Here is a 72,089-nt window from a genome sequence, read left to right on the forward strand (position 1 = left end):
CATTTCCTCTCAAGGAATGAATTCACAAAAAAGTGCCGTTATGGATGTTACATTTTTGCGTTATGGATGTTACACGTCTGAAATAGACAAAAAACACTATAAAAAATGTGTGTTGTTAAGTCCTATTATGACCCCTTTGTTTGATCTAAATCAGAAGTATTTTATGACTCCTTGTTTGATTAAAATCCAACATATTTCCAGACACAACTTTTTCACACATTGTTGGTCTAGGCAATACTGCTAATCGGCTGCTGTCGGCCATCTTCCCCTTGCGTCTGCTCAGCCTACATGTGTATTTGTTATTGTTTTGCCGAGTATCATGACAAGAAACCCACCCCAAAAAACACAGAAACCCCAAATGAAACCAAACAGAAGTAAATGAGTATTATTCCAGGGACGACATTTCAAGACAGGCCCCAGGAATGAAGGATGCAGTGACCATAAGAGAAGCTTCAGTGAGAAACAGGAGCTGGAAGCCAAGTGGGCAGATGTCCCCATGCTTCATGGCACACAGTGAGTGCATCACATCGAGGTTGTATCATGGGGGAAGATCAAACACAAGATGTACTCCACCGCTGATACATCATACCATCGCACTTTTCTCTCCACCTCTGAATTGGCCAGACCACCTGTCTCCTCTGACAAGACCACCTCTCTCCTGTCAACAGCCAGACCCCCAGCTGTCTCGTGCACACAAACCAGTAGTCACATTGAAGAGGCCAGACGTCCACCACCTGTATCCTCTGACAAGGTCGACTGTCACCCACCTACCATCAAGACGGGATTGTCTCCTCGTTGAGTTTGAGACAACAAACAAAACGAACAGGCAATTTGTAGGATTGGTCACCCAGCAAGACAACACAGGGGCTGAAATTCAATTTCTCCGAAAAAATTACAAATCGGGCCTGGTCTTTGCACTTCCAACCAAAGAGGACAAGTCCTGGGTCAGTTTTGATCAGATTCGTGAACACCTCAATCCTCACATGGATAACAGAGGGAGATACCATTTCTCTGAACCAGTCCAGGCAGAGTGAATTGGACTTGATTTTTTATAACTTTCTTTTTCATGGTGAGGTTGACATTTTCATGGAATTGCTCCAAAACAAATTTTCTGATTTAACCGATATTAATATTGCTGTTCTGGCCAATACCGATATCTCTGTATAGAAAACACGTTTTTATGTTAATCAAATAAAGAGCTATTTTCCAAAAACGTTTTGTAATTTATTTTCAGAAATTACTGATATTTTGAAACTATTTAACATCCATAACAGCACTTTTTTTTTATTCCTTCCTTGAGAGGAAATGCCAGGTTTTCCTGAATGTGCTTTTTGGGTACCTCAAACCCTTCCCTACAAAGTGATAGTAAACATGTTATTCTTTGAAAAAGATATTCACAGAGTTTTCATCATGTGTTCAGTGAGTCCGAAAAGCTTGTCCATTTCCGTAACATCCATAACGCTGTGTATTTTGTCACCTATCTCAAAATCCAAAAAGGTAAAATTATTTTTTACTGCAGGCTCATCTTTATCTCAATAAGTGTAACTAAAATGTGTAAATTATACTTCCAATTCAAATCGATGCCTTGTCAATGTTAAGTTAAGTTTCCAATTTTCTCTCTGAATGTAACATCCATAACGCTGGAATTATAGACACAGGGCTTTCCCCAGGACTTTCAAAGAAGATGGTACAGAGTCGCAACTAGGGAGTGGTCCGGAGGGGGGCTATGCCCCCTGTCCGGGAAGCGGGAGGTACAAAAATGTGCAATTAAGGAAGACATTTGCTGTAATTTCCTGCAACTTAAAAACATTAAGTACAGTATATAAGGTTGCACAATAGTTTAACGTTGAACATGAATACACATGTATGCACGCATGTACACACACACACAGTGGAACAAAGGAACAGAGAACAGAGCAATCATGTATTAGACAATGATGCGTCTGTTTCTAAGATGGCCCCAAGCTTTCACTGCAAAGAAGAATTACTTGAAAAATAATAAACAATAATCTAGGCCATCGGTTGGGTTTTCATTTTGGAACTATATGTCTACCATTTGTGAACATCATGGGAAGACATTCTATGGACATACAGTACAACGTGAAGATGTTTGCTGGGTTATAAAGAGGTGGTGTTTTAACACAAGGAGGTATAGGCAAGAGTGGGTATGATTATTAGCCTACTAATAATACATAATCATGATTGTAGCTATCTGGCTGCAAGCTAGCCTATCTTAGCACAAATGAATGGAATGGGATACGGACCACTAGCCTAAGCTTAAAACTCCAGGAGAGGTGTTTTTGGCCAACAGCTGGGCTAGCTGGTCCATATCCGCTTGGTATCTATCTTCTTGTCAGATTCTGGAGAAGACTGTATTTCCTATAATGTTGGTGTGTTCCTTTAACACAACACAAGGCTTCAATGTCCCTGATGACAATACTTACATTGACACAACATTGAGCTACCTAATCCTAAAGTTAAACATTGTCAACCGGTGATGTGCTCAGCAATGGCTGATCAGACAAACGGACATCTAAACCCTAGGAAAACATGTTTACAACAGACAGTTATAGCACTTAGGGCTGGGCAAAATGGGAAAAGATAAATCTTGATATTATTTCAGAAGGACTATAAATATCTGCTTAGGTAGCATACGCAAAAACAAGTGAGATAATTCAGTTAATTATTGGGTATTGGGAAGTGTAATTATCACCTAGGCCTATATCAAAATGAACACACATTTTTTATTTAAAAATATTCCAGAGATTTTGTGGTGGGAAATCTGACATATTATTATTATTATTATTATTATTATTATTATTATTATTATTATTATTATTATTATTATTATTATTATTATTATTATTATCAACAAAATTGTGTATTGCGAGTAAAAACAAGAATCCAATAACATCAATAGACAATAAACACTAAATATCGAGCATACTGCCCAACCGCCACCTACCGTAACCTTACCAGATCCACAAAGAATGGATTGCACGGTGCTAGTTGCACCCTTACTTACAATTCATTATGAATAGAAAATGGGGGACCCTGATGTAAACAAGACGAAAGTCTTTCTCTGGTCTGCATCCCCTTAACAATTGTGTGTGTATTGAGTGCAATCCATTCTTTGTGGATATAGCCTCTTATAGGAGTCAGATGAAGATGAAATTACCTACCTGGGTTCCATCCTAGAGGCTAATCTTTCCTGTGACAAAATGGCATCCAATGTAATAAAAAAAGTCAACCAACGAACTAGATTCTTGTACCGGATCTCCTCTCTGGTAAACAAGAATACCCTGAAGACTCTGGCAGGAGCACTCATTCAAGGGTACTACGACTATGCTTGCACCTCATGGTACCAAAGCACCTCAAAGGCACTAAAAACAAAATTACAAACATCTCAAAACAAACTGGTCAGACTACTGCTTGACCTTGTGAATGTGGAACGCCCTACCCAAAGCTGTAAAGGAATGTGAATCACTACCCACTTTCAAAAACACTCTCAAGGAACACCTAAGGGAGACTGCAATTCGAAACTGGCCCCTGTAAATGTCCTAACCCAACCCCCTCCAATGTACAGTAAATGACCAAGTATGGTTGTCATTGTCAATAATCCAATGTACAGTTTTGCTTGTACAGTTGTACAGTGTTCCCCACCCACCCCTCCTACCCAACCCCAACCACCTCCAATGTACAGCCCCCCCCCCCCCCCACCCACCCAACCCCACCCCACCCACCCAACCCCACCCCACCTACCCAACCTCCCCCAATGTACAGTTCTTACAAATGTATACTCTCTTTTCTGGACTCTTTTTGTATCACAAACGGTACTGTATTTGCAAATCTGGTATGTCATAAATGTATAGATGTAGCAGTACTGTCTATCTGTATGTCATATATGTCCTGATGAATTGAAAATGGGGGACCCTGATGTAAACAAGACGGAAGTCTTTCTCTGGTCTGCATTCCCTTAACAATTGTGTGTATTGAGCTGTACTGTATTGTACCCATTCTGCAATCTGTTAATAAAGTTTTCAATCAATCAATCAATCAATCAGGACATGAAACTTTTGCATGTCAATTGATTGATTGATTGAACACTTTATTAACAGATTGCAGAATGGGTACAATACAGTACAATTGTTAAGAAGGGGATGCAGACCAGAGAAAGACTTTAGTCTTGTTTACATCAGGGTCCCCCATTTGTCAGACTGACACCGTATCATATTTATAACGTCACAGCAACACAGTACAACGTTTCGGTCCCATTTGTGGGTGATCACTTCGCTAGCCTAACTTAGTTATGGATCAATGGAAATGTGATTCTTAATAATGTGGGGACAGCTTATAGGGTTACCATGATGTTGCTCGAGTCAACTTGCCCATAACAGTCTGACCGGTAACGTCAGCTACAGTAGCCTTGGTCATGTGAGAGAGGGCGTCCAATACCTCTCTATTAACTAACAGTTACTAAGGACACGTTTGTTGATCTACAGCAGACTACTGCGTGACAGTGTGTTTCTTTGGGGAATACATATCTGAGATCAGGCATGATGAATACAGACCAGGCTGCACGATGCATGGCTCCAGCTGCTGGTTTCAACCATTACCGACTTATATTTAGCTCCAGTCCGTGTGTGGCTAGTAGTGGCTACGCAACGGCCAAACTTGTTGTCAGCCATCCGGAAAAAGGCAAATTACAACCAGTCAATGGAGTAAACCCGATCAGGATTGGACTATTTACCTTAGTGGGTTCGTTGTCGAGCTGTCTTCTTGTTATATATCTGGAATAAGCAGGAGGCTCCACACAGCAGCTAGATTCCAGGAGAAAGGCTCCACACAGCAGCTGCAGCAGAATGATGCTCGTCGCTGTGCCTGTTGTTGGTTATTATCAGGGAATGTTGTGGTTCGCGGCGCGTTAGCTGCTCACTGGCTCCACTAGCCGTTTAGCCTCCTAGCTGTCTATTTAATAAGTATACATCTGCTTGCATAACTAAGCGAATAGTTCGCAGCGCTAACTTTTAACTTGGGTTCCGCTTACGGGGTCTGATGATGATGAGACCCTGCCTGCGGGGGGGGAAGTCTGCAGGCTGAATTCTGTGCGTGCGTCGCTGCCATGGTTCCTCTGTTCCTGTGTGAACGTGCGTCACTGGCGTGGCTTTCTGGGAAATGTATTGCATTTTGCATGTTGTTGCCTACAAAGATATTACATATTATAGCAGAGGAGAGCCCCCAACAGAAATGATTGTGGGATCAGGCTGAGGAGAGAATGCTGAAAGTCAAACTGAATGTGTGTGTGTGTGTGTGTGTGTGTGTGTATGTGTGTGTATGTGTGCATGAAGGTTCACTGATTAAATCTTCCTGTCATGTAATCTTCCTGTGTGTGTGTGTGTGTGTGCGCGTGTGTGTGTGTGTGTGTGTGTGTGTGTGTGTGTGTGTGTATGATGGGATTAGGTGTGTGTGCGACTGTGCGTGTGTGCATGGCAGGCTGTGTGCATGGCAGGCTGTGTGCATATGTCAATGACAAGCCGTGCATTCATATTTTGTATCTTCAGTTGATGTGCTGGGTTGCTATTTATCAATTATGGACATAAATATATCACCAATTTGCCTACCGTGAGAACAGGAGCATGGAGGACGCTTCTGCCCTCTCCCACCTGGATGAGAGCAATACTCGCATGTGAGAATGCTGTTAATCGACTTCAGCTCAGCATTCAACGCATCCCCTCCAAACTCATCTCCAAACTTGGTGACCTTGTGAAAACCTGCTGTAGCTGTAGTACACACACACACACACACACTACAGAGGGTGGGGAAAAACGCCCAACGCATCACTGGTACATCACACAGCCCTCCCCCATACCATAATAAACTCTGAGCTCTGACTCCATTGCCTACACCCTAGGCTCTGTTACCCATACTGTACAACTCTGAACTCTGTTGCCTATACTCAATTTATACCTATCTACTGCTTTCACTGTCTACAACTGCCCTACATTGTAATGATAGTAATACTAATCTTAACCGGCGGTTCTCAACAGGGGTGCCGCGGAGAGCTGTCAGGGGTGCCGCGAGATGCCTGGGATTGTTTCTTTAAAAATATAAAATGACAACTATTTAACTAAACAAATAGTCTATCTAGTGCTTCATGTGTATACAATAATTGTCTAATCTAATAACATGAACTAAAAAAGAAATCGATCAAAATGTCTTCACACGTTTCGTAAAGTTATTATAGGTACCCATGTACATGTCAAAATACTTCCCAAAGGTCAGTGAATACCATGATCACAACACCAGAGGGAGCTCCACAAATCATGTTAAACCCAGATTCGGCTCAAACAAGGGACTAAACACGTTTCGCAATTATGCCACATCAATGTGGAACGCCCTACCCAAAGCTGTAAAGGAATGTAAATCACTACCCAAGGGTAGCTAGCTTAGCTGAAGTGTAGGCCAGATTAGCACCGGGAGTACCGCGTGGCTAGATACTAGGCCAACGGAGCTTAAGCTACACCTACCACCAAGAAGGAGGATGGCGACCAAGGGAAGGAGCAAATGGCCCTCATTTAATGGAAAGGCAGAGGGATATGAGCTCTGGGAAGAGCACATGCTATGTTGCATGCACGGCGCGGGACTCAAGGCGGTGATCTTGGCAGCCCCCACGGGACCACTGACGGCGGAGGAACAAGCCCAAGACGACAAGCTTAATGCGGACGCATACTGTGAGTTGGCACCGCTGCTCGACGATACAAGCTTGGGGCTAATATTCCGCGACACGAAGGACAAAGGCCGAGAAAGCCTGGGAGTGTTGAGGGAGCATTACATCGGACGGGGAAGGCCCTGAGTAGTGTCCTTCTACGTAACGTTAACGGCTCTGAAGAAGGGGCACACAGAGACGATGACATAATACATCATCCGAGCTGAACAGATCATCACAGCGCTTAAGAGTGCAGGAGAGGCACCAGGCGAGGGGCTAATGATGGCGATGGTGATGAGAGGACTACCGGAGTTGTACAGGCCGTTCATGCTACTGGTTACCCACAGTTCAACGGACATGACATTGGGGCAGTTCAAAGCAAAGCTGCGGAACTTTGAGGCCTCAGAGGATATCCACCCAGACGCCGCGGAAGCGGGGGGGATAGCACTGAAAGCTCGAGCGACATCAAGGGAGAAGGCTAGGCCCACGACGGAGCTGACGTGTTGGCGATGCGGAGAGCATGAGCATCGGAGAGATAACTGCAACAAGACGGTCTGGTGCAGCTTCTGCAGATCATCGCGGCACACAGACAGAAAGAAAGAAAGAAACGAGACCAGAGCGCCCGATACGCACATGGGCAAGATGGCGGCCATAGACGAGGCAGCGCCCATGGACAAGATGGCGGCGACGGATGAGGTCAAGGCTACGGACAAGATGGCGGCGATGGACGAGATCGCGGCCATGGCCAAGATGGCGACTGTGGACGAGATGACGACTACAGACAAGATGGCGGCAACGGTGATCGCGAGACGAGTCGAGATGACGCCCGGAGAGCGGCAGGACGAGAGGACTTCGTTTTCAGGGCGCGGACTACAGGCGTCACCCGGCCAACGCAGCACCGGCAGTTCCCGAGGAGGGGACTGATTGTGGACACAGGTGCGTCGTCCCACATCATCAACGACAGGAACAGTTTCAAGAACTTCGACAAGTCCTTCGAGCCGGAGGGACACAGCATGGAGCTGGCAGACGGGAAGCGCACCTACGGGTTGGCGCAAGGGAGAGGAGACGCACAGGTACGCCTTATAGACAGTAAGGGGCACCGGTGTACAGTGACGTTAAAGGACGCTCTATATATACCCTCGTTCCCACAAGAACTATTCTCAATAAAATCTGCTACTGCTAACGGCGTTGAAGTGTTCTTCAGTGAAGGTAAAGATGTTCTTGTAGAACAAGATGGTATGCGGTTTAACATCGACGTATATGGGAGAATGTATTACCTACAAACGGAGTGCAATAATAATGACAAATGTAATGTGACTGTCAGTCATGACATCCAGACGTGGCATGAAATTATGGGTCATTGTAATCACGAGGATTTACTAAAGCTGCAAGCAGTGACAGACGGTATGCACATTAAGGGTGAAAAGCATAGACCTGACAAAGAATGTGAAGTTTGCATAAGGGGGAAGTTTACTCAAACAAGGAACAGGGACCCCACGGAGAAGGTAAAGAGACCACTGGAGCTAGTTAACACCGACCTAGCCGGTCCAGTAAGGAACGAGTCCATAGGTGGCTTTAACTATGTACAGTCTTTTACGGATGTGGGTACAGGCGTAGTGTTCGTCTATTTCCTTAAAGCAAAGAGTGATGCACTCCAGGCCACGGAGAAGTTCCTTGCCGATGTAGCCCCCTATGGGGACGTAAAATGTTTGAGGTCAGACAACGGGACCGAGTTTACAAACAGAGAGTTCCAATCACTGCTGAGAAAGAACAGGATCAGACACGAGACGTCATGTCCCTACTCCCCACATCAGAACGGGGTAGCAGAGAGGGAATGGCGCACTCTTTTTGAAATGGCCAGGTGTAAGCTAGACGATAGTAACATACCGAAGAGCCTGTGGCATTATGCGGTACAAGAAGCCGCTTACACCAGAAACAGGTGTTTTAATAAACACACGGGCACCACCCCATATACAGCAATGACAGGGAAAAGATGTAATCTAGCCAGAATGCACAAATTCGGATCAGTGTGCTATGCTTACCAGCAGGACAGAGGCAAGCTTGAGTCCAGATTGTAGGACACGACAGAGGGAGCCTAGCACACCTAGTCTACTATCCCGGTAAAGGGAAGGTGCAAAAGCACAGACTAGTGAAATTTGTCACCAAGACAACGTGCGAAATCGAGACGCAGACAGAGGAGCCATGGCTGGACTCCGGGGTAAGGTATGGAGGGACAGAGACACCACAGCCTAGTGTACTGAGCACAGGCGTGCACAGGGAGCGAAATTACCTTTTTGACTCACCGGCCAGTGGCGGGTAGATGGGAAGAATCTACCCGCCAAGCATATTTCTTACCTGCCAACTTTTCTTTGATAAAAAAAAAATTATTATTATTTTATATAATTTTTTTTAATAAAATATATATATTATATAATCATACTTGTGATTGTGTTATCTGCGAGACATCGCCACCTCGCTGTCTGCAAACAGCTCCACTGTCTGTGTGTATACTCGAGTGGCCTCCAGCTCCAGCAAGGATTCTCCGGCGCTGCAGCTGGACCCTAAACGCTACATTCAGCATGCAAAAGGATTCTCCTGAGCTACAGCTGGACCCTATTCAGCAGCCCTCACTCATGCGATGTAAGCCAGGGACTCGAATACGCATGTTGTTGTAGGACATTGATGCCAGGAGCTATCTGTAGCTACTGCTGGATGGCGTTGGGACAACGCCTCAGTGAACTATTTAGTTTACTGCAACATTTCATAGTGACTAGTGAGCTACCTAGCCAACGGAGGTATTATGCACTGGACTATTGCTGGAGGATTTGTTGATGTCTGGAGCTATCAGTAGCTAGCCGGCTGGATAACGTTACACAATGCCTCATGTATTAAACTAAGTGAATAGTTGACTGGGTCATTTTGTAACGGTAGCTAACGTTATCTCACGAAGGTCCTACACTGACTAGACTAACGTCACGGTGACTCGGAGGCAATAGCCTCTGTTTACATGCAAGCATACAGAAACAGGTGGGGAGGGGGTAGGAGCAGCAGCAGCAGCAGTGCGCGGTGCGCTGCATGTCTGTGCTGAGACAGCGAGTGAGAACTCCGCTAAAGAATTGGATCATGATTTTCGGTTTTCACATGACTATTTGATTGCCCGCCACACGGCGGTCAGACCTCTCAGTGGGAGGCGCCAAACGTAAAAACTGAGCGCAAATGGCGGGTGGCGCTCTCTAGTTTCGGTCCCTGGGCGTGCAGGCAGACAGCCAGCCACCCCCAGAGGGCGATGACGAGGAGCACCCGAGGGTGACGTCAAGTGCCCCAAGCAGTGGGAGGTATCCCTCAAGGGAACACAAACCCCCAAAATATCTGATAGATTATGCCCGGAGAGGAAGTGACGAGGATGACAGTACACTCGCCAGTATTGATTACTGCTACAGAGTGGTGTGTGGCGTGCCTCAGTCTTTTAAGCAAGCCATAGTGTCCCCAGAGTCGAGTAAGTGGGAGAGAGCGATGGACGAGGAGATGAGGTCCTTAGAGGACAACCACACCTTTACCCTCACAAAATTGCCAGAGGGCAGACAGACAGTGGGAGGGAAATGGGTGCACTCAATCAAGGAAGGGATCGAAGGCCACGAAAAGTACAAAGCGAGATTTGTAGCTAAGGGTTTCAGTCAGAGGGAGGGGATAGACTATGGTGAAACATTCTCCCCCACCGCCAACCTGACCAGTGTAAGGGTAGTGGTTCAGAAAGCAGCTGAGGACAATCTGATTTGACATCAGATGGATGTGAAGACAGCCTATCTGCACGCACCCATAGATAGGGAGATATATATATGGAACAACCTGAAGGTTACGAAAAGAAAGGGGAAAAGCTAGTGTGCAAGCTAGAAAAATCCATTTGCGGCCTGAAACAGTCTGGGCGAAATTGGAACGAGATGCTTCACACATGTCTCATTGAGGATCACTTCCTACAGAATCCAGTAGACCCCTGTGTTTACTCAAGGGAGTCAAAAGAGTCAGGAAAAGTGATAATCGTCATTTGGGTGGATGATTTGATCATCGCAGCAGACAACACTAGAAACCTAGATCAGGTGAAAGGTATGCTCTCCACCAGATTCAAAATGAAAGACCTTGGCAGGTTAAAGCATTTCCTAGGCATGGACTTTGAGCAGTCGGCCAATTGTGTAACAGTATCCCAGAAGAGATATGTGGAAAAGATCCTGAAACGTTTTGACATGCAGGAATGTAGAACAAGGGAAACACCATGTGATCAAAAACTTGATTACCAGGAGGATGCTCAGAAACTGACAGATGTAAAAATGTACAGGGAAGCCGTGGGTAGCCTCATCTATTTAACAACATGTACCCGCCCTGACCTATGTTTTGTAGTGAGTAAGTTGTCACAACATTTAGCTGATCCCACAGAGGAACACTGGATTACGGTAAAACATGTTTTTCGTTATCTCAAAGGTACAGCAGATAAACAGCTTTGTTTAAGAAAGAGCAGCGAAGGCTTAGGGCTTAAAGTCTACAGTGATGCAGACTGGGCTGCTGACATCACAGATAGAAGGAGTACTACAGGATACTGTGTTAGTTTGAACACAAACAGCTCACTGGTTTCATGGAAAACAAAGAAGCAGCCCACAGTGACACTGTCAACTTGTGAAGCCGAACACATGGCTCTGGCCATGACAATACAGGAGTGTATTTATCTAGAACAACTGCTTGGGGGAATGGATACCTATGTATATAAGAAGACTGTTGTTTATGAGGACAACCAGGGAACTATTGCCATTGCGAGAAACCCTGTGTGCCGACAGAGGTGTAAGCATGTGGATATAAAGTACCATTTCATCAGATCTGTCATCAGAGAAGAAAGGATGACACTGGTTTATTGTCCAACAGATGACATGGTAGCAAACAGACAATGAGAGAGAGAGGTAGAGACAGACAGACAATGAGAGAGAGAGGTAGAGACAGACAGACAATGAGAGAGAGAGGTAGAGACAGACAGACAATGAGAGAGAGAGGTAGAGACAGACAGACAATGTGAGAGAGAGGTAGAGACAGACAGACAATGAGAGAGAGGTAGAGACAGACAGACAATGAGAGAGAGAGGTAGAGACAGACAGACAATGAGAGAAAGAGGTAGAGACAGACAGACAATGAGAGAGAGAGGTAGAGACAGACAGACAATGAGAGAGAGAGAGGTAGAGACAGACAGACAATGAGAGAGAGAGGTAGAGACAGACAGACAATGAGAGAGAGAGGTAGAGACAGACAGACAATGAGAGAGAGAGGTAGATACATACAGACAATGAGAGAGAGAGGTAGAGACAGACGGACAATGAGAGAGAGAGGTAGAGACAGACAGACAATGAGAGAGAGAGAGAGGTAGAGACAGACGGACAATGAGAGAGAGAGGTAGAGACAATGAGAGAGAGAGGTAGAGACAGACAGACAATGAGAGAGAGAGGTAGAGACATACAGACAATGAGAGAGAGAGGTAGAGACAGACAGACAATGCGAGATAGAGAGGTAGAGACAGACAGACAATGAGAGAGAGAGGTAGAGACAGACAGACAATGCGAGATAGAGAGGTAGAGACAGACAGACAATGAGAGAGAGAGGTAGAGACAGACAGACAATGCGAGATAGAGAGGTAGAGACATACAGACAATGAGAGAGAGAGAGGTAGAGACAGACAGACAATGAGAGAGAGAGAGGTAGAGACAGACAGACAATGCGAGATAGAGAGGTAGAGACAGACGGACAATGAGAGAGAGAGGTATATACAGCCAATGAGAGAGAAAGACATGAAAGAAAATATATGTTGAGCCAGCTGTAGATTTATTATTATTATTATTATTATTATTATTATTATTATTATTATTATTATTATTATTATTATTATTATTATTATTATTATTATTATTATTATTATTATTATTATTATTATTATTATTATTATTATTATTATTGTCAACAAAATTGTGTATTGCGAGTAAAAACAAGAATCCAATAACATCAATAGACAATAAACACTAAATATCGAGCATACTGCCCAACCGCCACCTACCGTAACCTTACCAGATCCACAAAGAATGGATTGCACGGTGCTAGTTGCACCCTTACTTACAATTCATTATGAATAGAAAATGGGGGACCCTGATGTAAACAAGACGAAAGTCTTTCTCTGGTCTGCATCCCCTTAACAATTGTGTGTGTATTGAGTGCAATCCATTCTTTGTGGATATAGCCTCTTATAGGAGTCAGATGAAGATGAAATTACCTACCTGGGTTCCATCCTAGAGGCTAATCTTTCCTGTGACAAAATGGCATCCAATGTAATAAAAAAAGTCAACCAACGAACTAGATTCTTGTACCGGATCTCCTCTCTGGTAAACAAGAATACCCTGAAGACTCTGGCAGGAGCACTCATTCAAGGGTACTACGACTATGCTTGCACCTCATGGTACCAAAGCACCTCAAAGGCACTAAAAACAAAATTACAAACATCTCAAAACAAACTGGTCAGACTACTGCTTGACCTTGTGAATGTGGAACGTCCTACCCAAAGCTGTAAAGGAATGTGAATCACTACCCACTTTCAAAAACACTCTCAAGGAACACCTAAGGGAGACTGCAATTCGAAACTGGCCCCGGTAAATGTCCTAACCCAACCCCCTCCAATGTACAGTAAATGACCAAGTATGGTTGTCATTGTCAATAATCCAATGTACAGTTTTGCTTGTACAGTGTTCCCCACCCACCCCTCCTACCCAACCCCAACCACCTCCAATGTACAGCCCCCCCCCCCACCCACCCAACCCCACCCCACCCGCCCAACCCCACCCCACCTACCCAACCTCCCCCAATGTACAGTTCTTACAAATGTATACTCTCTTTTCTGGACTCTTTTTGTATCACAAACAGTACTGTATTTGCAAATCTGGTATGTCATTATTATTATTATTATTATTATTATTATTATTATTATTATTATTATTATTATTATTATTATTATTATTATTATTATTATTATTATTATTATTATTATTATTATTATTATTATTATTATTATTATTGTTTTATACAGTGTAGGTGTTGTATTCAGGGTGTTGAATACAAGACATGTGTTACAGGTACCAGGATATGGCACCTGATAGCAGAGATATGTTCAACCTATGAAACAGGTTGTAGTTAGTCATGGACAAAGGGAGGCACAGACATGTTGTTACTGGTTCTGAGTCCTCTCGATTGTGTTTATTACAACAGCACTTATTTATTCATGATAATCTTCAATCAATCATCATAACATTATACCATCACTTAGTTCAATTATTTTACATTACTTTTAATACATTCCATTATAGTTCCGTTCTTGTCATCAATTCAAAAGCATATTCATCATTGCAGTACACATTCTACCCTTGTAGGATACCCTGGTTCACTTCAATAGCATTTTCCTCTCAAATGTAGTTATCCAGCATTATATACTGTACATTGTAATTAATTATGTTTTTATACATATTTGATGTCTTAAGTATAAGCACGCGAAAAGGGAGCATTCTCCTGTTAACCTGTCTAGGCATATTGGAAGAGAACATCGTATGTCTTCTTTTAATAACACTGTCATTCTAATTGTCTGTCAAACAATTCCTTACATCATCAATAGCTGTTACCTTTATCATCATTCGTTTATCATCAGTCGTATCCACTATTCTATAGTGCACAGGAATACCTCAACACCTCGGTGTCACTCATATTTGTGTTCCAGCTCAAGTTCGGTTGAACCTCTAATCAAATGTGCATCGAAAGTGCATTTATATATATATGTATATGGCCGATCTCAGCCTTACTAGGAATTTGCTAAACCGTGACCATGGTGAAACCCAAGGGAATAAATGTATATTTACATTTAACGGAGAGCAGGATAGAGAGAGAGAGAGAGAGAGAGAGAGAGAGAGAGAGAGAGAGAGAGAGAGAGAGAGAGAATGTGGGACAGCTCCAGTGTCTAGCTAACTTCTAGCTAGTGTGGCCTAATTCTAGTTCTCTAAACCACCTTTTAACACTTGTACCACATATGTCAATATTCATGTACCGAACAACATTTCAACTCAAACAGTACATATTTCCGAAACATAACCTTTATAATCCCCTTGGAGATACTTAACTCCGACACTTTAATGATTAAATGGGCAATTGTATTTCAACAATCTATTTTAATGTACCATGAGACACGGCGCCATCAATAGACGGTCAACTTCTAAATCACTTTACTTGTCGTCTTAAACTTCTTAAACTTGACTCAAACATCACCTCATTGGGCCCTCGACATTGCCTGTATCCTTGTTAACCTTTATGTGTGTTTGGTAATGTATTACCCACCTATGAAACAGGTTGTAGTTAGTCATGGACAAAGGGAGGCGCAGACATGTTGTTACTGGTTCTGAATCCTCTCGGTTGTGAGGATCAGCTCGCCTCGTGTGCCTGTAGGCAGCAAAGTACGGTTCCCTAGAAGGCGAAGCCACTGAACACAAGTCCTATATTGCCACCTATTGACCAAATTATATTAATGTCGTCCATTAAATATGACAAGACTGTTCTACCTTGTTTCTGATGGAGGTAATCCTGTACCAGTATGTTCACACCGTTTTGACACATAATCTAATGATATTAACGTGATACCACTTCTAGTGGGCATCACACATGCAATCAAGTCATGAAATATATAGGGTACTTTTATAGGGTATATTGGGTACAGCTACCAGGGTGAATGTAATTATATATATCTGTATATCTGTAAGCTGTGTATGTCATAAATGTCATTATGAATTGAAAATGGGGGACCCTGATGTAAACAAGACAAAAGTCTTTCTCTGGTCTGCATATCCTTAATTAACAATTGTGTGTATTGAGCCGTACTGTATTGTACCCATTCTGCAATCTGTTAATAAAGTTTTCAACCAATCAATCAATCAATCAATCAATCAATCAATCAATCAATCAATCAATCAATCAATCAATCAATCAAACTAAAACTGGGCAACCTTTTTAGGATAGGATAACCTAATTGGAAATGCTTCTTTATACCGAACGTTGTGAACATAAACTATTTGATGAGTAGAAATTTGCATGGAGGATATTACTGAATATTACCAGAATGTGTAGAATAATTTTTTTTAAACTTTAATTTGGATTAGTATACTGTGCGCGCGCGCGCGTGTGTGTGTGTGTGTGTGTACTGGTGCAGTTTCTTGTACGGACGATAGGGGGAACGTTGTAACTATATCCATAGCAACACGAGACGCTGGTGCTGGACTGGTGTTTTGGTAACGCCGTCCTTGGCATCGCCATCTTTGCAAGCTTTTCCATGGAAAGAATACGTGTCGACAAGGCGGCTTCGGGGGCAGTCGATGCCTATTTGGAATACAGAAGGTTTGTCTTGTTTCCCTTCCCCTGCCTGTCACCTGATCAGGTATTTGCTCTGAGACCGGTATTTCCACAGTTTGTCAACACCACCATTCTACATAATATATTTTATATATTGTTTTTGTTTTTGAGCTAATGTATTTTCAAATGATCAGTAAAGGAACTATTTATCACTTGTGGTGTAGTTTGACCAACTGGCGTGTGTCAACTCTTCTCATAATGTTTAGAATCTTCTGAATACCACGATCACAACACCAGAGGGAGCTCCACAAATCATGTTAAACCCAGATTCGGCTCAAACAAGGGACTAAACACGTTTCGCAATTATGCCACATCAATGTGGAACGCCCTACCCAAAGCTGTAAAGGAATGTGAATCACTACCCACTTTCAAAAACATTCTCAAAAAACACCTAAGGGAGACTGCAACTCGAAACTGGCCCCTGTAAATGTCCGAACACAACCCCCTCCAATGTACAGTAAATTACCAAGTATGGTCTTGTCAATAATCCAATGTACAGTGTTGTTTGTACAGTTGTACAGTGTCCCCCACCCACCCCTCCTACCCAACCCCCCCCCCCCCCCACTCCTACCCAACCCCCCCCCCCACTCCTACCCAACCCCCCCCCCCCACCCACCCAACCACCTCCAACGTACAGTCCCCCCCCACCCCCACCTACCCAATCCAATGTACAGTTTCTACGCCTAATGTATATACTCTTTTCTTTCTGGACTCTTTTTGTATCACAAACAGTACTGTAATTGCAAATCTGGTATGTCATAAATGTATAGATGTAGCAGTACTGTCTATCTGTATGTCATGTATGTCATATATGTTACGATGAATTGAAAATGGGGGACCCTGATGTAAACAAGACGAAAGTCTTTCTCTGGTCTGCATCCCCTTAACAATTGTATGTATTGAGCTGTATTGTACCCATTCTGCAATCTGTTAATAAAGTTTTCATTCATTCATTCATTCTTCCAGCAAGGCAGCAGACCAACCATGGTAACCACCCCCTTAACATGCAGACCACTGCACTTCCGCGTTACATTGAGCTGATTGATTGATTGATTGATTGAAAACTTTATTAACAGATTGCAGAATGGGTACAATACAGTACAGCTCAATACACACAATTGTTAAGGGGAGAAAGACTTTCGTCTTGTTTACATCAGGGTCCCCCATTTTCGATACATCAGGACATGACATACATGACATACAGATAGACAGTACTGCTACATCTATACATTTATGACATACCAGATTTGCAAATGCAGTACTGTTTGTGATACAAAAAGAGTCAAGAAAAGGGAGTAGGCCTATATACATTTGACGTAGAAACTGTACATTGGAGGAGGTTGGGTGGGGTTGTGTGTGGGGGGGGGGGGGGGGGTTGGGTACATTGGGACATTGACAACCATACTGGGTAATTTACATTAGAGGTGGTTGGGGGGGAGAAACACTGTATAAACAAGCAAAACTGTACATTGGGGGGGGGGGGGGGGGGGCACTGTACAAACAAGCAATATTGTACATTGGAATATTGACAACCATACTAGGTAAATTACTATTGGAGGGGGTTGGGTTAGGACATTTACAGGGGCCAGTTTCGAATTGCAGTCTCCCGTAGGTGTCCCTTGAGAGTGGTTTTGAAAGTGGGTAGTGATTCACATTCCTTTACAGCTTTGGGTAGGGCGTTCCACATTGATGTGGCATAATTGCGAAACGTGTTTAGTCCCTTGTTTGAGCCGAATCTGGGTTTAACATGATTTGTGGAGCTCCCTCTGGTGTTGTGATCGTGGTATTCACTGACCTTTGGGAAGTATTTTGACATGTACATGGGTACCTTGGTTCAGTTGTGTAGTGTATCTTGTAGACCAGGCCCAGGTACCGTTTACCTCCACCATCTGTTCCCTCCCCTCAATGAATGAATGAAAACTTTATTTAACAGATTGCAGAATGGGTACAATACAGTACGGCTCAATACATACAATTGTTAAGGGGATGCAGACCTGAGAAAGACGTTTGTCTTGTTTCCATCAGGGTCCCCCATTTTCAATTCATAGACATTTATGACATACACAACATACATGACATTTATGGCATAGGGACATATAGGTATTTAGTACTGATACATTTGTGACATAAACGGTATTCAAATATACAGTACTGTTACCCCTAGATCCTGACAGAGTATATACATATGATGGGGAGGGGACTGTACATTAGGAGGGGGTGGGTGGGTGGGAGAGAAATATACATACGGCGGGGAGGGAATATATACATGCGGTGGGGAGGAGACTGTCTATTAGGAGGTGGTGGGGGTTTTGGGCATTTACGGTGGCCAGTTTCGAATTGCAGCCTACCGTAGGTGCTCTTTAAGAGCGGTTTTGAATGTGGGCAGGGATTCACATTCCTTTACAGCTTTGGGTAGGGCGTTCCACATTGTTGTGGCATAATTGCGAAACGTGTTTAGTCCCTTGTTTGAGCCGAATCTGGGTTTAACATGATTTGTTGAGCTTCCTCTGGTGTAGTGGTTGTGGTATTCACTGACCTTTGGGAAGTATTTTGACATGTACATGGGCACCCCAGTCGTATAGTGTATCTTGTAGACCAGGCCCATTGCAAGTTGCTGTACTCTGTCGTCTACTCTAAGCCATCCTAGGTTGTCAAAGTGGGCAGGGGTGAGGTGGGTTCTGGGGTTCTGGGCCCTGTTTCATGTACGTGGTTCAACTAAGTCGATCAAGATGTCCATTATCCAGCTTCAGTTAACCCGATGTTCGAAGCCGGGATTTTCCTGTTTCACAAAGGTGGATTCAGTCTCGTTAACTCAAGCCAGACTTGCGAGTCAGGCTAAATGCGCGCGGCCGTTTTAGGTGAAAAGCCAGCACGTATCGATGGCAGAGATCCTGATTCTCAACGGCATTGATTGATTAATTGATTTAAGACTTTATTGACAGATTGCAATACGGCTCAATCGCCTCGCCGACAAGTTAAATGCGTTATCTATAGGCTAATTCTAAGTCCCTCATTACCTCAATCAATCAGATTATATTTCTTTAAACTTGCCTGCTGGATTGAATAATCAAATGAGATCTTGCTAGCGAAAATTATTAGTTAACTGTTATACAGAATTACGATACGGCTCTCTTACCCATTGATTGATGTATAGTCAATCTTTTACTTATCTTCTCTGTGGTGTAACGGGTTCTTCTTTTGACTTTCACACGGACGACCGGGGTTCAAGACCCTAGTCTTTTCCTTCTTTTTGCAATATAGGAATAATTCAATTTGGTGCACGTTGAGAGCTATATAAAGAATGACATCCTCAATGCATGTAGATTTATAATATTTTAACTTAAAACCAGGCTACTTTGGCGTATAATCATTAATATTATATTCAAAAAAATCATATTGGAAACACCGGGATTTGAACCCCGGTCGCTGGATTGGCAGGCTTGAGCACTACCGCTGGGCCACTGGGCCAGATGGGATAAATTCATTGTTTATACATTAATGAACGAGAGACCCGTGTTTAGAATATCCTTTGTTTTGAATGAAGTTTATCTCTTTATCCTCATTCATTAATGTGACGTCAACGGCTCATTCAATTTCTCAAATCCGTCAAACAGCGCATCTCATCAGACATCTTAATCCCAGTTACAATTAAAATAACCACATCATGTGTACATCGCACGAGCGAGCGCCACCGTCGCCACGGTATATATAACGTGCATTATTTAGGACAAAGTGAATTTAATATCAGCATTTTGGGTCTATTTTACATTTCAAAAGCCCCCTCTGGAAGAATGGAGCACAAAAACGTAATTCAGAATGGTATAATGCAGATCGTAGACTGTGGGAATAGTTTCAGGAAACGGGCTGTCACTTCTTTGCGGGGGCGTGGCGATAGTTCAGGCTAACTTGAACTTGAACTCTGCTTTCGACCAGGCTCAAACTTTTGGATATGTTGTCATCCAGGTACATGAAACCGGAAAGTCCGGCTAACCCAGTTATCCAGCCAGGCACGTGCACACATAGAGGCCAAGGGGTGCCTGAGCACCTGCCTTTTTGAGCCTCATCAAAAAAGTGCCCCTTTTGAAAAAAAATTTAAATAATTTTTTTTTTTTTTTTTTTTTTTTTTACTGTTACGCATATAGACTGCCCTTCCAACTGAAAAATGTCAGGATAGAATCAAAATATTAGGTAAAGAGAGAGAGATGCCCCATATTCCATTGCAGTTTGCACGGCCTCCTCAGCATGCCTCTCCGCGGACCTATATATTTTATGCATAGCGTGGGTGGTGATGATGATCATGATAGAAACCGCTGTTGAATGCTGGTATTACACTCATTGAGGGACACAAAGAAGTCAAGTCCGATGGGATTTGGGAATCTCAAATACAAATCGGGATTGGAATAAAAAATGCATTTATATTAAACAATACAGAATATACAGCACTTCTTGGGGTCTGTAGGGTAAGCACTTATTCCCTCCCCCCTGAACATTTATGGAGATGTATGGGCCTTTTAAGTCAGTGATAAAAGTGTCTTTCAAGGATAAGTGAGCTCCTGCACTGATTATTATAGTTCAATATTCAATATTTGATCACCAAAACCCCCCAAAAAGCATAAAAAGGGGGCCCCCCGCCCGAAAAGGGCCCTTACAAATCGCGCGCGCGCTATGCGCGCTCGCTTAATATATACACACAAGTCTAGTGCCCTTTTCAGCCTTTGAGCACCTGCCCCTCTAAAGTCCTGTGCACGTCCCTGTATCCAGCTAAAGTTATCCGGCTAACTCAGTTATCCAGGTACAAGAAACAGGGCCCAGGTCAAGTAGTAGTCTGACCAGTTTGTTTTGTGATGTTTGTAATTTTGTTTTAAGCGCCTTTGAGGTGCTTTGGTACCTAGCCATCAACACTGAGGAAGGAACAAAATTGTTCCGAAACATGTTTGTTTCAGGCTGCCATTAAATAACCAAAATCTGTGAGTGCTGGTCCAAGCGTATTGCTTTCTTTTTCTATTATACTCAACGGGATTTCAGCACCCAGTGTTATATTTTGTGAGCGCAGTCTATCTTGACTTAATGGTTTTTAGATAAATAAATAAAATAAGTCGGAGAGAGCCTAATTGCATTGCGAGTAGCCGTGTCGTGTGCAAAATATGCAGAAAGGACCTGCAGATTTTTACAATGGGAGAGTGCGCTTTCGAGCCACATGAAAGGTGAGCCGTGAATGTTCCATTAACGTTCCTTGGCCTGGCTCGTCACGTACTGCGTTCCAGACTACAACTGCTCCAGTCTTCGTAAATGCTCGTTATAAAAATACCACTTCAATAACCAAAAATAGTCAAAGTAACAGGCAGAATACACTATTGGAATTACAAACTCGTGTTTACCGGACTCTGATTGTTTATCACCGCAGTAGTTTGTGTTTTTAGAATTATATCAGGTAAATTACATGTTTAACCTTCAGGTACCTGTATTGGTAGAGCTCAAGCACTTAAATAATAATTATTGGTGGATTGTTCAGCCATCGACTGTGAGGATATACATAGCTATTGCAAAGTGTTAATAATGTAAATATTCACCAATACTTAGCTTTTCTTAAACCTTATATGTCCCTTATTCCATCATATATATGGTTTTATTTGAATAATAATGAAACAAGAATTGTGGTCGTGGAGTATAACATTTGTTTATTATTCAGAACAATCACATGTATGCACCCAATTTACCCCAAATGGTAAATAATTAAACAATATTGCCTAATAAAAAACATGTATGCTGTTGATCCTTTTCAACTGTGCAAATGAACATAAAAACATGTACAACATTTAACATAGTTGTTAAGTTATTTAAAAAGAAAAGGTGACTAACAGGGTGGAAAGGAACTCAACAGGGTGGAAAGGACCCTAACAGGGTGGAATTCGGAAATCCACAGCCAACTTTCAACATATTTACATACAAGTCTCTGTCTCTATGTCTGTCTTCTATCTCTGTCTGTCTCTGTCCGCCTTTCTATCTGTCTCTGTCTGTCTATGCATCTGTTTCTTTGTGTCTGTCTGTGTCTCTTTCTGTTTGTCTCTGTCTGCCTTTCTATCTGTCTCTGTCTGTCTGTTTCTCTCTCTGTGTCTATCTGTCTCTGTTTGTCTCTGTCTCCCTCTGTCTGTCTGTCTCACATTCTTCAGTTTTGTTTCAGGTAAGTATGACAAGATTTCAGGTAATCGGGTAAGTATAGGATACTTTGTATTATGTTTCTGGCATTCTATTCATTGCAATAATTTTAGGTAAGTATACACTTCAATCCATTTAAGGTTTTCGTTACATTCACCTCTCTGCCTGTCACTGTCTCTGTCTGTCTCTGTCTACACTGTCCAGATAGATTCCTCAACGTATCTCTATGTTGCTATATCTAATTGCACCGACCTTTTGTTTAGTGCTTGGGGCTCTTCAATCAGGCGCAGTACCTGCCTGTCAACATACCAGCTGAGATCTCTGCGAGGCATTTTGGCCAGAAGAACTTGTTGACACCATGCAGTTCACCTGGATGTTGTTTTCCTCTACAGCATCGATCCTCTCTAGAGGATGATGATCCATTCTGACCTCCACCGGCGCTTCGCATTTGGGGCGCGCATCGCTGAGCAGTTCCCCCGCCGGCGTTGTGCTCCGGCTGTGCAGCTGGACCGACGGGCTGGTGGGTGGTGTCTCGCAACGCGAGCCTCAGGTGTGTCAGTTGTGCGGGGTCAGCTGCGCAGGCTTGCGGCTCCGCAGAACAGCCGGATCCAAGCGGGGATTCCTCCGTTGCCTTTCCATCGCGGGATGGAGGGGACGAGGGGTTCCTGTTTGAAGCTGTAATGTTTGTGGAAAAAAAGTCTGCACACCGTCTATAGTGTTCCCAAGTTTTAATGTACTTGAACACAACGTTTCGGCCTGTGGCCTTTTTCAAGTGTCAACGACATGTGAAAAGGGGTGGGGTATATATACATATACAAATTAAAGGTCAGGGTTGAGCCAGGTCAAAGTTCAAATCAATTAGCCTATAGGCTACACATTTACAGACCATATTGCAGCTCAAGTGCCTAGAACATACGGTACATAGTAACAATAACAGTAGTACGGTAGTTTAGTAGTTAAATGTGACACACCTTCACATGCCAAAATTGAGAAAAAATATATAATAAGAAAACTTAAAAAACTGAAATTAATAAAAAAAAAACACAGAATCAGGACAGAATGTGTGTATTTACAAGAAGGGTTTGATGTCAAACTCTTCGTTCAGTCCAAGAGGGGCCATAGTCTGCAGGGTGTGAATATGGTAGGTCTCTCTCTGCAAAAGTAGTTTGCCATGGTCTCCTCCTCTCGCTGGTCTCTCTACCTTTTCAATGCCAGTGTATCTTAACACTTTAATCGCCATGGGTTAAATTCATAATTTACCATCCCTCGCCAGCTCTATTTGTCTATGGAGAAGTTCCCCTTCTTTGCAGGGCTATAACTTTTTAAATTCTATTGCTAAATTGCCATTATTATGGCCCATTCAATGTCCTATATGTATTGTTCAGGGTGTAGCAACGTTAAACTTTTTCATTCACATATTCATACTAAAATATGGTCTAAAGTATAAGTATGTTTTTATCGTTTTCTGCAGCTTTCTTCAGAACGTGATTTATAGCCCTAAATGCATTATATTGATGATCAAATACAGTTTGGTAGGAATCTGTGCGAGATAAAAAATTTCAACTGGACGTGGTTCTAGAAGTTTCTACGCATCATCTGATGATGACCGGATGGGCGGGGGATCGTTTATAATTCCGTGGGCAGCGTTAGATGATTCATCCAGAGTGGGTCATATGTTCATCAGATCAGTTAGTATAGAAGACGTTCGAAAATAACGTTGAAACTCACCGTGGCTTCCTCGCGCTGCTGGCAGATGAGCGTGGAACAGAATTTTTTCTATTATGGGATGGAGAAATGCCTGATCCATTTCCAGGTTGTATAATAGTATATACGTCCAAATCATGTTGTTTTTTCGAGTTATTTGCACCGATCGATGTTCACTGTGTCAATACGTAGTCTCTCTAACGATAGCGAGTGCCCGGACCACATATGGATGAGCACTACCGGTTCAAAGGTTAATTTCCGGTTGCCGATCTGCCGATCGGCCACCAGATGGCGCTCTTGAACCGCTAGAGAGTTGAGAGGAGATCAGCAGTGTGTCTCAGGGCTCCGGAAAGGAAATATGATTTCGATGACAGATTTTTGAAATATTGACATCAAAGACGAGTTACGGCGTCTTCGGCAGAATGATATTTCTTTTAACTTTCGACATTATCCTGAATACCTGTATTTTTCTTCTTTTAAAACGGCAGGTGAAGTTTGATTTGTGCCTGCAGGCTGCAGCGCCGCCACGCTCCGAATGGTAAACGCAAGCATAGCATGCATGTTGCCATCTATTACGAGTAGGGTATATCTGCAGTGCCGCAACCCCATAGATTTATGCTATTGTCTATTACGGTGAATTAGTGCGCAAATCATTAATCATACATCAAAATAGCCTAATTTTATTATTATACACGATGATGACGATACAGAAAATTACAGAAAAATGAGAAATGCATGGCAAAAATAGCATTTATTGTCAGTATTTTAGAGACTTTTCTGAGCGAAAGGCCCCAGGCGGTCAGGGTGGGGGGTCAGACCTCCAACACCATCACCCTGAGCATCGGGTCCCCCCAGGGCTGTGTTCTGAGCCCCCTGCTGTACTCACTATACACACACGACTGTGTGGCCAAGTTCAGCTCCAACTCCATAGTGAAGTTTGCGGACGACACAGTGGCAGTCCCGGCGCCATGGGCGGGCATTAGGGGGCCGGGCCCGCCCACTGAGTCAGCTGTGCCCACCCTGGTAAATTCTTTTTTCTTTTTTTTTTCAATCAAAGTCAACTATCCAAATCCTTAGTCGGGGACAGCCCTAGTGGGCACTGATGTCAACAACAACACTACTGAAGCTAGCACGGCACTCTGTGAGAATTCGTTTTCTACCCTCAAGAACGTCTTTACAGAACATCGCCTTAGTATGCTTCATCGACGCAACTAAGGCCAATTTAATTCAGTTGGCATTTGAGAAGGACTTAACAAAAAAGTTCAGGAATGAGTGGATGGGCAGTGTTTTAAGAAGATTTCACTCTGTCCCCAAACACCGCTTGCCTCTCTACTTATGATGGTGAGTAGCCTGTGGAGGAATTTTGTTTGCTTTTTTATGCACCTTATTTTTGTCAGTTCAGTTCAGTTTTGTCAGTGAATTCAGAAGTGTTGAATAAATGGAGACTTTTCAAAGATATAGAATAGAATAGAAATGTATTATCCTGAGGAAAATTTGACACTGCAAATCACTCAACATTAAACATTTAGACAGAACAAGTCACAAATAAGAATAACAAAACAAATGGCCTAAGAATAGAATAAAATTAAATAGAATAAAAATAGAATAAAAGATACAGTAAATAAATACAGTAAAAATATACTGAAGTCTACAGTAGGTGTAATAATGCACAGTGCCTCTCTGCTGTTTAGTTCAGCACCGTGGGCAGCGCCAAGCAAGCCACAGCGCCGCTGTCCCAGCTGAAACGTATAAAAGGGAACCTGTGTTGAAAAACCATTGTGCCCCCCCGAGAACATTGTATGCCCCCCCCACTAATTTGTTTCTGCAGCCTGGTCTGCACAGTGGTGGTGGGGCTGATCTCGGACAACGACGAGAAGGCCTACCGGGAGGAGGTTGAGGTACTGGAACGCTGGTGCCAGGACAACAGCCTGCTCCTGAACATTGGTAAAACCAAGGAGCTGATCGTGGATTTTAGGAGGAGACAGCAGGACACACACACACACCACTGAGGATAAACGGGGCTACCGGGTGAGCAGCTTCAAGTACCTGGGGGTCCACATCTAAGAGGACCTGACATGGACAACACACATAGACTCAGTCGTAAAAAAGGCGAAGCAGCGCCTCTACCACCTGAGACAGTTAAGGAAGTTCAGAGTATCTGGGAAGATACTCCAGTCCTTCTACTCCGGAGCTGCATCTTGACTGGAAACATCACTGCCTGGTATGGCAACAGCACGGCACAGGACAAGAAGGCCCTACAGAGTGGTGCACTCAGCCGAGCGTACCACGGGTATTGCACTACCAATCCAGAGCCTGCAGGATAATGAAAGACCCTCATCACCCCAACAACAGCCTGTTCATGCTGCTGCGGTCAGGCAAATGCCTGCGAACACCAGTAACGAGGACAGAGAGACTTCGGCTCAGCTTCTTCCCCCAGGCCATCAGAGCCTTGAACACTGAACTCTCCACGCACAAGCACACACACGACACACAAACTGTACACGCTCACACACTAGCAGCCACTTTAACATGAGCACACACACACTCATGCTCCACAAGCTCACACTTATGGACACTTTACAGAAGGAAAGGTCACTTTAAGAATAGTATAGTAGAGCTTGAGATTGTATAATATAGCATTGTATAGCAGTGTACATAAAGACCCAGTGCCTCATCCGTAGCTAACAGTGTACTGAACTACCACAGGACCTAGCATGTCCTACCATGCTCTGTAAATAACTCATGTACAGATATCGATATGCCCTACTTGTTTACTTGTTTATTGCACAATGTCGCTCTTGGTTGGATTCTTATTATAATTATTACTATTGTATTATGCACATCGTTGCGGGCAAGACCCCCCGCATTTCACTGTATACCTGTATGCCATGACAAATAAAACTCTTGTATCTTGTATCTTGACCCCCCAAAACTTCACAAATCATGTTTTCAGGGGAGCTCATATCTCATATAGGGGAGCCATGGCTCCCCCAGCTCCCCCATGGTTCGCACCCTGCTCCCGGCGTGAGGGATGCGAGTTTGCGTGTTTTTTAGCCCGAACTCAAGGCGGCGGCAGCCCGCATGAAAGAGCTTGCTGCCGACGCTGCTGTATATCTCTGGTAACGCCATCTTGTGAGAGAGACTGGTGTTGTCGTCCCCTTTTTTCGAAGAAAGAAGTTGGGATAAAGAAGAGACAGTAGGCTGTCTGAAGTGATCAGGCCTGCACGCTGTTCCTCACATTACACAGCTTCAGTAGTAGCCGTTAGCTTAACAGTGGGCCCGTGAGTGCTGGCTGTTAGCTTGCTGCTGCATTAAGGCTAGAAACGTTAGCTTGATGCTAACCGTTAGCCTGGAGTTAGCTGTTAGCTTGTGCTAAACCGCTGGCGTTAGCTGTGGGGAAGTAGCGGGCCCTGAGCGCTCTGACTCGGCGTCATCTCTGGCAGAAGATGTCGTCGGCCTGCACCATGACCGGCCGCAGGATGCGGGCGGAGTGCCGGAGCGAGGCTACAGCCGTCGCCGCTTCTGGCCCCGCCAGCAAGAGGCCTCGTCAACATGATGGACAAGCCTTTTGTTGCGGCCATTCATCCTGCGTCCGGGGGTTCAGGTAGGACATTACACTATGCCCCACTCTTTCTTCCTCCCCCCCGAATGTTTTGGTTAATAACAGTGTTTTTTGTTTAACAAAACGTGTGTTACCTCACTGCATTTTGGGGGATACGACGTGTGCTATGTGAACTCACAGCTACAAATGCTGGGGTTGCGTTTCTTGCTTGGAGTGTTGTTCAGTTTTCTTTGAAAATTGTGCTGGTCGCTATTGTCTATAGCTTGACCAAGGCTTATGTCCTTCTCTCTACTTAAAAACAGCGTTCTTCTTACGTGAGTAAAAGTGAACTGTTTTTTTTATTTATTGTATGATGAGAAGTTGTGTGTGTGTGTTTCATGTAACATTTAGGTAAACGTAGCATTGAGTCCACAACTGGTCTGGGTGTTAGCCTACAGAGTTGTACATAGTGGCATATGACCAAGGGCCTTGAGTCCCTCTCTTTAGCTTGATATTTTTTCTTTGCTTAAGGGTAATGATAAAAATAACGGGTGGCAAGTTTTCACACATAAGCCAGAGTCGTGGATAAAGGCAGTTTTTTACACAAACGAGGTTATCGGCTGTGGCTGGCGTGCATGATGTAAAGCTTTTACTCTACAGGTAAGTATGTGCTTTCATCTGGCGCGCCATGCGACTGGTGTCACGGCTCTGCTTTCTTTTGGCGTCATATCAGGGGTGAGGTGGTGAGGGGGTGGATAAAATAAACCTCCCCCCTCCCGGATATAGTTATATCCTTTTTACGAAACTGATTGGCCGAGAGGTTGTGCCTTTCTACCTATCAGTCTCCCTGTCGAGGGTGTTCTCTCTCTCGTCACGGGGGGGGGGGGGGTTCCTGTCTCCCACACCAAATCAGGATAGGTGGGACACAGGTTTCCCCCGGCCATTTGAAAACGTCACAGGCGCTTTTTCTGGCTGGCCAAGAGGCATGTCCGTGAGTTACAGGGCCTGTACTACAGACCGCTGTCATTGTAAAGGATAGGTGATGCAATGCAGTAGTGTAGGTCGGGCCGGAGTAGTAGTATATTGGGTCAGAGCCTCCTCCTCAGGGAGTTTCAGAGCCTCCTCCTCAAGGAGTTTCAGAGCCTCCTCTGAGTTTTCAGAACCTCCCTCTCAGTGAGAGAGCCTCCTCAGAGTTTTCAGAACCTCCCTCTCAGTGAGAGAGCCTCCTCAGAGTTTTCAGAGCCTCCTCCTCGGAGAGTCTTAGTCCAATTGTTACATGAACCTTTTTCAATTGTTTACTCACGTTGAGGTCTCTCTGGGAAAACCGCTGTCTTCCCCTCTTACATAAAGAGCAGAATTGACGCGGTTGTTATTCCCAGGCTCGTCATGTGAGGACCCATGTCTGTGTCTTTTGTAGACCGGCTCCCTGCTGCTCATCCCAGACAGCAAGGGGAAACGTTGTGAGGCTCTTTCTTGTTAGAAATTTGCGAGCATATACACTGTTTTATGAATCAGCGTATGGTCTTACGAGACCGATCAGCGCTGGCCCAGGGTGTTTTTTCAATGATTGAATATGCTTTGAGGGCCCGGCGCGCCTTGGTTGCCCAACATCATAAAAACTGCGTTTTTTTATGCGGTCGGCTGGGAAGCAAATGTTTGTCTCTACCGAGCGCCAGTGCACTAGGTTAGACTCGACGGCTCACGTACATCTCCGGGGGGAGATGTCGGAGTAGATCAAACATTGGCAGGGGGGTTCATGCCTTTGGGTGGGCCACCAAGAGCAGTGCGTTCGCGTACTGTTTGTAACCTTTATTTTAACTCGAAGGACATTGAGGTTTCCCTCATTTACAATGACGACGAGTACTGACCGTCTTGGTGGCGCCTTCTGTGATGTTTTGGATCGACACGCGTACCTACCCCCCTCTTAGGACTGGGGGTGGCGGCGTGACTAGGGCACGGGACTGGTCCTGGTCGCGCCGGACCGGATCAGTTTAACCCGTTGTCCGCCAGGGTGCAGACAGGTTCTGTTTCCCAGAGGGACTCCGTGCTTTTCCGGGGGGGAAGTGCCAGGTCGGGCCGGACGTCACAGGGGTTGATGTCATGAATGTGTGTGTCATATACATGTCACCTTGAGTTGCCCTTAACAGTGGTGTGCATTGGTCCATACTGTGTTGTACCTTTTTGCACGATGTTTGGGGATTGGTCCTTCTCCATTTGTTTCACCCCTCCCTCCCTGTTAAACCGGGGATGGGAGGGGGCTGTCGGGGAGGCTGCTTCTGTCAACTCCTCTATGCATCCCTGTGTAGGTCCTGGTCCGCCAGGCCCAGGTCGGGCCTTGCCCTCAATAACCTGTTGGCCTGGGTTAACCCTTTTTAAACCTGAAACGCTTGAACTGCATTGTATAGCCTGTGTATACACGCAGTTGTGTTTCTGTTTTTTTTTGTGGGTTAAGGGAGCACCCACCTCCTGTTATAATAAACATAGGGGGGTGCTTGTCTCCCCGGTGTGTTGGTAGCAGAGTCGACTCGCGGGTTGAGGCTGGGCTTGACCCCGTCTGCCCGAGAGTATGCCCCCGCATCTTTCATGACGTCTGCCAATTGTGTCAAACTCTTTCTCTGAACCTCGACCCCACGGGATTAATAAATTGGCGGGGTCAGGGTTCGTGGATATTGTGACATGGTGCACAGCATACCGGAACACCCTTTCCGCCGGGATACTGTTCTTACAGTAAGCGCCTGTCTAGTCCGCAGTGCTCCGGGCGCAGGTCGAGTTCTACTCTTGGGACCTGTCGACCTGGATTGAGGGATCAACCTCCTTGGAGGGTTGTCTGGGGGAAGCCTCCTTGGGAGCGCTTCGGAGCGGCGTGCCAAGGGGAGAAGGGACTTCACCTGGTTTAGGCCCTGTCCGATACGCTGGCGATGTGGGAGGTGGTATCACCAGTGACCGTCTGGTGGGGTCTCAATGCCACGGCCTCATGGACCTCACCAGGCCTCTTTTTTCAGGGGTCCTAGCCCCAGGGTGGCCTGAGGCTGGGACCTCCTCCGCGCTCCGCTGCTATGGCCTTGCCGCGGGGTTGTTGTTTTTTTTACTCCGACCCCGCGATATTGGGGGCTGTGACAGGGTTTTTGCTCACGTCCGTTCCCTGGTGGCGTGTGGGATGCGCGTCTGAGTAGTCGCGGGCCCTTCTAAACCAAGGTAAGTCCCACGGTCTGCTCGCCCTGTGCGTTTGAGGCGATAAACCCTCTTCGCACAGTCGGGTCCGATCTCCCTCCCGTCCCTCGCTAGGATCCTCCCCGGTTCTGATGGTTGTAGGGGACCTCAGCGGGTGCATCTGTCTGGCTTACGCTCTGCTCAGCTCTTGTGTTCCAATAGAGCAAAGCGTAAGCTATTAACGAAATATAACGAAGGTTATTCTATAACCCTAGTTATATGAGTAATAGCGAGCGCTTTGCTCTGACTCACTGAGGACCCCACGGTCTTCCGTTTCGGCTGTGAAAGACTGGGGAAGGAGCTGTGGTGTGGCCATGACCCCGCTTATGTACTGTAGCAGCGGATGTGGGAGTGGTCAGGCAGGTGGGCAGGTCGTACACATGGTGAACATTTTCATTTTAGAATATGATTAAAGGGATAGTTCCAATAGAGCAAAGCGCAAGCTATTACTCATATAACTAGGGTTATAGAATAACCTTTGTTCCCCTGTCAGCTTCAGTTGGTGCTACAACCCAAAATGGCCAAAATGCCTCGCAGAGATCTCAGCTGGTATGTTGACAGTCGGGTACTTAAATTGAAGTGTATACTTACCTAAAATGTAGACAAGTATTGCAATGAATTACAGTTATTAAGACAATAGAATGCCTGAAACATATTACAAAGTGAAATCTTGTCATAGTTACCTGAAACAAAATTGAAGAATGTGATACAGACAGACAGACAGAGAGAGACAGATAGAAAGGCTTACAGAGACAGAGATATAGGTAGAAAGACAGACGGAGACAAACGGAGAAAGACAGACGGACAGAGACAAATTAAGAAAGACACAGGCAGACAGACAGACAAACAGAGAGGGAGAGACAGACAGACAGACAGACACAAAGAGACAGAGACATAGACAGAGATTTTACAAATTATTGTAAAAAAAGAAAAAACACAAATGTAAATATCTTCAATATATCAAATGCAAAGTGGATTTTTCTGAGGGGGTTACTACAGGCTAGCATATGTCAATGATTAGCAACAACACTGATTTCGATGGATCTTTAGTTTTTTTGTAATGTCTGTAATAAATTATTACAGACATTACAAAAATGTCTGGCAATCGAAGCTTCGGGGCCGAGCTTCGATATATATATTTTTTTGATCTTATGTTGTGAGACTTGTACAGCACTTTGGTAAACTTTGTTGTTTTTAAATGTGCTCTATAAATAAAGTGGATTGGATTAATTAATTAAGTAGCCCCTTTCGTGACTGTGACGCAGCCAACAAGGTTTCACTCGGCTGTGTGATTTAATTCAAGGTGGATCGCTGTTGTCGTTTGAACAACTTCAGATTTCATGGGAACTACCAATCCCCCAAATCAAGAATGTTTAAGATGAATGAAGTAAGATTTTGATTATTTTAAATATGGCCTGTGTAGACTAAACTATGCACAGAATTATGTCAGTCTACAAGGTTCGGATTCTACATGGTCCGGCAATGTAGACCTTGTAGACTCCACTACAGACCAATTATCAGTGAATGTTCATGCATTTTTAAGAAGGGCTACTTCCACAAAAAAACAAAGAACTCACCAAAACATCTCAGTAGCACCTTATCTAAATGTTCTATTTCATATATGGAGATTCATATTTATTTATGTATTGCATGCATTTCTACATTTTATTTCCTATTTTGTTTATTCATCCCAGTATCTTTCTTTCTTATGTGTGGAATTCTACAAGGCATGTAGGTGTATATGTGTTTGAGGATGATATCCTTCAAACAGGCAATAGTGATGATATAATTTGGGCAGTGCTGAGCTGGGTTACTTTCCTCCAGTGTATTTGTCCCCCGGCCCCCCCCCCCACACACACACACACACACACACACACACACACACACACACACACACACACACACACACACACACACACACACACACACACACACACACACACACACACACACACACACACACACACACACACACACACACACACACACACACACACACACACAACTCAAAGTACTTTTTTTTGAAAAAATAAATATATATATATATATATATTTTTTTTTAACTTCGATTTTTTTTTAATGTTCGAAGCTTGTGCCATCGAATGAAGCTTCGAAGCTTCAAAGTATTTAAGACAGCCCTAGTAATAATGTATATTTCTTCACTTGTTCTTTTATAAATCTTTTATTCAACTTCTGCCCTGATCATAACCACCACATATTCAATACATTTTCGAATTGTAACCCTTTAAATGTCAGTGTGTGTGATGGCATCACAAATGATTGTTAAAAAAACACACAAAGTTAAATATTTTCAATATATCAAATGCAAAGTGGATTTTTCTGGGGGGGATTATTACAGGCTATCATATGTCAATGATTAGCAACAACACTGATTTCAATGGATTTTTAGTTTTTTTGTAATGTCAGATTTAACAACAACTGGGGGTGGGAGTATTTCATTTTTAATCTGACATTACAATTTTTTTTATTTAATTTAAATGGTTATGAGCAGGGCTGAAGTTGAATAAAAGATTTATGACTGTTTAGACTAGGGTTGCAAATTGTAAGCACTTTCCTGACTCGATCATTGATAACGTTAATGATCAATTAATCAATCAATTGTAACTAAAAATACCAAATCTACCAAACGATAACAAAAGAAAAAGGCATCTGGGGAAATCCCAGTCCTAAGGGAAGTGTTGATGGTATCTAGCACAAGGCTTAACACGTTTAAAAAAGGCTGTAGGTACAGGATCAATCTGAGGTGGAGGAGTTACATTCTGAGACAGTTTCATCTAATGTGATGCATGTGAATCTGCTCATGGGTACATTGCACGGTTTGCTGTAATCAGCTTTATTTCCATCATGAGTAATGCTGGCTCTGATGGAAGTTATTATTATTATTATTTTTTAATAGTGCAAGTTCTTCACACTTAACTGTTGAGGACTGCGGAAGAGTGGGGGCAGTGTTGAGCAGTAGATCGATAATGGAAAAAAGGATTCTGGAATTTCCAGCGTTTTCTGTGAGAAAATCTGGGGCTGCTCCATAGACATGAATGGGGCTCAGAGGCCATAACATGTTTGCGTGAGCTCTTACACCCAAATGAGGTTCACGTTCTAGCATTGTTAGAAGGTCTGAATTAAGCATCAAAGAGAAGCCGCCTATTCTCGGTCCTTGCTCCACAATGGTGGAACGAACTTCATACCACAGTAAGGACAGCCGAAACTCTACCAATTTTTCACCGTCATCTAAAGACACACTTCAATCAATATCTTCCTAATATTTAAGCATTACATCACGCGCAGGAGTGGTTTGTGAACAATAAACCATGCCTAGGGGTGGTCGTTAGACCCCCCTAGGCATGGTTTATTGTTCACAAATCACGACTGCAAGTGGTGTAAAGCTTTTATACAACTGCCAGATTCATCCAACCTTATTGCTATACAATAAACACACATTAATCGAAGATTTATTGAAAAAACCATCCGCCAGAAAAAGTTGTTCCCACAACTACAAAAAAGACAATTTGCCTCCATGTGGAAGCAGCTTGAAGTGCATCCAACCAACTAACACATCCAACTGTGTGTTATTGGCAAACTAACACATCCAACTGCCTTTCAACTAAGGCAGTGTTTCACAAAGTGGGGGGCGCGCCCCCCAGGGGGGGCGCAGAGGCATGACAGGGGGGGCCTTGAGATTTATAAAAAAATAATAATAATAATATTTTTTTTATTTTTTTTTGGATTACAGAAAATTATCACTAAAGTGCTATTTGTTGCAGCTGCACTGTTCTCCATGAAAATACCATTTCTCAAAATCTGAAAATCATTATTTAATAAAACACATAAAAGGATCACCAAGTTACTCTGGATAAAAAAAACCTTTACAGACAACATTGAGACAAAGCTTCCTGACACATCTCCATCCAAACTCTTGGAAGAACTCTTTGAAATCTCATCTGATACCACCTAGAGAGCTAGTTTCAGAGTGTGGTGCTGAGTACCAAGTATCTCATCTCATGGCCCACCAAGTATCTAATGATGCAGCAGTTAAGGTGTTGATACCATTCAGCACCACATACAGTATCTGTGTGAAGCTGGCTTTTCATACATGACAGCTCTGAAAACAAAATTTGGGCCAATTTGAAAGGTCACGATATTGGTGTTATTTCAATAAATTTAAACATGGCCCATTTCATGACTATTTGGTTGGGGCGAGGGGGGGGCAAAATATTTTGGTCCGCCAAAGGGGGGCCTGACAGAAAAAGTTTGAGAAGCACTGAACTAAGGCATCCAACCAACTAACACATCCAACTGTGTATTATTGGAATGATTGATTGAACATTTTATTACCAGATGCAGAATGGGTACAATACAGTACGGCTCAATACACACAATTGTTAAGGGGATGCAGACCTACTTTCTATAGAACTTCATTCTTAGATGCTTCTATAGAAAGTAGGTAAAACAAATTAAAAAGTTTTCTTTGCCCTATAGGAAAAAAAAGTTTTCTTCTGCCTATTTTTTTATTTATTTTTTTAGCCTAAACTTAACCAGTTGGAAACCAGGCGTACAGTAATAAAATTAGCAATCAACCAATCAATCAATTCAATAGACCATGCTCACTTAAAACAGCGCAGCACTCAGCTGCTCCTCTCAGTCTGACTTTCCCCCGCTGTTGCAGACAGGAGTGTGTGTGTGTGTGTGAATGTGTGTGTGTGTGTGTGTGTGTGTGTGTGTGGGGGTGTGTGGCGGTGGGTGGAGACTAGAGCCATCGCTGAAGTCAGCCATTGACTCATGAACCAACAATTACATCATCCAACATTGTTTAAAGGACTAACACATTCGCCGTGACAGAATCGCTTCATATTTAGTCGTTATGGCGCTATCAACATATCCATTTTGTCATCTTGCTTTCTCCCGGAGTGAGCCGGGCAGCCGGCGGAGTGATATGTGATTCGGTTGTGGGCGGGTCCTGAGCCCAGGACCGTGGATTGTTCCCAATAAAGACGTGTAAATGGACTGTTTCAGCCAATCAGAATCGAGAAATTTGCATGCCGTTGTATAAACTAACATACACTGTAGCACTCAAGTTTGAACACTTTGATGAACATTGTTAGAGTTTTACCCTTCCTGCTGACTTGTCGTACAAAACTTGTAAGTCGCTTTGGATAAAAGCGTCAACTAAATGTAAACATTTTAATTAATTAAATAATTAAAACCTAATTTGGGTGTAAGGGCTCACACAAACATCTTATGGCCTCACAGAGTCAGAGCCCCATTCATTGTCTATGGATGGTATGGGTGGGCATTCCCCTTCCATGTCCTGATTGGGGTGTGTGTCTCCTAGGATTGTGGGTGATGATGATGGAGGGAAGCCGTTCACCCCAGAACAATATGAGGAGTACAGGAGGAGAGTCCTTCCTCAGAGGATGAAGAACAGACTCTGTGAGCTTCAGAGTGCCAGGAGGAATCGACTGCAAACCTATCGGCCCAGAGACAAAATGCTTCTGTACACATAGGTAGGCTACACAACCTATACCTATATCCATATTAGATCAGTATCAAACAACTATGCAATGCCTTATCATTTTTTTGTTGTTGTTTTTTACAGTGCTGTATTTATACAAATAAAAAAAAGTTTAATGCTGCATCGCTAGTACTTTTGCTTTGCTCCCATATCCCCAATTGAGTCTCTATGCCAATTCCCTTACTGATCGTGGCGCAGCCCTACTGTCGGTCTGGGGAGGGTGTAGAGTAGACTACCACATGCTTCCTCCGATGTGGCGTTGCCAGCTGGTCATTAGGGTGTTTGGTTCATTTTAATTTGATACCCTTGGAACCCTCTCGCCCTGTCCACACACACACACACACGCACGCACGGACGCGCACACACACACACACACACACACACACACACACACACACACACACACACACACACACACACACACACACACACACACACACACACACACACACCGTCTTGTTGCCTAATGTCTGTCTCTACACATCTTTCCCAGGTACAAGCAACATAAAACAGACTTCGATGTGGTTCCCTCTGAGAGGCCCCTGGCCCTACCGTGTCTAGTAAGAGGTTGTCGTTGTCTGGCCTACCTGTACGTGCCCCTGAACGGCCCCCAGCCCATCCGCTGCAGGTGTAAACACTCCACAGAGGATCACAGCGAAGCTTCTGGGCACCTGTGCATGAAGTGTGAGTCTGATATCCCAGAATACACTGTAAAAAAAGAAAACTGTGTTACACGCCCAGACCTGCTCAGGTCTGGGAGGATCAATGCCTCAGGGTCATGCCGCCATCTAGCGGTCATCTGCAGAAGCTGCAGTCAACATTGACCCTGCTTGCTCAGATTAATCATATTTTATTGTGGCAATTAGTGTCTATGTTAGAAGTGTTGTTTGTTTAGGTTTTCTCTGTGTTGGCATTTTGATTCTGTGTGTTGTTTTAGTTTAGTACTTGTTCGGGATTGTTGTTTATTGTATTTGTTCTAGTGTCTTCTTCCCCCAGGTGTTTTCCATTGTAATCAGTGTTAATTTGTGTCTGTATTTATTGCTTGTGGTTTGTTGGGATCTTTGTGGCGTCATTGTCTCCTCGTTTTCCCCGTGTCGTACCTGCCTTCCCTGTCGTTTTCTTGTTTTCTTTCGTTGTATTAGTAGTCCTAGGTCCTTTAGTTTGTTTTGTATTCTGTTTGTGTTAGTAAACTTCTCCTCGTTAAGCATCACCCCTCGTCTCTGCCTCCGTTCCTTCCTCCTGGTCTGCAAACTGTGTTCTCACCTTCATCTTCACCCTCAACCCTAACAACTGTAAAAAGAAACTAAATGTCTGGCAGCAACGGTTGCCAAATACTTACTGTCAAATTACAGTAAAATACCAAAATTAAGTGGAAAAGCAATTAATTTACAGAAAAACATGTTTATTTTAGGTGTTTTTACATATAATTCAATGTAATTTAACATTCAAGACAATTAAGCAATGGAATAATCCTGTAAAAAAAATATCAATTTAGGTCCCGGGACTCTATCTCGACACACTACATAGCGATCGATTGCCAATAACTCGATAAACAACATGATTTGGACGTATATACCATTATACAAGCTGGAGATAGACCGGGTAAATATACATCCCATAATGATACAATTTCTACTCTACGATGATCGCCCAACGGCGCGCGGAGACTGGGGTGAGTTTTAGCGTGTAAAGTTACCGTCTTCGATACTAACTGCTATTATCAACATTTGACCCACATTAGATGATTGGTATAACGCTGCCCACGGAATTATAAACGCCCCCTAGGCCCTAGCCCATCCGGTCAACATCAGATGACGTGTAGTAACTTCTAGAAGTACGTCTAGTTGGAATTTTTTATATCGCGCTGATTGCCATAAAACTGTATTGCATCATCAATATAATGTATTTGGGGCTATAGATCACGTTCTGGAGAAAGCTGCAGAAAGAGATGAAAACATACTTATACATTAGACCATACTTTACTATGAATATGTGAATGAAAAAGTTTAACGTTGCTACACAATGAACAATACATATAGGACTTTGAATGGGCCCTAATAATGGCAATGTAGCAATAGAATTAAAAAAGTTATAGCCCTGCAAAGAAGGGGACTTTCTCCATAGACAAATAGAGCCGGCAACCTACGGTTGATAATGAATTTAACCCATGGCAGCCAAAGTGTTAAATCAATTTACATATTACAACCTTTATTTAATGGTTAATATTTTTTTATCAAAAGTAATTTATTGTATGTTTACGGCATTTAGACTTAAAGTAGAAAAACCAAAGTAATCTGTAAAATAATCCAGTGAATTTCCTGTGAAAAAACATTTCTTTTTTACAGTGTAGAGGCCTTTTCACAGAATGTTTAGAATGCTGTTCTCCATGTCGGAGGAGACAGTTGCTGTGTGAAAAACAACAGTTCCTATTAGGGATGCTCGATATTGGCTTTTTTACCGATACCGATATTGTCCAACTCTTAAATTCCGATATCAACCGATATCGATATATGCAGGGTTTCCCCCGCCAAAAAACTGAATAATTTCAGGTAATTAACATTACATATGTCTTGTTGTGGAATTAACATAACATTATGCATACTTTTGACAATAAATAAAATCAGAATTTGTTCTTACTTGCTTGCCTGGGTAAATAAAGGTTATAGAAATGTAAAAAAAAAGAAAAGAAAATTTGATATTTTCCGATATCACATTTTAATGCCAATATCGGACATCCCTAGTTCCTATATATTGATTGATTGATATACTGAATCTTGTAAATACGCAGTGGAACAATAATATTGTAGTTTTCCAATGTTTTACCTACTCTACCCTTGCACAAAAACTAGGCATTTTGTTTCAAAAGTGGTTACCAATGGTTATAGACAGCCATACAGCTACACACAAACATATTCTGTGCAAGGTCTCTTTTAAATGGTAAATGGGCTGCATTTATATAGCAACGTTCGTTAAATCACAGCTTTTATCAGATTATTCTGATGAATTTCACATTGTAATAGTAATTGTCAGTTACTCATATCCTCCTTTCCTCTCTCTCAGGCACTTCCTGTTCCGGGTTCCAGAGCCCGTACACCTGTGGGTGTGGCCAGCCAAGCTCCGCCCACCTGACACTGGTGAGTGTATGATAGGTGTGTGGATCTAGTGATACCGTGTCACAGTGGGTGACAATATTGTCACAAGGAAAGATGAAATTACCTACCTGGGTTCCATCCTAGAGGCAAATCTTTCCTGTGACAAAATGGCAACCAATGTAATAAAAAAAGTCAACCAACGAACAAGATTCTTGTACCGGATCTCCTCTCTGGTAAACAAGAATACATTGAAGACTGAGTCTAACAGGAGCATCATTCAAGGGTACTACAACTATGCTTGCACCTCATGGTACCAAAGCACCTCAAAGGCCCTAAAAACAAGGCTACAATCATCACAAAACAAACTGGTCAGACTACTGCTTGGCCTTACTCCTAAAACCCACCTAGGATGGCTTAGACTTAGAGTAGACAACAGAGTACAGCAACTTGCAATGGGCCTGGTCTACAAGATACACTACAACACTAAGATACCCATGTACATGAATTCATCACTATGAATTGAAAATGGGGGACCCTGATGTAAACAAGACAAAAGTCTTTCTCTGGTCTGCATCCCCTTAACAATTGTGTGTATTGAGCCGTACTGTATTGTACCCATTCTGTTAAATAAAGTTTTCATTCATTCATTCATTCATTCATTCATTCATTCATTCATTCATTCATTCATTCAATTCAATTCAATTCAATTCAATTCAATTCAATTCAATTCAATTCAATTCAATTCAATTCAATTCATTCATTCATTCATTCATTCATATTCATTCACATGTCGAAATACTTCCCAAAGGTCAGTGAATTCCACGACCACAACACAAGAGGGAGTTCCACAAATCATGTTCAACCCAGATTCGGCTCAAACAAGGGACTAAACACGTTTCGCAATTATGCCACAATAATGTGGAACGCCCTACCCACAGCCGTAAAATAATGTGAATCCCTACCCTCCTTCAAAACCGCTCTTGCAGTTGTTTGTATTGAGCCGTACTGTATTGTACCCATTCTGCAATCTGTTAATAAAGTTTTCAATCAATCAAAACCGTTATATAGTCCTATTTATATGTTTTTGCTAACCTAAGCGCTTTTTCATGCATTTCTTTATGATTGCAGCCTCGACGCATTTAGCTACTTATCTTTTAATATGCATTCATGCAATTAATGCAAGCAAATCACGTGATTAACCCATTTTAAAACATTTGTATCGATTGACAGCCCTAATAATTACATGATGCTTGTTGTACAACACAATATGAATTTCCGAAAAGGACAAATAAATAATCAATCGTTATAAGTTATATCTCAGCTTCCATAGTCACGTGGGACTGAGGCAAAGTGCCTAATGCCAAGTGTCTGCCAGTGAGCAGTGTCTGTTGGCTACACTAGGAACAACTCTACCACTATTCATTCTCACATGAACTTTACATTCATTTTATCAGTGTGTGGTCACTTTCTCCTCTTAATAATAATACTAATAATAATTCATTACATTTATATAGCGTTTTTCTAGACACTCGAAGCACTCCCCACAATGTAGGGTGTAAATTGCCTCCTTCACCACCACTGGTAGTAGTAGGACCCAACCTTGGGCTACACAGGCTCAATGGCTGCCATACACTGGCACCAGGCACACATCACACTACACAATGGCTGAATGGCTCAGGAGACAGGGATTGATATCAGCCAATTAAGGGGGGAAGGATGATTAGGTGGCCTTGATGTCAAAGACCTGATTGTGAATTTGGCCAGGAACGTCAGGGAACCCCCTACTTTTTGCGATAGGCGTCCTGGGTTCTTTAACGACAAGATTCAGTCAGGACCTCGGTTTAGCGTCTCATCTGAAGGACGGCACTCACAGCTATACGGTGTACCTATCACCATAATAGGGGCATTGTTACTGACTAGTCTTCCATTCTGCAGGTTGAGACGAAGGCAGAGCGGGAGGCCCAGGGTCGGCCGGTGGGCAGGGCTGTTCCGTACGCCGCCATGGGGGGGCTGACAGGGTTCAGCTCTCTGCTGGACGGGTACCTCCAACTGGACGACAGTGGGGCAGGTGAGAGATGAACACATAATGATGGTTCTTCTCCATGGGAGCCTAAAGGCTTGTGAAAGGTTGCCAGTTCGATCCCACAGGACAGGCAGGTAAATCTGGGTGGGGGAATTGAACAAATTTCGCTCTCACATTTACATTTATATTTACATTTTGTCATATAGCTGACGCTTTTATCCAAAATGACAAGTCAGCAAGAAGGGTACAACTCTATCAGCTGAGTAACAATGTTCATCAAAGTGTTGAGTGCTACAGTGTAGGTTAGTATAGGACGAGTGCATGACAGTAAGAGGTTTTTTTTTTTTTTTTTTTTATATTGTCTGAATATTCTCACCCCCCTCAACAGCTACCATTGAGGTGCCTATGAGCAAGGCAGCTCCTAGCAATCAACAGTGTCAGACTGGTTGTACTGGGCAGCTCCTAGTGGTCAACAGTGTCAGACTGTGGTTCTACTGGGCAGCTCCAAGCTCCTAGTGGTCAACAGTGTCAGACTGTGGTCATACTGGGCAGCTCCTAGCAGTGGCGTCGCGTGGGTAAAATAACAGGGGAAGCCAAATTATTATTTTTTTTAAGTCAAGCAGTCAGTATGGCTCGGTGGCCAGTCAAACTTTCTTTTTATTTATTTTTCAGATTGCAGAATGGGTACAATACAGTACGGCTCAATACACACAATTGTATAAGGGAATGCAGACCAGAGAAAGACGTTTGTCTTGTTTACATCAGGGTCATTAATACTGCTGGAGCATTGGTTCATTTTTGGTCCGATTTTTCCTTGCGCGATTTTGCGCGCCGCGTGGGAGCAAATTCGAGACACATATTCGGTTGCAAAAAGGTGTCCCACGGTCTCCTCTATGGCCGTGAATATTTTCACGGGGATCGGAATCACGGCGCGCCCGTGGGACACTTTTCCGTTTCGGCGAGTTTATTCCACGCTTTCGGCTTTCCTTTTCTAAGCATTTTCGGGGCTACATGTGAATGAGTAAAAGTTGCGGGACGCCCAGATGTTTCCACGATAGAAAGCTCGCGTGGATCCCATAATAGGCTCACTTAATACAGCGTTTTTAAAATCACGCAACATTTTCAGGGTCGCGAGCCGACCTTTTCCCCTCGTTTTCGATGATGGAAGTGATTTAGGAAAAGCTTCGGCACGCCGAGAGGTACCCGTGGATTTAATCTCGCGAGGATCGGGGCAATATTCGGCCCGTGGGAGCAGTCACGGGTTAATACAATTTTCAGAGTGCAGAGGGGATGCCAGACTAATTATTCTGCTCACAGCCCCGTTTCAAACTTTTAAGGTGTGGCAGTCAGCTCGAATCTGATTGGCTAGTATCGGTTTTGGACTCTACATACATGAATCACATGGTTGAGGCTGGAGAAAGACACCTACCCCCTGCCTCTCCTCTAGCTGCAGTGAGCATAGTGAGTCTGACAGTGTGTTAGAGAGAGTGAGAAGGAGAAGAGGGAGACATTTAAAAAGAAAAAAAAAATATATAACACAGATGAAAAAGAATGTAAACTATATTAAAAAAAAAAAAATATATATATATATATATATATATATATATATATATATATATATATATATTTTTTTTTTAATATAGTTTACATTCTTTTTCATCTGTATCTATATATATATATATATTATAACACAGATGAAAAAGAATGTAAACTATAGCGGGTTGTCCAATGATCCAAGGGTTGGTGGTTCGAATCCCGCTCAAGCCCATGTCCATCCCACTGCCGTTGTGTCCTTGGGCAAGACACTTAACCTACTTGCCTCGTATGAATGTGTATGCATGTGAATGAATGTTGGTGGTGGTCGGAGGGGCCGTAGGCGATGATTATTCGCCACGCTTCCGTGAGTCTGCCTCAGGGCAGCTCTGGCTGCAATTGTAGCTTACCACCACCGGTATGACTGTGTATGAACGAATAATGGACTCTGTGAAGCGCTCTGGGTGTCATGAAGAGCGCTATATAAATCCAAGTCATTATTATTATATATATATATATTTTTTTTCTTTTCATATTTCATATTTGATATTAATTCATATTTTGATAGGGAGGCTTGGCTTCCGTTGGCTTCCATAAGGATTCACCACTGGCTCCTAGTAATCAACAGTGTCAGGCTGGTTGTACTGGGCAGCTCCTAGTGGTCAACAGCATCAGACTGTGGTTGTACTGGGCAGCTCCTAGTGGTCAACAGCATCAGACTGTGGTTGTACTGGGCAGCTCCTAGTGGTCAACAGCATCAGACTGTGGTTGTACTGGGCAGCTCCTAGTAATCAACAGTGTCAGACTGTGATCAATTTTTTTTCATATTTCATATTTGATATTAATTCATATTTTGATAGGGAGGCCTGGCTTCCGTTGGCTTCCATAATGATTCGCCACTGGCTCCTAGTAATCAACAGTGTCAGGCTGGTTGTACTGGGCAGCTCCTAGTGGTCAACAGCATCAGACTGTGGTTGTACTGGGCAGCTCCTAGTGGTCAACAGCATCAGACTGTGGTTGTACTGGGCAGCTCCTAGTGGTCAACAGCATCAGACTGTGGTTGTACTGGGCAGCTCCTAGTGGTCAACAGCATCAGACTGTGGTTGTACTGCACAGCTCCTAGTGATCACTGTCTGACAAGACAGGTCTGTCAATCACATTCCATGGTCACGACTCACGACACATGCAATTGGAGTCTAGTTTATGTTGTATATTCCCTCTCTTGATAGCTTTAGACTTACATCAATAACAAACACAAACCACTGATCTAAAGCTGTCTACAGCTGATCTCCTGGCACCCTTTAATTCACTACAGGACAGATTCTGTCAGACCCGATTCTTATTTACATATCACCTGATTAATAGGTCCAGCGTCTTCGGTGACCCCGTCTCTCTCAGACCTGAGGACGAGGGAGGAGGAAGAGGACATGGTTTACTTTGAGAGACGCTACCAGGAGAGGGTGAGGACGGCAGCTCTCTGGAGTTCCACTAGAGGGCAGCAACAAGCAGTGGGACATCACACAGAACTGCACAGACACACAGAGAGTTGTTCAGGTCAAATGCAATATAGTGTAAAGCAGAGATGGGGAACTGATGGTCCATGACCCGCATCCAGCCTCCAGTCCTCTTAAATTATCCCTTTTAACACTATCAGTGCCGGCCTTGTTTACCTTTTTACCCCCTTGAATGCCATCATCCACTTCAATGTTAGCGTTAAAAACGCATAATCTATGTTTTAAATTATGGCTATGTGTCTAATCTGCCTGTCGCTTATCAATGACTTGTTTGCAGTCAACATTGTCGAAACGGATTGTTTTTTAATTGGTTCATATCCTTTTTATAGCATTTCGAAAAGCTATCGTTCTCTCGAAAATTTCTGGGAAAATAGAAAGATTCCCCCATAAACGGCATTTATTGGAATATTCTCGAATACACGTTGTCATTTGTCGGCCTATTTATGAATCGTTTTCAAATAAACGCTAGATTATCGATAGTATACGTGTACTTATGCACGCTATTCTCCACTTGCACAATCTCAAAGTAGCCATTTCCGGCTGACTTCCGGTTGCCAATGGCACTTCCTGTCCCATCCAAATACATTGGTTTTAGCTACTTTTCTCCCCTTATTTAAACAACTTTGTCGTCACAGAGAGGCAATGAAACGTTTGTATTATTATAGTATAGAATGTATTTAATAAGCAAACGTTTGTCAGCAGGGTTTTTGGGCTGTATTTCATGTAAAAACGTTTACTGTTAGTTTCCTTGCTCAGCCAGCATTAGCTAACAGAAGCTAGTGGTTAAACAGGCCGGATTAGCTTTGAGCTAACTATCTTTCCCGACCCATGTATTCATTCCATTCTAAACATAACGTTAGTTTACAAAACATGACCTGTCTATATAACGTTGAGGAACAAATTATAAGTGTGTGGGTGTGTGTTTTGGTGAACATTGGACTGCAACAGAAAATGCATCACAGTTACAGACAGTAGCTACTGTTAGCTGCACTCAGGCTGGCTGCACTCAGATGGCGCGATCAGCCTGTTGGACAGGGAATGAAGATTAAATAAGAACGATATTCCATTTGTTCCATCCAGTTTAATAAAGAAGAAAACAATATACAAATAAGTCTCGGACGACTGCAGGTGTATTTACAAGTAGCGTCTCAACTTCCTGTTCCGGTCGCTGCGCTACTGTGCAGGACCGTCTGTTATAGAGGCGCTGTCTAGATATTCTCTATCTCCCCCAGAGTCTTTAACATACTGTGTAAAGGCTGAGAAATAATAATAAACAAACACACAAAAACGTGGACAAATACCTGTATAACCCACACCCAGACTATGTGACTATAAATCATGTGTCCATTATGTGACTAGCCCATGGAATAGTCCCTGTGCCAGGCAGGCACTCTGGTCGCCCTGGTGGATCGGCGTAAGTCCGCCCTAGGTGCAGGGGACGACACAGTGGGCCCCGGATCGGCTCCCGGGTCCAAAGGGGCCGGTGGTGACGCCTGAAGGACCGTGTGCGAAGCAGGCGGCGTCCCGCGCCGGGGTTGGCTCGCCAATGTGAGTACCGGTGGCGATGTGGGGGACACAAGGTCGCAGTTGGGGTCAGGCAGACGTGGTGTGACAACGAGTGCTGGTGGTACGGTGACACGGGTCGCCAGGTCGTCGTAAATTGATCGAGGAGGTGGAAGGTTGTTGCGAACAGGGCTGAACCTGCGCAGGAACCTCCTGTTCCGAAGTGTGACTCTGCCCGAGCCGTCGACCTTGACCACGTATTGGTCATGCTGGCGTACCTCCACAACACTGCCAGTCCTGTCCCATTTGTTGGGGTAGGGCCCTGTCTGGTTCTGTACACGGACCATGTCCCCTACCATGAGTGGCGGGAGGCGTTTTGTGTGCTCTGCCCAGGCATCCGCTATGCGGATGTGGCGTTTGCGGAGAGCCTCCTCCCTTGCCGTCAGTGTCTCACGCCAGGTCTCGTGTGGTCTGTACTTCCCAGGTACAACCGGGATGAAGTCACGTATCGGGCGGCCGAAGACACACATTGCCGGAGATATTTTCGTGTCAGGGTCAGGTGTGTTATGATATTGCAGGATCGCTCTCTGCACAGCATCTGTGTCAAGCTCCCCCTTTGGGCCGGTGTTGTCAGTGATAAGGCGTTTCATTGTCTTTACCCCAATCTCAGCGCGGCAGTTGCTGTGGGGGAAGGCCACAGATGAGAGGCGGTGGTGTACGCCCCATCTGTATAGAAATGACCTGGTCTCGGTGGAGGTGAACTCTGGGCCCCCGTCTGATGTGAGCTCTTCTGGCGTCCCGTACGTCACGAAGGCCAGACGTAGGTGATTTATGAGGCCGGCGGCGCCCCCCGTCGCCTTCGAGATGATCGGCCAGTTTGAGTACCGGTCCACCGTCACGAGGTAGTGCACGCCCCTGTGCATGAAGAAGTCCGAACACACCGCCTGAAAAGGGTAAACAACTGGGATCGGCGGGGTTGGCGGCGCTCCAGGCTGTGAAGGTGCCATCCGGTGGCAGTGCTCGCAGTTCCTCCGAGTGGCGCTGATGTCAGCCGACATGCCTGGCCAGAACACAGAGGATTCTGCGCGGGCGGTCATCATCGATACGCCCTGGTGGGCAGCGTGTAGGGCGCTCAGCACTTCTCTGCGGAGAGAGAGTGGTATAATCACCCTGTCCTTGTACAAGACCACCCCATCAGTTGATGTGATGTTCTCACGGTACTGGTGGAAGTCACGGATCGTCGTCGGCATCTCGAATTTTGAGTCGGGGATGCCGTCCGTCGCCATTTCCTCCAGGGTGCGCATCTCACCATCGCTGCTGGTGGCCTCCCTGACACGATCCCATGTCACTGACCGCAATGATTCAAGGCCCGCAGCACACCATGCCAGGTCATCCTCCTCAGTGTCGTCGTCATTCCCTGGCTCGGTCTGGCGTAGGAAGGACAGTACATCAGTGTGCGTACTGGGTGGGAGTTGTCATCTGGAAGGTCCATAAGTGACGGCCGTGTGGTGCCAACCGGCCTACGTGACATGGCGTCCGCCGCCTTGTTCCTCATGCCCGGGACATGCACGATGCGGAAACGATAACGCAAGGTCTTCTTCTTGAGGTTCCGTAGGCGTGGGTTTGGTATGTCATCGAGCGCCCTGTCTGCAAGGAGTCTCAGCAGCGGCTTATGGTCTACAGCTACAATCAAGTCCTCGCATCCCAACACAAAGTAGCGTGCCTTGTCCAATGCGTCCGCGACCGCAAGAGCCTCGCCCTCTATGGGCGCGTACCTGGACTCCGCCGCATGCGTGAATCTGCTGCCAACCAGGGTTATCTTCCACCCATCAGTGCAGCAGAAGGGTCTGACTGGCATACATCGGCAATGTTTCTGGAATAACCAGAATCCAATGCCCTCCTTTGACCAGTCCGTGGCGATACATGTTGGCCTGGTTTTGTCAAAAATGCGGACACCACGCTCAATTTCTTCGATGATCACATCCTTTGACTCACGGAATATGTCTTCCAACTCCGCGGACCACTCGAAGCGTTCTCCACTCTTCAGGAGCTTCCGGAATGGCTGCATACGCTTGGCCATACTGAAGGCGTAGGCCACCTGGTTGACCAGCCCGAACCACGACCTGATGTCCGTGACATTACGTGGTTGTGGGAAGTCGTGTATCGCCTCCAGGTAGCGACTGCACGGTCGCACATCAGTCATGGTGATTGTAAAGCCAGCGAAGTCCACCGTGGGTGCGCTAAAAATGAACTTCTCCGGGTTGAGGACTATACCATTCCGGCCGCATATGTCCAGCCACTGGACCGCCTGGAAGTAGCTCTCCTCAATCGTATCTGACCATAGTAGCGTGTCGTCTATGCACTTAGTTTTGTTGCCTATGTCCGCGACAACCTCGTCATACCGTCGCGAGTAATCCTCGTGCTCGGTGGTGAGAGTGAGGTTGACGTATGGCTTCGGGCTGGACGCACGCTTCATCCACTTGTAGCACATATCATCGTACAGGTGGTGAGCGAGGGGAAGCGTGCGTAACTCGCCATCTGTGCTGATTGTGCATAGCTCAACGAATGCTGCTGTCTGCTCGTCACACGTCCAGTCTGTCTCTCCGGGTGGGGGCCTAGTCGATCGGCCACCCAGGCAGGCCCTCTCGAGGTGATTCTGGCGGCCACACTTCCGACACTTTTTACCGTATGCTGGGCACTCGGCACGTCTGGCGTGCCACTGGGGTGTTTTGCCGTGGCCCACCTCGCCGCAGTGGATGCATACCCCTTCGGGCTTGGCCTTTGGTTTCTCTAGCCTGGCTCCTCCTCTGGCACGGGTGTCCTGTTGTCTCACCCGCCTGTACGAACTGCTGACCGTGTCCGCGCTCTGAGGGTCAAGCAGGCGCGATGCCGAGCGCTTTCCAGACTCCTTAGCCTCGATATACTCGATCATGTCCTTTAGTGGCATGTTCTGGTTCTTCTCACCGAGCAGGTCGAGCTGTATTTCCGAATCTGCAATGCCACGGGCAATCACGTCACGTAGGATCTCTTCCGTGAAGTCGTTGACTTGGTCGCACCCTGTCCTAGTGCATTTCATCTGGTACTTGCACGTGTCCGCCTGCCCCTTGATGCGGGCGTGGAACGACCGGATGGGCTCTTCATAACCCTGCCGCATGTTACAGGGCTGCCCGAGCTACCATGGTGTTCTCTGCGCGAACGGCGAGTGCCTTCATGGCAGCGAGGACGTCCTCCTCGTTAGGCTCCTGCCTGCCGCGCGTGTGAGGTCCTTCCTCAGATCCTCCTCGCAGCACTCCAGTAGCTGTGAAACTATGTCGGGCCCGACCATCTTGGTGCCTGTTTTATACTCACCCCAGCGGGTTACGAAGTATGACCAGGCCTCGCCCGTTCCGGCCAGTGCTATGGAGGGACGCTTTAGCTTCTCCATTTTAGCATTTGCGCCCGGCGCCCAGGGGGCTGCGCCTGCGACATGTATAGTGGCGTGTACACTTAACATGGCCGCCACCACGGCCGCCGCTACATGCTCAGCTACATAGTCACAATCCTCAATAGGGCACTCTGCATTTATAAGTACCATTGTCAGTTATTTGGATGAATAATTAATAGCTTGCTTCCAATGTATAAAAATTACTTCAGACTACAGCTGTAGCTCCAAAAAAATAATCCCTTTTGGCATCTTCCGTTGGAACTAATAATAAAAGTCCACTATAATCCAATGAAAGCAAAAAAAAATCCATACCAATTGTCGACGTTAACAGTGTCCTGGTCCTTTAGCTTCTCCATTTTATACCTGGCTGGTGCTAACTAACTGGCTATCGTTCCGGGAGCTAACGTTGATACCTGGCTGGTGCTGGCTAACTGGCTATCGTTCCGGGAGCTAACGTTGATACCTGGCTGGTGCTGGCTAACTGGCTATCGTTCTGGGAGCTAACGTTGATACCTGGCTGGTGCTGGCTAACTGGCTATCGTTCTGAGAGCTAACGTTGATACCTGGCTGGTGCTAACTAACTGGAGCCTGCGCCGGTCTGTCTGTCGAAGACCGAGGGAACCGCATCAGGCTTCAGCTGATTAGTGGTCTTCTGGACAAACCTTCCACCCCCAACAACATAATCCGAGGCAATGAAGTGTTCGCTGGAGATCTTCATTCCCTGTCCAACAGGCTGATCGCGCCGTCTGAGTGCAGCCAGCCTGAGTGCAGCTAACAGTAGCTACTGTCTGTAACTGTGATGCATTTTCTGTTGCAGTCCAATGTTCACCAAAACACACACCCACACACTTATAATTTGTTCCTCAACGTTATATAGACAGGTCATGTTTTGTAAACTAACGTTATGTTTAGAATGGAATGAATACATGGGTCGGGAAAGATAGTTAGCTCAAAGCTAATCCGGCCTGTTTAACCACTAGCTTCTGTTAGCTAATGCTGGCTGAGCAAGGAAACTAACAGTAAACGTTTTTACATGAAATACAGCCCAAAAACCCTGCTGACAAACGTTTGCATATTAAATACATTCTATACTATAATAATACAAACGTTTCATTGCCTCTCTGTGACGACAAAGTTGTTTAAATAAGGGGAGAAAAGTAGCTAAAACCAATGTATTTGGATGGGACAGGAAGTGCCATTGGCAACCGGAAGTCAGCCGGAAATGGCTACTTTGAGATTGTGCAAGTGGAGAATAGAGGCGGGCTGAAAAATCTATTCTCTCATTTCCTCAAGATCACACACACACACACACACACACACACACACACACACACACACACACACACACACACACACACACACACACACACACACACACACACACACACACACATGTACTTGGTAGTACCAATGTAATTCGGTCGGTACTCTTAAAAGTACAGAGTTCGGTACTCAACCCTAGTAGCGACCAGACCACGTGAGCGGATCGGCGCGGCCGAGAAATCCGCTCTTCGCTCTTTAAAGCTTGGTCCGCTCCGCTAATCACTCATGTTGACCCCGCCCCCAAGTCGCTCTCGGCTCGCTCCCCGCTCACCTTGAATCGAGCGCTCCCCGCTCCCCGCGCCAGATCGCTCGCAGTTTTTTTTCTTCTTTTTTTGGAGCATGGTGTAAATGAGCTCAAACTACAACAGTCTACACCCCCTGGGCCCCTTAACAATTGTTTGTATTGAGCCGCATTGTAATTGTAGCCATTCTGCAATGTTAAATAACGTTGTTTATCCATTCACTATCTCTATTAAGCGATGATAGGCTAGCCGAGCCACAATGCTATGGTCGCTGCCATTAACGTTAGCATGTAAGCTAACGTCAACAACAATGGCGTCGATACTTTTTCAACTGGAGTGAGTGTGGGCGTCTCTACAGTGACAAAGCCTGAACGAACAGCCTATCACAGGTTCACCCTTCTCATTGGTTGAAAATGGCCTTCATGTTTGTACATCGCCATCTGTTGCTTTGGCATTGTACTGCATGTATATATTACATCAGTGTTAAACCACTGTGAGCGGCCTGGAGTGGATTGGAGCGGAGGAGAACTCTCGCTCCGGACGTCGCGCCGACTCATTTTAAAACCCACTCCTCGCTCACGTCAAAACCGGCCGCTCCGCGCCCCGCGCCGCTCACGCTCCGATCCGCTCACATCCACTGGTAGCGACACCACCAAAAATAAGAAATAAGAATGGTAACATGTTTTAGTGTTCAGTTGTTTGACTGAACTCTTGATCACAGTCTCACCTACAGCTCAAACTCTGACAGCATATATATACTTCACCTTGATATGAAGATAAGAAATATCACAGATTGGACCTTTAAAGGTTGACTCTGTAATGCAGTCAAACAGCAACCTCTGGTCAAAAGAGCCCAGTTTGGTATTGCACTTTGGTTTTGGAGTTTAGGAACCAAACAGGGAACACAATAACAGGGCGGCTAAGTGGCGCAGTGGGCAAGGCGCTCGCCACTAACGCAGGAGATGCTGGGTTCGAGCCCAGCTCTCGGCGTTGCTTCCGGCTTGGCTGGTCGTTCATACTAATACAATTGGCAGTATTAGGGGGTGGGAAAGCCGGTGGGTAGGGATCGGACGTTGTGGACAGCGACTCCTACAGGTCGGTTGGTGCGCCTGTACAGCAGAATGAGGAAGCAACAGGGGCAGCGTGAGCCTCGAACGCGCTACTCCTCGCCGCTGAGAGATTGCGCTGTTCAGGTGAAAAGATGCAACAGCTGCCTCCTCGTGTACCGGAGGGGACATGTGATGCAAGGCTTGGTCCACATTGCAGCCGACCAGTGGGAGGCATGGTCTAACAACGTTCGAGATAGGGGAGGGTAGAATTGGATAATACGAAATTGGGATGGGAGAAAAATTGAAAATGGGGAGAAAAAGTAGATAAAAAAAAAGGAACACAACAACATTATGGGAAATGTGCTTACCGTCTTCTCCAGAGTCAGACAAGAATATAGATACTAATTTCCTCTCTGTGCATTTAGTAGAAAGCTACGGATTTGCTTCATTTGTGTTTAGCTAGGCTAGGAAATTGGATCTATCTTATCTTCTTTTCTGACTTCTTCTTGTCTGAGGACGGTAAGCACATGTTCCTTTTAAAATATGCTCAAAAGCTACTGCTCACACATGATACTGTAGTACTAAAATGAGTTCCCTAAAGGTGTATGTAGATGATAGTGAACCACCACAGCACAACACAATGAAATACACCCTATCCTATCTTTTTGGTTTATTATTATTTAACACATTAACACTTTGAGTGCCAGCGACGCTACAGTATATGTCGTTAGTTCATGCCGACCGTTGAATGCCAGCAACGCTATATAGCGTTTGTTTGTCTTTTTTTTTTTATTAGCGATTTGAATTCATATTTCATCAATCTAGCCTCACGCTAGTGCAGCAACCTCTCTCTGAGCTCCATTGGGAAAATACCGCCCCCTATCGTCTCTCCCTGTGTAACTGCACCCCATTGGATTAGACTGATGGGGGGGGGGGGGGGGGAATCCAGTTTCCTCATTTTACTTTTCCGGCAAGCCATCCGAAGAGATCAAAGTGATTGCAGAGCCGGAAAACAGCGTGGAATACATATTTACAGTACCCAGCGCTGAATCAATAAACGCGATCGATATTTGGAATGGCGATCAGGAATTGGAATAATCTTTTTTGAGAACATCTGATCTGAGGTAAGGAATCTATTTTACCAGTCTTAGGATAATCGGATCTGTTTTCACAGAGATATCAGCGTTTGCCCTATGTGTGTGTGTGTGTGTGTGTGTGTGTGCGCGCTGATCAGGAAATGAGAGAATAGATTTTTCAGCTCGCTTCTCTAGTACACAAAAAACGGTGTAATTTTTCGGCCTATTTATGAATAGTTTAATCTAGCGTTTATTTGAAAACGATTCATAAATAGGCCATACTATCGATAATCTAGCATTTATTTGAAAACGATTCATAAATAGGCCGAAAAATTACAATGTTTTTTGTGTATTCCAGAATATTCCAGTAAATGCTGTTTATCACGGAATCTTTATATTTTCCTGAAACTTTCAAGAAAACGAGGGCTATTCAAAATGCTATAAAACGGAAATGAACCGATTAAAAAAAAATATCCGTTTCGACAATGTTGACTGCCAACAAGTCATTGATAAGCGACGGCCAGATTAGAAACATAGCCATAATTTAAGACATAGATTATGCGTTCACAACGCTATCATTGAAGTGGGTGCTGGCATTCAACCATGTTTTACCATGTTCACCAGTGGCATCCAAAGTGTTAACGACTAGGTGTTCCTTCCTTGAAAGCTGAATTCCATAACCCTGCTGCATCTGTTTCAGTTGAAGGCAGAGAAAATGTCCGCCAGGCAGAGGGTCGAGGCGTCGAGGACCAACAGAGCCTTTGCCAAACCATCCAGCGCTGCTCCCAGTAACATGGCCCTGGAGCACTGACATGTATACCATACACCTGATGAGCCAACTGTCATGTTCTGTGTGAAACCAAGGAAACTCTAAAAGAAGGAAGGGTCATCATGTCAGAACACCAGCGTTCTATGCTCTGCTTGGTGCCAGACTTTGGTGGCAGTTCTATTGAAGCTTATGGGAGATATCAAAATATACAAGCTATTTATATTTATATAAGGATATACCGGTACAAACTATATAAGGAAATATACATCAACCAATATATCAAACGTTAGCTCAATGCAACAAATTGCCAATGATTCTGACGTCTGAGGTAATAATCTGTTTAAATGACATTATAAACAAGAAGACGTTGATCGCATTCAACTCGAACATTTTCACACTTGGCAACAACGTGCGTTCACGTGCAGTAACGTAATGTCCCTTCCTTCTTTTATAGTTTCCTTGTGTGAAACTGGCATCTACCAACTGTCTTCTCAAATATGAGCAGCACAAACTATCAACATGTATCATATTAAAGAAAGCGTTTAATCTGATTTGTCAAAAAACTTTGTTTAATTGTACTTATTTTAAAAGATTCGACATGAGAGGCTAGCAGGAGAGGCTAGAAGTCGGATGAGTCATTTCAATACACCAAAAAAAGCACTGATGCCAGCGTTTAAATATAAATGTATATATTTATTTGTTGGAGGTAGATATTGTTTGCAATGCTAGTGGAGGTCAGCTAGCATGTCTCTGAAAACTACAACATGGTTGTTGAATGGTTAGGAACTTGAAGGCCCAATCAGTGAGATTCATGTAAACAGTAGAGAGGTCGGTATGGAGACATATCTTCATTCTCTAGTTCAGTGCTTCTCAAACTTTTTCTGTCAGGCCCCCCTTTGGCGGACCAAAATATTTTGCCCACCCCCCCCCCCCCCCCCCCCCCTCGCCCCAACAAAATAGTCATGAAATGGGCCATGTTTAAATTTATTGAAATAACACCAATATCGTGACCTTTCAAATTGGCCCTATATTTTGTTTTCAGAGCTGTCATGGATGAAAAGCCCAGATACTGTATGTGGTGCTGAATGGTATCAACACCTTAACTGCTGCATCATGAGATACTTGGTGGGCCATGAGATGAGATACTTGGTACTCAGCACCACACTCTGAAACTAGCTCTCTAGGTGGTATCAGATGAGATTTCAAAGAGTTCTTCCAAGAGTTTGGATGGAGATGTGTCAGGAAGCTTTGTCTCAATGTTGTCTGTAAAGTTTTTTTTTATCCAGAGTAACTTGGTGATCCTTTTCTGTGTTTTATTAAATAATGATTTTCAGATTTTGAGAAATGGTATTTTCATGGAGAACAGTGCAGCTGCAACAGATAGCACTTTAGTGATAATTTTCTGAAACCCCCCCCCTTTTTTTTTTTTTTTATAAATCTCAAGGCCCCCCCTGTCATGCCTCTGCGCCCCCCACTTTGAGAAACACTGCTCTAGTTGATGGACACAATAAACACAATTATTTGCAGTATTTTATGGCTATAAAATGTTTGTTGGCCATTTTTGTAAACACTGGAGTGAAAAATACTTATATTCTGATTTACAAAGGGTTATAGGTGCTATAGATAACATTCAACCACTAGAGGTCGCACTAGAGTACCATTTATTCAATCAGACTCATTCCATGTGGGGGAATGGGAAGTAGGGAGAGGACACATGAATGAACGAATGAATGAAAACTTTTTTTAACTGATTGCAGAATGGGTACAATACAGTACGGCTCAATACACACAATTGTTAAGGGGATGCAGACCAGAGAAAGACGTTTGTCTTGTTTACATCAGGGTCCCCCATTTTCAATTCATAGTGACATTTATGACATACACAACATATGACATCATGACATTTATGGCATAGGGACATACATGACATACAGGTATATAGTACTGTTACATTTGTGACGTATACGATATGCAAATATACAGTACTGTTACCCATAGATCCTGACAGAGAGTATATACATATGATGGGGAGCAGACTGTACATTAGGAGGGGGTGGGTGGGAGAGAAATATACATACGGTGGGGAGAGAATATATACATACAGTGGGGAGGAGACTGTACATTAGGAGGGGGTGGGTGGGAGAGAAATATACACCGGATACGCCACCCACTCCAAAAGGAGAGAGCACATTAGTCTTAGCTGCTTTACACTGGCTTCCTGTAACATTTAGAATTGACTTTAAGGTCCTTCTCCTTACATACAAAGCTCTAAATGGACAGGGACCTAGCTACATCGCCAACACTCTAATAAATTACACACCAGCAAGAACACTGCGATCATCAGCTGCTGGACTACTAGAGGCTCCCAGAAGCAGTCAAAAGAGGATCGGTAATGCAGCCTTTATCAACTATGCCCCAAAACTATGGAACAAACTACCCCAAAACATCAGGGAAGCCAACTCGCTAGACATCTTTAAAAGACAGCTTAAAACCTATCTCTTTGCTCAGGCATTTCACTGATAGATATCTGCTACCACCTAGTGGCAAGAGGAAACATCAGGGATATCCTGACACAACTTGTATTTACCTGCACTATTCTTACCCTGCCTACTCTTATACACTGCCTATCAAATTCATATGTCGGTTATTGCACTTTTTACTTCTTACTGGTGACTATTTTTAAACTGAATCATTTTAAACTATTTTTATTATTTGCTAGATCCAATGTGAAACACTGTGATTATTTGTTCATGCAATAGGTCCCACTATTTAGTATGGGTTTGTGTCCCTGTGATCTAATATCACTAAAGTTACAGTGTGGGTTCGAGTCCCTGTGATCTAGTATCACTAAAGTTACAGTGTGGGTTCGAGTCCCTGTGATCTAGTATCACTAAAGTTACAGTGTGGGTTCGAGTCCCTGTGATCTAGTATCACTAAAGTTACAGTGTGGGTTCGAGTCCCTGTGATCTAGTATCACTAAAGTTACAGTGTGGGTTCGAGTCCCTGTGATCTAGTATCACTAAAGTTACAGTGTGGGTTCGAGTGCCTGTGATCTAGTATCACTAAAGTTACAGTGTGGGTTCGTGTCCCTGTGATCTAATATCACTAAAGTTACAGCAATATGTACTGGGAAGTATGTTGGGAATTACAGGAGTATTACTGAATAGAGAGCCTATTAGGATGCTAGATCCTAATGTGAAACACTGTGATTTGCCATATCTTGCTATGCTCGCTCATGCCTGTATTTTTTATGTCCGTTCTATTTTATAATTTTTTTACTATTTTTAAACTGAATCATTTTAAACTATTTTTACTATTTGTGTTACTGAAAACTGTAAGCGGAGAGCCTATTGGGATGCTAGATCCTAATGTGAAACACTGTGATTCTACCTGTCTATCTTTTTATGCTCGCTTATGCCTGTATTTTTTACTGTTGTGAAGCACTTTGAACTGCAACCTCTGTATGAAAAGTGCTATACAAATAAAGTTATTATTATTATTATTATTACTCGACATGTGACCAGAATAAGAGCAGAATGGCGTAGCTGTGGGCGGCTGGGTAGCGCAGTGGACTAAGCACTCGCCTACCACCGCAGAGACTCTGGGATTGAATCCAGCTGTCAGCGGTACCTCCGGATTGGTCAGTCGTCCCTACTAACACAATTGGCGGTGTTAGCGGGTGAGAAGCCGGTGGGGTGTGTGTCCTGGTCGTTGTAAACTGCAACTCCTACAGGTCGGCCGGGGCGTCTGTTCAGCAGGGAGGGGATCTGGGGGAAATGGTGTGAACCTTCTGCACGCGTTAAGTTCCCCCAGTGAAACCCCTTGCTGTCAGGTGAAAAGAAGCGGCTGGCGACTCCACATGTATCGGAGGAGGCATGTGGTAGTTCTACACCCTCCCCAGGCCAACAGTGGGGCAATGCGCGCAACGACCAGGAAGGGAATTGGCATAACGACTAAATTGGGGTGGGTGAAAAAATACAGAAAGCCCCCCCCCCCCCCCCCAAAAAAAGAATAGAATGTCGTAGCTGTGTGGTGATGAGCTATGAGAGCATGTTTTAATATGCAGATAGATGTACCGACTCCACTGATTAATCCCATTCCTCACGGCAGATGAGCGATGATGAGAACTGATTTAATCCGCGCCGTCACTCAATGGAGTGAAACGGGTCATATATTTTCCATCGGGCGGCCTGTTTCTAATAAAACCTCCAACTTCGGAATGGAATTCTAGGGGATCCAAACACAGATTGTTCCCTATATGCTGGTCCCAGACAGTCACACTGGATCACCATCCAGTACAGTGGGACTGTGTCGGCCAGCACGCCTCATCACCTATGTGTTTCATCACCAATATGTCTAATCACCAATATTATCACCTGTGTGTCTCATCACTAATGTGTGTGTATGACTATGTGTATGAATGTGTGTGTATGGATGTGTGTGTGTGTGTATATGAACGTGTGTATGGATGTGTATGTGTGTATGGATGTGTACGTGTATTAATGTGTGTATGTGTGTGTAGGTGTGTGTGTGTGTACTACAGCAGGTGTTATTGACAGACAGGATCATGCTGCAGGCTCGGTGTTGATGCACCTGTGTCTCTGCAGCTCCAGAGGACAATTCATCCACCGTGTTTATGATGGTATCAGGCTGCAAGATCACACACACACACACACACATACACACGCGTGTGCATAGTCATCCGTTTCCATCTCTATCTAGTATAAATAAATTGTAACCATGAATATTTACCTCTGAATCTTCTATGTCATCGTCTAAGTGTGTTTCTGAGATGGCCATTATTTGAATTTTATTTTCATATAAAATGGTACACAGCTCAGTAACCTTAGACTACATATATTTAAGTGTGCACATTTCAAACCTTTCTTTGGTAGTTTAATAGACATTGTTGAAAACTAAAAACCAAGTAAAAAATAAAAATACCTATAAATTAAAAGCTTTAAAAGTAAGTCTGACCATACACTCATTCATACCTGCTCAGTTCTTCCAACTTCCTAACTACTAGGACCTTGGCCTGCTCTGGGGTGTTTCCATTCAGTTGAATAAAAACTTCACAATTCGCAGTCCAAGTTCCCTGTATCTTATTTATTTTCCTTAAGGAATCTTGCTTTTTCCTCGCAATCTCACCGCTCCTCTGAGTCAGGTGCTCGTTCCATTCAAGTATACCTGAGTGCTTGTGCGCTCCAGTAGCACACCACATAGCGCGCTGAATCGCAAAGCGGTCGTCCCGGGTTAGTTTCCCAGTCCCGGCGACCATTTGCCGCATTTCTTTCCTACCTCTCCTCCCGTTCTCCCTCTCTCCCTCTATCGGTCCTGCGTGGCCAGAAAAAGCTGAAAATGCTATAAATAAAAGTTAAAAAAAAAAAAGTATACCTGAGTGCCCTTGAGGTGTCTTCCCTGGCGCAACAGTTCCATCTTATGTTTTCTGTTCAGACATCTCAGGATAATAGCTGGTTTTGGCTCTCTGATCCTTGCGAGGCAGTGGCACTTCTTAGGGACCTGCACTGGCTCCCCATTGCTGCACGGATCCGCTTCAAGGCCCTCGACCTCGCATACCGTGCGGCAAAGGGAACCGCTCCCGCCTACCTCCGGTCAATGGTCTCTAACTACACACCCTCAAGACCCCTATGCTCTGCATCTTCTGGCCGTCTCAGACCCACTCCTATCCGAGCTCCGGGAGGGTCATCAAGGAGAACCTGCCTTTTCTCAGTCCTTGCCCCACAATGGTGGAATGAACTACCCACCACCCCAGTTAGGACAGTCAAAACCCATCCAATCTTTCGCCGTCGACTAAAGACGCACTTCTTCAACCATTATCTGAAAAAAAGAAAAAAAATATATATATATATATATAACGGATGGTATCGTGAAGCGCAGTCAAGAAGGGCTGGGGTGAGTAGCGGTGCTATGGGTTAAACTCACTCTCACATCCTCAAAGACAGATAGACACGTTGCGAAGTAGTGGATTCACCTCTTGGTATAGCGGTCTGTGTTGCTGCCTGTGGCGTGGGAGACCGGGGTTCGACTCCCACTCGGGGCATCGAAGTTTGAGGTGACGTTGTCACAACCGTTACATATATATACAGTATATCTAACCTTACTGTCATGCACTTAATAAACTAACCTACACTGTTAGCACTCAACACTTTGATGTACATTGTTACTCGGCTGAGTTGTGCCCTTCCTGATGACTTGTCGTACAGAACTTGTAAGTCGCTTTGGATAAAAGCGTCAGCTAAATTACTAAATGTAAATGGTCGGCAAGCCTCAATGTTGTTGCTGCTTAGATAAAAGCCACTACCTCCTCCACGACAGTAATCTTCTCAGTCCTGCTCCATAGGCAATTAATGGATGTTTTAATTCTGGTTCAGACCGTCTAGCAGTGCTAGAATATAAACCTCATTTGGGCGTATGAGCTCATGTTATGGCCTCATAAAGTCAGACCCCCATTCATTGTCTAATTCTCTCTGATTCCTAGCTCTAAGAGAGTGATGTCTGAACTGTCCTGGGGCACAGGAGGAACATAATGTGAATTCTTCAAATGGGTGGCATTCCCATCATTATTATTATTATCATTACGTTTTTTGTTTGCTTATATACACTGTTATTTAAATGTATTTATTTGGATTAGTCATTTACAGGGTTTTAAATTCTATGCAAAGTACTCTCATTATAGTGAAAAGGAACTATGTAAATTCTATTTATAAAAACTAAAAAAACATTTCTTTTTTTCAAATAACAGAAATCTTGTTTGCATAAATACAGTAGGCTACTCATCTCCCTCTTTACCTGCCACTTAAAGGAACACTCCAACATTTTGGGAAATTAGCTTATTTAACATCTTCCCTGGAGTTAGACAAGAAGAACACTATACCTTTGTCGTCTCTGTGCATGCATTAGGCATCGGGAAAGCCTGCACTGTTAGCCTAGCTTAGCGTCATTCACTGGAAGTAGGTTACACATTTAGCCTAATTCCCAACAGTCACGACAGTCATTTATTAATTTATAAATATTTATTCAACAGTCATTTATCGATTAGGGTGAAGTCCAGCAGGATCCACCATAAGTCTAGAAAGTAGAAAGTAGCACTGGTGACGTGAAATCACTGCGCCCAGACAGCAGTGGTTCGGCAAAAAATTGTTCCGAGTATATCTGCTTAGAAAACGGAAATGTCTAATTCAATAATTTTTTATTTCTCCACGTGGTAAATACACAGACCACAACATGTTTACAGGAACGTTTTGGCGTTGTATTTTGATTGTATTTGGAGTGTATTTTGTGACTGTTGGGAACTAGGCTAAATGTGTAACCTACTTCCAGTGAATGACTCTAAGCTAGGCTAATGGTGCAGGCGCACGCACAGAGACGAAAAAGGTATGTATCTTCTTGTTTAACTCCAGGGAAGATGTTAAATAAGCTAATTTCCCAAAATGTTGGAGTGTTCCTTTAAAGAAAATGTTTTGTTAAACATTTCATATGTAACACAAATAGTTATATGTACCTACTGTATACACTGTAAACCCGAATAAGTTTCCAGAACTTAAAAATGTTTACGTAATCTTCTGCCTCAAATTTTTTAAGTTGATCAACTCAAATGTTTTCAGTTGGCTAAGACTTACAATTCTCAGTTAAGGCAACTCAAATATGGTCTGTTACTGTGACTTAAGGTTCTCAGTTAAGTCAAATCAAATATGGTCAGCTACTCTGACTTACAGTTCTCAAGTGGAGTCAACTCAAATATGTTCAGTTACTGTGACTTACAGTTCTCAGTTAAGGCAGTTCAAATATGTTCAGTTACTGTGACTTAAGGTTCTCAAGTGGAGGCAACTCAAATATATTCAGTTACTGTGACTTACAGTTCTCAGTTAAGGCAGTTCAAATATGTGCAGTTACTAACCATTGTGTACCCCTGGTCATGAAAACTACTTTTTTGAAATATTTTGAGTGTGTGTGTGAGCACAGCGGTGTCTGTGTTTATTATTATTTCATGAAATTGGGTAAATATCTTAATTTTACATATATGTTTGTTGTGAAGGGCCAGATTAAACCGAATATATATATTTATTTATATATATATATTTAATTGTATTTGTATATTCTCTAATATTCCCTGATATCCCTTGTATATTCCTTGTACAATATGCATTGAATATCCATTCTAGCCTACTGAACATCCCATAATAGTCTCCATTCTACTATTGGTCGAGACCTTGGTGCCAGGCTGCCATACCCCTCAGACCCAGTTCAAACGTACCGCTCAACATGTACGAACAAGTCCTAGTTCCGCGTAGGAATCTGGCTACCGCACCACTAATGGGACTATTTGTTCATAGTGCGTATATATACTGCGCTACTAAAGTAGGACTTCCTTTTCAGTCCAGTTTCTTACCCTCCAATAGAGTCACAGACGTAAAGCCTCCCCGCGACGCCACGTGTGGGAGTAAGGCCAAGTTCGCCTACCATCGGTATTGAGACATCGTGTATATTAATATTTGAATAGTCAGATTTGGCACTATATCGTCGAGTTGGACGTAGTCTATTAAGCTAATAATAGTCTGTTAATATATAGTGCTTCGTGCGGTGAGAATACTACCGTAGTCAGTACCTCATCGTTTCGGGCAGAGAACTGGCTGCTTATCCAGGGTGGTTGACCCCACGTGAAGCTGCACCCGAGGAGCCCCAGAGCCGACGAGCGAGTGGACCTGTATACCGGATTATTCTACCGACGACAGCCCGCCTTCCCAGGCACGGATTATGCTTTGTATACGTTGATTATTCCATGGATAAAGACCCCCGACACTGCCGTGTGTTGGAACCCCCCCCCCTGGAGAGGACGCAAGGTGAGGAGACGCTCTGCAAGACGAGGTCGCTTCACGTCTCTCCTCCGTGGACCGGAGGACGCCGGCCCACAAAGAGTCCATCTGCTTTCATCTGTGGTCCAAGGATCGCCGGCGCATTGAACGGCACTACAGTGGGTTCACCTGGGATACCCTTGGCCGGATGAGGCAGCCGGATTCTACCCCCCCCCCCCTTCCTACTCCTGTCGGCTTACAAGCGACCGGATTAACCCCCCCTAGTGTATCCAGTCTATAATCATTAAAGTATCATTGCTTTTATTCCTTAACTATTCCAGGTCGTATATGTACCACCTGCGCCTTCAGAGATTGGACATTCTCTATTGATATACCGACGAATACTCTTGCCATAAAAGTGCATACTAATTCCCATTCATAAATGTGATTGATTTGATTAAGTGCTTGCTCTACACACCATCGCTGTGTAGAAATAAAGACCTATTTCTAATTCGTACATTTGTGTTGGATCCGTTTCATCTACGTGACAGTGTTCATCATAATATATTTATGCCGAGTACTGGGTGGCCGAATATTAAGTACAAAGGTAGTGGTAGTAAGTATCATATCTAGTAATACAGTCAGGGAATTGTACCCCTCAGTTAAAATTGGTCCTTCGAGCCGGATGATAATTAGTGTAATATTAATATAGTGTTATTAATATTGAAATGGCCTATGATGAACACTCCACGAAACGATCCTCCTAACCAACGCCCGCAGCGCGAACGACGGCTCCCTCAGTACTTAGAGGCTTACGCTGTCAGTCAACAACCTAGTCTTCTACTAACAGTAAACGCGGTAAAACTAGAAAGTAAAAGTATGTCTAACCCCAACGCCCAGACTACCCCGACCATAGAGGCCCCTACGGGCTCTAATGTAACTGACCAAGTTCACGGTGGGGACCAGTGGGAACCAGACATGACTTCACACCCCGCCAGTACTGAAGAAGTAGTCCCCGATGAGTCCCGGGAGGAATACAACGCTACCGAGAGAGAACTCGGCACGGAAGAAGACGGGGAGAGCACCGTGGAGATAGAGCTCCAAGGCTCCGCAAGGAGTACCCCGAGGGAAGGCTCCCCTATACAACCGCCTTCTCCCAGCGAGGCAGAGAGGACCCTACAGCAGGCCTTCCTCATCAGCCTGAACGCCGCTGCTGAACGCGACCGACTGCAGATCCAGCAGCGGAGCGAAGAAGAGCATATACGTCTAGAAATAAGACGCATTCAGAGAGAAGAGAATGTGGCCCGAGACCGAGCAGACAGCCAGCGAGCAGCTGCTGGTGCTCTACGGGATGCAGAGCGCGACAGACAGCAAGCGCAACTAATAGAACAGCTGATCAGACGGACAACACCCTCTCCCTCCGCCAGAGGCTCCAGGAACTCGTCTAGACACACCTCCAGGGCGGCATCCCCTAGCCGAGTAAACAACCCTGAACTTGACCAACAGACGAGGTCTATACCCCCCACAGACCACCTCCCCCCACCGGTCCAAGCGAGACCTAGCAACCGGGAAGGAGCAGCATATCCTGTGGAGAGGCTAAACCAGAGACTACAAGCACTGGATGACCTAACTGAAGACGAAGAGGAAGAGGAGGAGAACCACGCCCGACGACAGCACAGTACTCTACCGGACCAGGAGGTCCGGTACAGCCCAGGCTATACTCCCGCGGAGCTGCGCTACAGACCCCCGACTCTATACCCGGGTGAGCACGACGCACGACCCGCACCGAGGAACAGCACCTGGACAAGCGGGCCATGGTACACTGCCGGTACCAGCCCATACCAAGGAGCGGGAGGAGACTCGCCTAGGAGGCCTCTCCCCCAACGCTCGCCGATGTATCCACAGTCAGCGTCATACATTGGCACGCCTATGGTACCCGACTTCACCCAAGAGAACCGGGCCCAGTATACAGAACTCCGCATGTGTCTGGAGACCATGTTGGTGGATGTATTGGATGAACGCCACAAATACGCCATCCTACTGAAGCACTTAAAGGTACCCCGCGCACATAATATAGCGCTCGCCTACGCGACTTCCACCACCCCATACACAGCAGCGCTGGTAGCATTGGACCAGAGGTATGGGCGCATATGGGATTACGTGATCCAGGAGATCCGACACATCGACCGCTTACCCCCAGCAATAGACAATCGAGCACTGGACGACCTGTCCATCAGAGTGCAGTCCCTGGTAGGGATGTTGGGAGCGCAGAGAGAGAAGGGGAGGCATGAACTTTACGCCAACTCAAATGTGGAAAGGATCTTGGAGAAGCTGCCGCCCGCTCGACAGGAGCGTTTTAGGCGACAGAGAGACCACCGAGACCCGAATGGCCCCGAACCGAACCTCCTCGATCTAGCAGACTTCCTGGCGAGAGAAGTCAGCAGCCTACGGCTAGATACATTCGGACGGAGCACCCCTGGCTCCAGAGAAGGAACCAGACGACTAAATGATGGAAGAAGATCGGTGACTGTGATGCACCAATCGGAGTCAGTACCGAGCAGCAGGAGCCACAGTACCCCCTCCAGAACGGAGAAGTGGAAGATAGTGTGCCCCTACTGTGAGAAAGAACACTGGCTAGCGCAATGTGACTCCTTCCCCAAGCTGAACGCGGAGGAAGCAAGTCAATGGATAAAGTCCAACAAGCGCTGTTTTCGCTGTGCGCGCTCACACATGGCAGCCGAATGCCGCTTAAAGAAAAGGTGCACCAAGTGCGATGGAGCCCATCTGGACATACTTCACGACAGTAACAGACGGCGCCCTTCACCCGCACCATCCAGCAGCAAAGCGAGCGTCATGTACATCAATCCCGCCAGCAGCAGTGGAGCCCGAGTACTCCTAAAAGTAGTGCGTGTGACACTAAGCTACCAGAATAAAGTCCTGGACACTTACGCCGTCCTCGATGACGGGTCAGAGAAGACCCTTCTGCTCGCCTCCGCTGCGGCCCAGCTAGGGCTGCGGGGAAGCGAAACCCAAATGACAATTCGGACAATAAGACGAGATTTGAAGACGATAAAGGGCGAGAATGTCTCATTCTCTATCGCAGCAAGCGGCCAGCCTGAGCGACGGTACCAGATTACAGACGCTTTCACCAGCCAAGAAATAGGACTGTCGCGGTACACATACCCCGTCGCCAAGCTGATGGAGAAATATGTACATCTGCGCAAGTTACCGATCCCGCTCATAGACAATGCTATGCCGACCCTGTTGATAGGCTCCGACCATGCAGACCTCATTGTCCCGATAGACCGGGTTCATACCGGACCCCGAGGCTGTCCTGCAGCAGTCGAGACCCGTTTGGGATGGACTCTCCAAGGCCCGCTCGCCAAATCTCTCAACCGAAGTACAGCCACTAGATGTCTCCACTCCCGAGTCACGGAGGGAGAAACCGCACTCCTGCAACACGTAGAGCGGCTATGGACCTTGGAACAAATGCCCTTTAAGAACGGAAGGAAAGACATTCGCTCTAAAGATGACATTTACGCCATTCACCTCCTCGAGACAGGGACCAAGAGAGTCCCGGTCAACGGCGTGTTGAGATACGCCACGCCACTCCTGCGGCGAGAAGGAATGCCTACTTTCCACGCCAAGACAGACGCCACAGAACGGTACCTGCTGAACACGGAGCGGCGCTTAGCCAAGAACCCCGCCCAAGAGAGTGTATACCGCGCTGAGATTGAGAAGCTCATCACAGCGGGACACGTCACAAAGATGGACATTAAAGAGGCTGACCAGACCACTGAATCGTGGTACGTGCCTCACCACAAGGTCCATCACAACGGTAAAGACCGCATAGTATTTAACTGCAGCTACCAGATCGGATCCCAAAATCTGAATAAAGAGTTACTGCCCGGTCCCACACTCGGCCCCTCCCTACTCGGCGTTCTACTCCGCTTCCGCCAGGAAAAGGTGGCCATCAGCGGGGACATTAAAGGAATGTTCCTGCAGGTGAGATTAGTAGAGGAGGACAAGCCCCTGTTACGGTTCCTATGGAGAGAGAAGCCAGGAGATGAGCACCCAGCCATCTACCAATGGGAAGTCCTCCCCTTCGGAACGACGTGCAGCCCCTGCTGTGCTACATTTGCACTACAGAAACATGTAGCAGAGGACCCAGCAGCGGACGAAGAGGTCCGACACAGCGTAAAGAACAGCTTCTACGTAGACAACTGTCTACAAAGCCTTTCAACCCAGGAAGAAGCCGAGGCTCTCCTGATTAAACTCTGCGCCTCATTGATCAAAGGCGGCTTTGATCTCAGGCAGTGGGCCAGCAGCGATCCGCAAGTACTGCGCAGCCTCTCCTCCGAGGACAAGGCAGCCAGCAGCGAGACCTGGATGGCTACAATCCCGGGAGAAGCCCAGGAGATGACCCTGGGATTGGTGTGGCGATTCAAAACAGATTCGCTTCACTACAGACACAAGCCCCTGACTACGGACCAGGGAAGGCCGGCGGCGGCGCCGACCACCAGACGGAGTGTGTACACAACACTCGCCCGACAATATGACCCGCTAGGATGTATTCTACCGTACACCACCAGGGCAAAAATGATTGTACGAGCATTGTGGGACAAGGACCAGGGCTGGGACGACCCCATTCCCGCACACCTTGCATCCACCTGGAGAGAGTGGGAGATGGAGCTCCACTCACTCCCAGGCGTTAATATGCGCCGAAGCTACTTCCCACCCACGGTGAGGCCAGAGACATGTAAAATGGACTTACACGTCTTCAGTGACGCCTCAGAGGTCGCATACGGATCAGTAGCCTACTTGCGGGCCCAAGAAAAGGGGGGAGAGATCTATACAGCATTTGTCCTCGCCCGCTCGAGAATAGCCCCACGCAAGCAACAATCTATCCCACGCCTAGAGCTCTGCGCAGCCCTAGCCGGAGCGCACCTAGCCACGCTCATCCAACGTGAGCTCACCATACCGGTGTCTAGAACAATCCTGTGGTCAGATTCCACGACAGTACTCGCCTGGATCAAATCGGACTCATGCAAGTACAAAGTCTTCGTGGGAGTCAGAGTCACCGAGATTCAAGACTTAACCGAAGAGTTAACCGGAGAAACAGAGTGGCGCTACGCTGATACAAGACAGAACCCAGCTGACGTCATCACCCGGGGAATGCCCCTAGATGACCTCACCCGTCACAATGCTTACAGTGACGGCCCCGCATTCCTAAGACTCCCGGAAGGACAGTGGCCCATGCCTATCCCGAGGAAAGCCAGTCAGGAGGAGGCTGAGAATAAGAAGCCTGTGTTCTGTGGATTGAGCACTGTTATCTCCGCAGACCCCACCAGAGCGATACACATCGAGCTTCTCCCGACCATGAGCACAGACTCATTCCTTATGGCCTTCCGTAGATTCACATCACGGAAAGGAAGACCGTCTACCCTATTGTCCGATCATGGGACAAACTTCAAAGGCGGCGAAAGAGAGCTGAGAGAGAGCTTCCAAGCTATGGGCCCAGAACTTAAGACCCACCTCGCTCCAGCACAGGTTGATTTCCAATTCAACCCCCCAAACGCACCCCACTTCGGTGGTACTTGGGAACGGGAAGTGCGTTCCATAAAGACAGCCCTGTACGCTGTACTTGGGGCCCAGACTGTGGCGGAAGAAGTCCTAATGACAGTCCTCACGGAGATTGAGGGAGTATTGAACTCTAAGCCCCTCGGCTACGTCTCCAGCGATGTGGCGGATATCGACCCAGTTACCCCCAACACACTCCTGATGGGGCGGCTAGATCCTGCATTACCCCAGACCATGTACCGGCCTGAAGAAGCGAACGGCCAACGAATGTGGAGGTACAGCCAAGTATTAGCCGACAAGTTTTGGAGCAGTTTCCTACTGCACTACCTACCGTCTCTACAGACCCGCCAGAAGTGGGTAAAGGAGAGAGACAATTTGACAGAAGGAACAGTCGTCATGATTAGTGATCAATCACTGCCCAGAGCTATGTGGCCGGCCGGCCGCGTAAGCAAAGTGATCACCGGTGCCGACGGCAAGGTCCGAGCAGCTGAAGTGCTTGTCCAGGGTCGCACTTACACCCGTCCCGTGGCGAGGCTCATAGAACTGCCCCGACTCCCAGACACAATCGATGATGACCATGACCCTATAACCCTATGACTTTGTGAAGTTGACTGACCCCTACAGCAAACCCTTATGTGTAAATAGACAACGCGATTAATCTGTCTCTGTTTAACTGATTAGGTCTGGGACCAATCAGGGGGTGGCTGTTGTGAAGGGCCAGATTAAACCGAATATATATATTTATTTATATATATATATTTAATTGTATTTGTATATTCTCTAATATTCCCTGATATCCCTTGTATATTCCTTGTACAATATGCATTGAATATCCATTCTAGCCTACTGAACATCCCATAATAGTCTCCATTCTACTATTGGTCGAGACCTTGGTGCCAGGCTGCCATACCCCTCAGACCCAGTTCAAACGTACCGCTCAACATGTACGAACAAGTCCTAGTTCCGCGTAGGAATCTGGCTACCGCACCACTAATGGGACTATTTGTTCATAGTGCGTATATATACTGCGCTACTAAAGTAGGACTTCCTTTTCAGTCCAGTTTCTTACCCTCCAATAGAGTCACAGACGTAAAGCCTCCCCGCGACGCCACATGTGGGAGTAAGGCCAAGTTCGCCTACCATCGGTATTGAGACATCGTGTATATTAATATTTGAATAGTCAGATTTGGCACTATATCGTCGAGTTGGACGTAGTCTATTAAGCTAATAATAGTCTGTTAATATATAGTGCTTCGTGCGGTGAGAATACTACCGTAGTCAGTACCTCATCGTTTCGGGCAGAGAACTGGCTGCTTATCCAGGGTGGTTGACCCCACGTGAAGCTGCACCCGAGGAGCCCCAGAGCCGACGAGCGAGTGGACCTGTATACCGGATTATTCTACCGACGACAGCCCGCCTTCCCAGGCACGGATTATGCTTTGTATACGTTGATTATTCCATGGATAAAGACCCCCGACACTGCCGTGTGTTGGAACCCCCCCCCCCCTGGAGAGGACGCAAGGTGAGGAGACGCTCTGCAAGACGAGGTCGCTTCACGTCTCTCCTCCGTGGACCGGAGGACGCCGGCCCACAAAGAGTCCATCTGCTTTCATCTGTGGTCCAAGGATCGCCGGCGCATTGAACGGCACTACAGTGGGTTCACCTGGGATACCCTTGGCCGGATGAGGCAGCCGGATTCTACCCCCCCCCCCTTCCTACTCCTGTCGGCTTACAAGCGACCGGATTAACCCCCCCTAGTGTATCCAGTCTATAATCATTAAAGTATCATTGCTTTTATTCCTTAACTATTCCAGGTCGTATATGTACCACCTGCGCCTTCAGAGATTGGACATTCTCTATTGATATACCGACGAATACTCTTGCCATAAAAGTGCATACTAATTCCCATTCATAAATGTGATTGATTTGATTAAGTGCTTGCTCTACACACCATCGCTGTGTAGAAATAAAGACCTATTTCTAATTCGTACATTTGTGTTGGATCCGTTTCATCTACGTGACAGTGTTCATCATAATATATTTATGCCGAGTACTGGGTGGCCGAATATTAAGTACAAAGGTAGTGGTAGTAAGTATCATATCTAGTAATACAGTCAGGGAATTGTACCCCTCAGTTACAATGTTCATTGTCTCAAAAGCTTATAACATGAAACACTCTAGAAAAATAGTTACAGTATTTAGTGCCTTGTTTACCCCTGGTCATGTTTTCTACTCTCCGTCCGCTCCCATGTTAAAACGGCATTTTTAACCATTTTTAAATCTGCTCTCATTCGTTCAATTCTCGATATATTTACCAAACCTTTGCATATTCCACAAGCTAAGAACCCCGTCTAGCGTTAGGATGTGCTGTTACCGATGTAAAACACATGGTGGCGTAATCGCTCTACAGATAACTTTGCCACAATTCAGGGGAGGTGAGATAGGCTGTGCCGGGCTGCCGGTGATTGAAACTCCGGACACAGGTTTTGGGGTGGTGGGGGGGGGAGCGAGTGTATTTCCAAGACAGAACCAGAGGCGAACCGGACCACGCAGTGCACAGCGCGCCACACGCCGAAACACAAGCCCCCCATAGCCGGCACGCGCCAACGAGGAAGTGTCCTGCACGGAGCAGGTCTGGTTCTCCTCCCACCAGCGAGGCGAGCCCAAGATTCCTGCCGCAGAAACCATTGGAACATTGGGTCAGTATGAGCGCTTAGTAACGTTTCGCCTCAAAGCCGTTTCTGGCCGAACTAGTCATCGAATCTTTAATATTTTTTTTGATTCGTATTCAGAGGTATTTCGTCGAGATATTTCGTTGAGTAATGTTTTTAAAAAAAATATGAGAAATATGGTAAAAAACAACATTTATCAGTTTTTTTCAATGAAAAAAACGTTGTAACGTTTCGCCTCAACGCCGTTTCTGGCCGAACTAGTCATCGAATCTTTAATATTTTTTTTAATTCGTATTCAGAGGTATTTCGTCGAGATATTTCGTCGAGTAATGTTTAAAAAAAAAATTGAAATATGGTAAAAAACAACATTTATCCGTTTTTTCGATGAAAAAAAAACGTTGTATCAAACAAACACAGATTTGAGTGGTTATAATTCATAAATATGAGTAATCTGTTGAGAGATATATTGAGATTATGCTATTACTGTTAATCATGGGTACATTTTTTTTTTTAAATAGTAAACAGTTAAAATTATATGGCTTTAAACATGAGCCATCATTTCATCTCTTAAGCCCAGTGAGCTCAGCCATTGCTAGGGATGCACAAGGGTTGTAAATGGCTGAGTCGTAGAACCAAGAATCATGACTCACACATGCACTGGACTCCTGGACATAACAGTAACTGAAGGCTAAATACACAGACCCCTTTTCAACACAAAGTCAAGTTTAACACATAGCCCAACAAGGAACGGTAGAATCTAGATCAGTGGTTCTCAAACTGTGGTACGCGTACCACTAGTGGTACTTGGTGGTACTGCTGGTGGTACTTGAAAACATTTCCAAAAACTTAGAAGCAGGCCAGGCCAGTGTTTCTGGTTGCGGCAGCGTGATAGTTAGATAATCTAAGTGGGGAACAACCAGGAGATCACTGTGACAGAGAGTAATGCAGTCTAAACAGTCATACATCTTTAATTCAACTTCAACCCTGATCATAACCATTTATTTTTTGATTTCTTGTAATGTCAGATACAAAATGAAATACTCCCACTTTTCTGAAAAGAGTTGGTGTTAAATCTGACATTACAAAAAATCCATCAAAATATGTGTTGCTGCTAATCATTGACACATGCCTAGCCTGTAATAATCCCCCCCAGAAAAATGTACTTTGCAT

The 72,089-nt window shown here is 44.9% G+C and overlaps 2 protein-coding genes across 2 annotated transcripts in view; one reads left to right on the forward strand and one right to left on the reverse strand.

The window, feature by feature from the left end:
- Window positions 1–5,062, reverse strand: part of ccdc126 (coiled-coil domain containing 126) — a 29,190-nt gene extending 24,128 nt beyond the window's left edge. Inside the window, exon 1 of the mRNA XM_084312704.1 lies at window positions 4,751–5,062. The gene's annotated coding sequence lies outside the window, so the exon portion shown is untranslated. The remainder of the gene's footprint in view (window positions 1–4,750) is intronic.
- Window positions 5,063–16,085: 11,023 nt separating this feature from the next.
- fam221a (family with sequence similarity 221 member A) lies at window positions 16,086–45,797 on the forward strand (the record flags this gene model as incomplete). The annotated part of the gene is given in 8 exon segments (XM_084312021.1): window positions 16,086–16,150; window positions 36,127–36,222; window positions 36,224–36,298; window positions 36,800–36,990; window positions 39,367–39,440; window positions 41,334–41,466; window positions 44,320–44,414; window positions 45,789–45,797. Coding segments are annotated over 8 exon segments (738 nt in total).
- Between the last annotated feature and the right edge of the window lie 26,292 nt (window positions 45,798–72,089).

This window comes from Notolepis coatsorum, assembly GCF_963971535.1.
Source record: "Notolepis coatsorum genome assembly, chromosome: 4".
NCBI classification, from domain to species: domain Eukaryota; kingdom Metazoa; phylum Chordata; class Actinopteri; order Aulopiformes; family Paralepididae; genus Notolepis; species Notolepis coatsorum.